Source organism: Dipodomys merriami, unplaced genomic scaffold (genome assembly GCF_024711535.1).
Source record: "Dipodomys merriami isolate MVZ:Mamm:240054 unplaced genomic scaffold, mDipMer1.0.p SCAF_29, whole genome shotgun sequence".
Taxonomy (NCBI): domain Eukaryota; kingdom Metazoa; phylum Chordata; class Mammalia; order Rodentia; family Heteromyidae; genus Dipodomys; species Dipodomys merriami.
The window spans coordinates 1,802,368-1,874,456 of record NW_027204381.1 but is presented as its reverse complement, the minus strand read 5'-3'; the positions used below and the strand labels follow the sequence as shown (position 1 = coordinate 1,874,456).

General features: G+C 42.0%; 1 protein-coding gene across 3 annotated transcripts; it reads left to right on the top strand.

Annotated features, from left to right (window-relative positions):
* The first annotated feature begins 12,681 nt into the window (after positions 1-12,681).
* Positions 12,682-62,338, top strand: LOC138838815 (ELMO domain-containing protein 1). 3 transcript variants are annotated; one of them, XM_070038168.1, is made up of 12 exons: positions 12,682-12,918; positions 27,487-27,576; positions 36,775-36,920; positions 37,040-37,068; positions 38,321-38,418; positions 41,656-41,785; positions 45,522-45,655; positions 48,461-48,529; positions 49,284-49,307; positions 52,695-52,745; positions 54,859-54,992; positions 60,890-62,338. In XM_070038168.1, the coding sequence occupies exons 2-12, from the start codon at positions 27,560-27,562 to the stop codon at positions 61,060-61,062; spliced, it is 1,005 nt and encodes a 334-aa protein (XP_069894269.1). In that variant the 5' UTR covers positions 12,682-12,918; positions 27,487-27,559; the 3' UTR covers positions 61,063-62,338. The 3 variants fall into 3 exon arrangements, with proteins under 3 accessions (XP_069894269.1, XP_069894271.1, XP_069894270.1); XM_070038169.1 differs by lacking the exon at positions 12,682-12,918 and adding an exon at positions 32,433-32,568 and having other exon boundaries at positions 27,489-27,576; XM_070038170.1 differs by lacking the exon at positions 49,284-49,307 and having other exon boundaries at positions 12,684-12,918.
* Positions 62,339-72,089: the final 9,751 nt, after the last annotated feature.

Genomic DNA, 72,089 nt, shown 5'->3' with positions numbered 1-72,089 from the left:
ACCCAGGGGTCTCCAGCACTCCACCACTCCAAGAAAATAATTACATGTAATCCTTTGTGCACAGTCCCTTATCTTCTCTGGGAGTATGGCAGAATCAGTTTCTTCTGGTCCCAATAACTCTCTGAACAGTTTTCAGTACACTGAGACCCTGTTTTATTCATTATCTAGCCCCAGTATCTTTATAGGATTTTAATAAACTGAAAAAAATGAAAAAGAATTGATTTAAAGATAGGATTCATCTTCACCTATACCAAAAAGTTTACATGGCAATCAAAGGTATTGAATGCTGAGCTAATGACCCTTTCATTAGTAAAAATACTGATCTCAACTTCATAAGCTAAGTCCTCTGTGTCACTGATGGTGTGAGAGTTGGAAAAATTTTTGTGGACAGAGTAAGATAATTTCAAACTTATAACTGAATATTCTTTTTTCTTTACATACCCTTTAAACGGGGTCTGACAGTGCTGTTCAGCAGTAGCATGTTAGAACAAAGCCCAGGGTTTAATCCCCAGCACCACAAAAATAAATAGATAAAAATAAATAAACTGGGTGCCAGTAGCTCATGCCCGGAATCCTAGCTACTCAGGAGGCTCAGATCTAAGGATCATAGTTCAAAGCCAGCCCAGGCAGGAAAGCCAGTGGGACTCTTCTCTCCAATAGACTACCAAAAAGCCAGAAAAAAAGCTGTAGTTCAAGAGGTAAAGTGCTGGTCTTGAGCACAAAAGCTCAGGGATGGCACCAAGACTTGAGTTCGAGCTCCAGGATGGGCACAACATACATACATACATACATACATACATACATACATACATACATACATACATACATACACACACATACATACATATATACATAAACATCTTCCAAAGATGCAAAAACTTCTTTGCTCCTCTACTTATGTTAGCAGGATTTGACCAATGGGCTCTAAGTTCCCAACTGCTGGACCTTCTTTCTGAATTCTATAATTGAAAGCATGGTCTCAATGTAAAGCTATAGTTGACTCCTCCACTGAGGATAGTTTATTATGCATTATAACATCCTAGTATAAATGAATTCACTCTAATTAGCTAGCAATATATTTTGAAACTTTGAAAAGTAAGAGTTCTGGAAATTAGGGTAAGAAACAACATATCACCTAGAATTGATTTTAGTAGCAAAAAAAAAAAATTGGCTCATTAAGTAACTATTTTTCCAAATGACAAGCAACTTATTATGGCATGGCTGACATTACTGGGGTCCTGATTTGTTAAGTTCTATTAGCATGAAAAAATGAAGCATCTAAATGTGCTGGGGATAGTTCAAGTGGAAAAGCTCCTACCAAGTAAGCAGAAAACCCTGAGCTCAAACCCAAGTACCATCACCACCAAAATAAATAAATAAATAAAAGGTCAAAGGGGTGGAGGAACATTTGTTAGGTAGGTAAATATCAGTGAGCTCCATACGTGTGTTGAGCACTTATTTCTGGCCAGCACATCTGGTTTGTAGTAAAACCTAAGAGATTTCTTTTCTTTCTTTCTTTTTTTCTTCTGTCTGTCATGGGGCTTGAACTCTGGGCCTGGGCAGTAACCCTCAGCTCTTCAGCTCAAGGCTAGCGTTCTATCACTTGAGCCACAGAACCACTTCTGGTTTTCTGGTGGTTAACTGGAGATAAGAGTCTCACAGACCTTCCTGCCCAGGCTGGCTTTGAACTGATCTCAGCCTCCTGAATAGCTAGGATTTCAGGTGTGAGCCACCAGAACCCAGCTTGTCTTTGGAACAGTAAGGGAAAGCATGGAAATGATGGGGGAAAGGGTGAACAAATGCAGCCGTGATACTCACTAGACATTATGTTGAAAATGAACTACATACAACCTGTGGGTGGGAGTGGGAGGGAAAAACAGGAAAGGGGTGACACTGTCCGAAAAGAAATGTACTCATCTGCCAGGTGCTGGTGGCTCACTCCTGTAATCCTAGCTACTCAGGAGGCTGAGATCTGAAGATAGTGGTTCAAAGCCACTATCAATCTGGAATGACTCCTTTAGTCCTTCAAAATTAGTTCCAGTGATACTATTGGACTGTTGAATTAATGACTTGTATTTTTTTCAAAGTTACTGAATGCTGACCTACTTCCTTTATTGTTGGAGTTTCTAGCCTCATTTGCTTTCCACCATTTGCATCTGCCTACCTTCTGATTTTCCTACTACTTGTCCCCACTGACAAGTATACTTGTTTTGTCTAGACTTTACAGTTACAAAAATTATTTCTCAGTCTTTCCACTTATTCCTCTGCTACTTATTTTGTCTCTCCTTGGTAAATGACAAATTTGTATCCAGTTTCCTTCTACAGTGCATCTTCTCTCCTGCTTTTTAAGGTTGCTGGCTTTTTTTTTTTTTTTTTTGTAGGAAGAACACATCACATCACACCATTAGATGTTGACAGTGACATTTCAGAATTGAATGCATTATTCATGCTCTGGTAATAAAAATTCAATGAAAAGTTTGCACTCTTAAAAGTCATATGGTGAAAGTATTCCCTGTGCAGTAATTCGAGGAAAAGTAACCTTCCTACTTCCCAAATAAAGAGAAAGGGAAAAGAAAAAGAAGCTAGACTTCAATTTGTAATACAAACCACTAACTCAGCATGGAGGACTGTATTTTGGTCATCTGGAAAACATAAACTTTTAGCCATAAAACATTCACCTCTCCAAATGGTTTGCTTATTCTTAAGGCTTAACTCTCATTACTTTGCCCAATCATTTTTTTTTTACCTGCAACATCTTTTTGAAATGGAAGAGAGTAAAGAAATAGTAGAACATTTGGAGTATAGGAAAATAATTGTGGTGACTAGAGGAATAGAATTCATGGAATTTAAAAGGTTATGGTAGGTGCTGGGAAGGTGGCTCAGTGGTAGAGCGCTTGCCTTGCATGCATGAGGCCCTGGGTTCTATACCTCAGCACCTCATAAGCAGAAAAAGCTGGAAATGGCTCTGTGGCTCAAGTGGTAGAGCGTTAGCCTTGAGCTGAAGAGCTGAGGGACCGTGCCCACACCAGAGTTTAGGCCCCACAACCAGCAAAAAAAAAAAAAAGTTATGATAAATTAAAGCAATATTTGTAAATGTTTGCCTTAACTCTATAAAAGTTATAACTCTTGAGAAGTATAAACATTTTAACTAAAATGTCTTTGTTACTGTAATGGCTTTATAAAACCATAATCTCTAAACAAAAATACCTCAAGCAGGACAAGCTATACCTTTAACTATACTACATACAAATTCATATTTCACGCGCCTTTGTAATTGTTTCTAATTTGATAGTCAGGCCTCTTAGCTTTTACTTACACAGTGACTGAGGTCTCATCCTAGGAATGTCAGCTTTGCCATTTTCTGTTGGTTCGTGGTCCTGAGTTATTATTTTTATTCATCTTTCCTGCAGGGATTTTGGAGTTTTCTGACCTCTTATCCATTCTGCAAAAGTAGCTTGTAGATTATATAGTCCAAAATTCTATTTACCAGACACCGAAATCATGCCTAATGAGAAAGCAAAGGAGAGAGAGGCCAGACGCAGCCAGCTTGCTTCCCACCCCAGATCCCCCGCCTTCCTCACATCACAGCTCAGAATTCAAGGCAATAAAATATGCAGACCTAATGAAACTCCCAACTATCCCAGCAGGAATAGAAATTTGTTTCAGATAAAACAAGTATGTTTTAGGCAAAACGCAAGGTCTGGTGTCAGATCAGCAGGAATAGCACTAAAGCACATGTCAAATTGTAAACAAAATTGCTTTTTTTGGGGGGGGGAGGGAGTCCGGTCCTGGGGCCTGAACTCTGGGCCTGGGCGCTGTCCCTCAGCTCTTCAGCTCAAGGCTAGCACTTTAGCACTTGAGCCACAGAGCCATTTCCAGCTTTTTTTCTTTTTGTTTATGTGGTGCTGAGGGATCGAACACAGGACCTCATGCATGCAAGGCAAGTGCTCTACCACTGAGCCACCTTCCCAGCCCCCAAAATTGCTTTTAAGAACTATTTGAAGGAAAGTTTACTGGCTTCATAATACATGCATATCAGGATCTTACATTAATACGTCCCTACCCCATGGCTGTCATTATTATTTGTGAGTCTCTGACTCCTGATGTCATTTCTCATTACAAATCCTCCATGGTTTTCAGTGTTCTTTCAGTCTAATGAATATAAATGTTATGGCCGTCATAACTACACATTAACTGGTTCTAATCTAATCCAAGGAGGTCGAGGTGAGGTGAGAAGGTTGGACAAGCATTGGTTGGGAATTCAAATTGGTGGAGAGAGGGGAAACAAAGATTTAAGACTTAAAAATAAAAATCAGTCAGGCGCCAGTGACTCACACCTATAATTCTAGCTACTCAAGAGGCTAAAATCTAAGGATTGTGGATGAAAGCCAGCCCGGGGCAGGAAAGTCAGTGAGATTCTCATCTCCAATAAACTACTCAGGAAAAAGCCGGAGTGGCTCTGTGGCTTAAGTGGTAGAGCATTAGCCTTGAGTACAGAAAGGTTCAGGGACAGAGACCAGGCTCTGAGTACAAGCCCCAGGACAGGCAAAACAATAAAATTAAAAAAAAATAAAATGCATTAAGCTCCTGCCCAGCTTTCTTTTAATGTAGCTGGCAAATGTAACCAGCAGGTGGCAGCAATGGAAGAGGAACTTACAGTGGGTGCGGGGGAAGAAAGAAAGAAATGGGAGGTCGGGGGACTCTCTCTCAAGAGCTTTGGAATTGCTACAGCCTTCCAGCTGCTGAGGAGACCCTCTGAAGAACTTCCTGATGTGGTCCTACGCTTCAGAGTGCGGGTAGTCTGCAGTCAAAGTCAAGGGTTTAGGAATTGTAAGGAAATGTTACTAAGCCACAGTAACAAAAGGTATCCCCAATTTTAGTTCAGTTTGTAACCTGGAAAGTCCACTAGTAGCAGCAGCAATAGGGAAGCAATGTTTGAAAAAAAAATGTAGATGAACCAAGATTTAAGCCTTGGGTCACAGAACGCAGAAGAGACAGCAATGTCTGGGAACTACTGAGTCATTTGACACAGCACCCAGAGCCAATAACCCAGGCTGGACCACAGCTCCCTGCCAATGACTAAAGTAGTAGTAAGAAGCTAAGGACAGGTCTCCTGCAAGGATGAGATCCAACTTAGGAGACACTCTTGCCATAGAGAACCATAAAGGTTATGTTCTCTTCCTTGTCCATTATCTATCATGTGGTTAGTGATGGGGAATGAAAGGAGAGTCAGACTAGGCAGAGAGAAGGAAGCAATGGGTGTTTCCTCCCTCCCCCATATATTGAAGAGGGGGTTCTCAGGTTCTAATTGCATGGGCTCAGAAACAGCAATAATGAAGCAGGAAGTTCTATAAACTTCACAAAGCACTCAGACTAGACCCAAGGAGATAATGAAAAGGAGTGTTAAATGTCTCCTACCTGGGACAGGGCTGGGGGTAGCAGCTAAGTCAGGTTTGTGCCTGCAGGTGAGAGGTCAAGAAGCCAGTGCTGAGGAGAGCAAGGCCAGTCAAGCCCTCAGGACAGAGGAAAAAGGGAGGGTCTTTTATTCTCCTGTCATGGGGCTTGAACTCAGGGCCTGGGCACTGTCCCTGGGCTTCTTTGGCTCAAGGCTAGTGCTCTACCAATTGAGCCTTGCTGTCACTTCTGGCCTTTTATTGGAGAGAAGAGTTTCACAGACTTTCCTGACTGGGCTGGCTTCTAACCCCAGTCCTCAGATCTCTCAGCCTCTTGAGTAGCTAGGATTACAGGCGTGAGCCACCAGTGCCTGGCTCCTTTGATTCTTATTTAGGTCTCCCAAGCAGTACTCAATCAGGCATAGTTGTAGGGGGAAGAAAAGGACCTCTGACTACTGAAGGTAGATCTGCTTTTGTTGGATAGGAGTTCACCGTAGGGCATTATTTAAATTTTTAAAAAGGACCTGGTTTATTTCAAAAGTCCCTTTTGCTTTCGCAATATATGATTTTGTACTTTCACTGATAATTAAGTGGTCCAGTGCCTTCCCAGCCTAAAACCCACTCTTCCCTTTACCTTCTCCAGCCACCAGAGGCCACTCTCCGCTTTACATGAATGTGGTATTGAACTACATTCCTTTTGCGTTCCCAGGCTCGTCCTATCAAGTGTGTGACCTCCTTCCTTCCTATCAGCCTAATTGTGTCTTCACTGTTGGGAGAGTCACCTGGTACACCTCCTTCCTCTCTACTTACCTCACACTCCTTCCTGGTCCTTTATGCATTTCCACTCTAGATTATTCTTACCGTGTGTGTGTGTGTGTGTGTGTGTGTGTGTGTGTGTGTGTGTGTGTGTGTGTGTGTGTGTGTGTGTGTGTGTGTGTGTGTGTGTGTGTGTGTGTGTGTGTGTGTGTGTGTGTGTGTGTGTGTGTGTGTGTGTGTGTGTGTGTGTGTGTGTGTGTGTGTGTGTTTACCACTCCTTGTTTGCCTCGTGTAGTGTTTATCTCTCTGCCTCTACCCCACCACGGCAGTTTATACTCACGGAGCCCCCACAACACTGAGAAAGTTTTGTAAATGATATCAGTGGTTGGAAAATAGATGGGGGAGGAAGAAAGAGAAAAAAGAAGAGAGCAAGAGAGGATAAGGAGGTGTGTGATCTCTTGGCATCTGTGATACTCATTTTTCCTTACCCCCTTGTTAAAAAATAAACCCCATCGCTGGGAATGTGGCTTAGAGGTGGAGTGCTTGCCTAACATGCACAAAGCCCTGGGTTCGATTCTCAGCACCACATAAACAGAAAGAGCCAGAAGTAGCGCTGCAGTTCAAGTAGTAGAGCAAAAAGAAGCATTAGGGACAGTGCTCAGGACCTGAGTTCAGGCTCCAGGACTGGAATATATATATGGACTGTCTTTGAGTAACAACCTAGTAAAACCTAAAAACACAGTGTGTGTGTGTGTGTGTGTGTGTGTGTGTGTGTGTGTGTGTGTGTGTGTGTGTGTCTGTCTGTCTGTCTGTCTGTCTGTCTGTCTGTCTGTCTGTCTGTCTGTCTGTCTGTCTGTCTGTACTTGCCTGCCTGGGCTGGCTCTGAACCATATCCACAGATCTCAGCCACCTGAGTAGCTCAGATTACAGGCATTGAGCCACCAGCATCCAACCAAATTAAAGCTTTTAACTTCCATTCCCTCTCACCAATTAGCAGTCGACTTGGGGGTCACCGTGGGAGGCAATATCACAGGAAGTTAAAAAGCAGACCAGACCTTGGGTCTCATCTCTAAGATCACAACTACTGCATGGCTAAGAAGCTTTGTTTAGGGGCTGGGAAGGTGGCTCAGTGGTAGAGCGCTTGCCTTGCAAGCCTGAGGCCCTGGGTTCGATTCCTCAGCACCATATAAGCAAAAAGAAAAAAGCCGGAAGTGGCGCTGTGGCTCAAGTGGTAGAGCGCTAGCCTTGAGCTGAAGAGCTGAGGGACAGCGCCCAGGCCCAGAGTTCAGGCCCCACAACCGGACCCAAAAAAAAAAAAAAAAAAGAAGCTTTGTTTATTTGGTCCTAAGCAATCTCCATCTACTATGGTGACTCTCATATAAACCCTGTCACAATTTTATCACTAAAGAAATCAGGAGGCATGGTAAGTCCAATGACCCACCACGTCAGTGCTGTACCCAGAATTCTATAGGTCAATAAAATCCATTCTACTCCCACAGAGTGACCTTAAATTTAATTTTAAACTATACACAATAATCAAAATTAGATCAGGTGTAATAACTTTTTTAAGTCCAGACCCTTCCTTTCTCGTTTTTATTATTAAGCAAATACATCAAAGAATACTCTGCTAGTATCCATTCTCCAGGACACAACAGTTAAGAATAGAGCTGGATCAAAACCAAATAAATGGGTCATGACTTCTACCCCACCCACAAAATGATCTAGGCAGTAAATTCCTGCTTGGCCATTGCTCAATCTAATCTTGCTAAAGAAAGAATCTTCTGGGTGGGGAAATATTTTAGTCAAATGCATTCCTAAGGATGGTGTTCAATAAGAGATCTCTGGAACAAGGAAGTATATCCCCAAGTCTGGAAAAGCCCCAAGCTTGTATCACTTATAATAAGCAATGAGGAGTCTAAATAGATGACAGAGCTCAGCAACTCCTCTTCTGCTTCCTTGTTAGCTCTCCTGCCGTGACTTTAGAAACAGCCTCCTGCTCTGTGGATTCTTTATTCATCACTTAACAATTCTAGATCACATGATCTCAGTTTCAACTTCTTCTCTGTGAATTGCATGTTAATCTGCTAGATCGAGTTTTTTTATCCAAAAAAATAATTCATAGTGCAGAAGTACAGAAACATATAGATTTGTGACTGGAGGCGAATTTGTGAGAGAAGGGAAAAATGAAGTTAAAGTCTCATGAATCAATTCTAGGACTTGCAGGGAAATGAGCTGTAGTTGGGGATAGTCAAGGAGAGATGAGAACTGTCATGCACTTGTTCATTCAGTTCACATCTTACTGAGGCTCTATTACATTTTGGTCATCCGCTAAGTCCTGTAATGGAAGGATGAATGACACGTTGCCCTTGAGTTGCTCACGTTGGCCAAGGGCAAGGTCATCACTGGTTGTGGTGGAATACATTTATTCACAAATATGTTCTGGAAAAGTTGGTTCTTGGTGTGCTTTGCACTAGACAATAAGAGGACCAGAGAGAAACACAGAAGTCCTTCAGCTAGCAGATCCACAGAATCCGACAAAGAATAACTAAGGACATAAATACAGAGGAGAGGGGAAGGGACTAGAAACAACACAAGATCCTGGAAAAGATATGTGGCACCCAGGAGACTTCAGAAATCTGGACTCTGGCCATAGGAGAAATGTTGTTCTCCAATGACAGAAAGGATGCAATTTAACATGGAAACTGAATTCTCTGTCCCTCCCCCGCCCCCTTCAATTCATCACAGCAAATACCTATTTCACAACGAGTGCCTATTTCAAGAGATTTGGGATTAGGACCATTTTAGCCAAAGGAGTCCAAAGAGTAACAATTATTTGATCCAACAACACATTGCAAGGGCTCTGTCTCCATCTCCATCCAGTTTGGTTAGCCCGTGGCCAGCAGTAATATTTTGGAGAGTCAAGAACGTAGATGAATTTGCTTAGTAACACAAAGACAAAGGAGTGGTTGATCTGTTTGGGGTGATCAATTCTAGGAATCTTCTCTGTGTTGTTTTCTCAGAACATAGCACAGTGCCTTCACAAAATAGCTTTACAATGCTTAGACACCTGTAATATACTGTGGGAAGTACTATAATAGCAGCATACAATGGCATTATGACAGTAGAGAATTAACTCTGTCTTGTGGTTGGGGCAGGTTTTGTTTTGTTTTGGGAGCCAGGGATTCAACTCAGGGCCTTGTGCTAGCTAAGCAGGTGCTCTACCACTTGAGCCAGACTCACAGTTCTTTCTACTTGAGTTATTTTTCAGGTAGAACTTTTGCCTTGGCTAGCTTCCAACTACAATCCTCTTTCCTATGGGGATGCTCGTGGGTCGCTGGGATGATAGGCATGTACTTCTATGCCTTACTTCTTTGTTGAGAGAGCAGTCTCACTTAACTTTTACTGGGGTTAGCCTCAAATATCTATCTTCCTGATCTCTGCCTCCCACGAGCTAGGTTTACACTTTTAAATCACCACGCTCAGTAAGGCTTTAGAGATGGGAGCATTTGAGTGTGAAGAGTAGGTCTTCGTGAAGTGTAGTGGAAAGAAACAATGGAACACTGTGAATACAGGCAATGCATCATGAAGGCATAATATGTTTGAAGATTGTGAGAAGTATATTGTTTGAAAGTTACTCCCTAAAGCAGAGGATAGGAGGAAAGAGACATAAATGTCCTTCCAAACTAGACATGTTACTTCAGGTTCAGTCCCAAGGCAAGGACTGCAGGGAGATGCAGATAAACCTTCCCCCTCCTCCTCCTCTTCCTCCTCCTCCCCCTCCTTCTCCTCTTCCTCTGTATTCCCTCCTCTAGTTTATAAGCTTACAATGCATCTTGCCTAATTTCGTTGGTAAAGTAAATTTTTTTCTCTAATGAGAAGGCTAACACTCTACCACTTGAGTCACAGCGCCACTTCTGGTTTTCTAGTGGTTTATTGGAGATAAGAGTCTCACAGACTTTCCTGCCCGGGCTGGCTTTGAACCACAATCCTCAGAGCTCAGCCTTCTGAGTAGCTAGGATTTCAGGTGTGAGCCACCAGCGCCTGGTGACACCTGGTTTTCCTAAGAGATGCATTTTTTTTGTTTGTTTTTTTTTAATTTAATTTAATTTTATTTGAGAACATACTGTACAGAGGGGTTACAATTACATGGGCAGGATAATGCATACATTTCTTACCAAGCATTGCAGCCTCCTCCTTTGTTTACCCTTCACCTCCCTTCCCAGCCTCCCCCCTCCCCCCCACCCAATCATACCCTCCCTAAGGGATGCATTTGTGTAAATAGAGTACAGCCTCGAAAGCAAAGTGAAATAGTTGATACTTTTAACAATGATTCAAAAAATTAAAAAGATAGGGCTTTCAGGTCCTTAAAAAAAAACCTCTTGTGGGGCTGGGAAGGTGACTCAGTGGTAGAGTGCTTGCCTTGCATGCATGAGGCCCTGGGTTCCATTCCTCAGCACCACATAAGCAAAAAGAAAAAAGCCAGAAGTGGCACTGTGGCTCAAGTGGTAGAGTGCTAGCCTTGAGCTGAAGAGCTGAGGGACAGCGCCCAGAGTTCAGACCCCATGACCGGACCCCCCCCAAAAAAAACCTCTTGCTTCCATTTCCTGGAATTCATTTGGTAAATATTATATGATCAGAGGCACAGGGGCATTGCACTTTGGGGTTCCTCCCCTAAGGGTACCCTCCTTTGGTCTCACTGTGTATGAATGCCTAGAGTCCTGTATAATTTATCATGTCCTGGTATATATTAGATCTAGCTTCCACATATGAGAGAAAGCAAGTGCTGTTAAGTCTCTTCAAGCTTGGTTAACCTTCCTTAACATGATTTGTTCTAGGTTCATCCATTTCTCTGCAAATGACATATGAATCTTTCGAATGGTTTTGTCAAGTTCCATTGTGTATAGTACCACATATCCTTGGATCCACTCATCTATTGTAGGACATCTGGGCTGTTTCTGTAACTTGGTTCTTGTGAGCAGTGCAACAATGAACATGTATGTGCAACATGGATGTATGTTTGGAGGCTTTTAGGTCTTCCTGTGAAGAGGGAACACAATCACCAAATAATAGAATAGAGGAAAGAAGACAGGGAGACTTCCACTTCAGTGAGGATCCACAATGTGACAGGTTCCTCTACCTGCCATCTGTCCCCCTTCTGCAGCTGGCTGTCACGGAGCTCCTCATGGCCCAGAGAGCTAGATCCCATCACCCTCCATTTCACAGATGGGAAATCAGGGGTGCAGAAAGTCTAAGTGACCTGCTGAGGATGGGAAATGAGACTGAAATAAACATCTGCTCCCAAGCCCATGCTGTTTTCCCAGGTCCTATGTGCCTCTAAGAATGAATGAGGCTTTGGACTGGGAACGTGGTTCAGTGGTAGATGCTCACCTAGCATGCATGAAGGCCTGGGTTCCATTCCTTTGTACCACAAAAGCAGAAAAAGCCGGAAGTGGCGCTGTGGTTCAAGTGCTAGGGCACTAGACTTGAGCAAAAGAAGCTCAGGGACAGTGCCCAGGCCCTGAGTTCAAGCCCCAGAACTGGGAAGGAAGGAAGGAAGGAAGGAAGGAAGGAAGGAAGGAAGGAAGGCAGGCAGGCAGGCAGGCAGGCAGGCAGGCAGGCAGGCAGGCAGGCAGGCAGGCAGGCAGGCAGGCAGGCAGGCAGTTTTTGACTTGCTATGGAGATGACTCCGTAAAGACAATTCCAAAGGAAGGCACAGAGGTCTCCGTGTGTGTGTGTGTGTGTGTGTGTGTGTGTGTGTGTGTGTGTGTGTGTGTGTGTGTGTGTGTGTGTGTGTTGGATTCAAGGTCAGTCCTATGATGGTCCCCAGGTAGCCCTGGCTCACAACGTCTAGAATTCATCCCACTATAATTAACCTCGGGGTTAAGGCATTGTTTAAGAGGCCCGGGTTGAAACTCAGATATGGCCTGGGAGGACTGACGCCGGGTCTCAGTTACACCTCATTAAAGAGCTGCCTCTTTGGTCCACTTGACCCCGAGTCAGGGATGGCGGGGGCTACCGGGGGGGGGGGGGGTCCCAGGGCGCAGGAAGCCCCCGGGGAGGGTTGGGTATCTGGTCCCCCAGTGTTACTCAGGATCAAAACCAACTTTGCCAGACTGTTGACTGGGGGTGGGGAGGGGGGGTCTCCCCGCTTCTCAGTCTTCCAGTCTTGGGTACCCCCCCACCCCCAGTCAATTGACCCCCCCCAACCCAGCCATCGCAGCCAACTCCTTGCCCTCAGTCCAGAACTGCCAGATCCGCAGATTTAACCCTTTCCCCACCCACCCCGACTGCGGTGTGGGGGTCAGGGTGTGTGTGTTGGGGTGGGGGGGCGCTCACTCCTTCACTTGCTTCCCTCCCCCCCCATCCCCAGGCACCAGGACTGGGCATGCTCAGTAGCCGCCCGCGTCGGGTTCCCAGGGAAACCTCGCCCGCCCTCGCCGGCTGCTCTCGGTCGCCTCCTGGCCGCGGGCCGCGCAGGGTGCATCCCGGCTCGCTGCTGCGCTCCCGGCGCCCCAGATTCCCGCCCCGCCCCTGCCCGCGCCCCTCCCGCGTCCATCCGCCCGCCCGCAGCCAGTGCGGCAGCCGCGGCCGCCTCCGTCCTGCCCTGGGCGCGGGGAACCCACCGACCGCGCCGGTCACCCATCGCCGATCGCGCCGCGGAGCGCCGCGCGCGCAGCAGCCCGAGCGCCGGGCGAGGGACGCGGGATGGCCCCGGCTGGGCTGCGCGCTGGCAGCCGCTGAGCCGGCCGCGGCCGTCGTCCGGGTCCGGGTGAGTGGCGACCCCCGGCGGCCTCGGAGGGGCGAGGGGGGCGAACGCATGCCCTTGGAGAGCGGCGAGGTGGCGGCGGGGACGCGGGGCGCCGCGGCGCTGCGTTCGCCGCGCTGTTGTGGGCGCAGCAGAAATGCCAAGGAGGGGGAAAGGCGGCACGCGAGGCGAATCCGATCGCTCCTGGTTGGGTGCGGACTCCCCGGGGTCACCAAGACCGTAATCCTCACCCCCAATCCTGCCCTCCCCCCCACGCCGCACTCCCCAACCCCACAGCGCCCGCAGGTCGGAGCCTGTTTGTCTCCCGGCCTGGGTGCCGGTCGCCTAGCGACTGAACGCCGCGGGCTTGGGGAGGTAGAGGCGGGGGGGGGGGGGATCCCCGAACAGAGGCCAAAAAATGGGGAGCGGGGACAAAAGGGCGGCCTGGTTGGGGCGAGAGGATGGGTGGTCCCGGTGTGTGTGTGTGTGTGAATCTTGCCCTCCGGGACTGTGACCCCCCCGCCCCCGATCGTGCGGAGCTGGGGAAAGCTAAGCGGGGTTGCAGCGGGGCTGGAGGAGGAGGAGCCGTCGGCGGGACCCGCGCTTTACGCCCCGCATCTGCTCCGAGGCGGGGGTCGGGGACGGGGTGGTGGCGGGGGGGGGGGGAGAGCTGGGATTCTGCCCCCGGGGAGCGTCGCGGGTCCTGGGCCAGGTGGAATCGGGCAGGAGCGGGGAGCGATCGCGGGCAGCACGGTGCCCAGCGTGTGGAGCGCGCGCGCGCGCGGTGGAGGTGGAGGGCGGGCGGGGAGGGGGGACAGAGGGCGTCCGTCCGTCGTTCTTTCCGAGCGTGGGCACCGGCCAGCCCTTCCCGTCTCTCACTCACGGCTGTTTCTCTCCAAGTGGCGAGTCCGGTAACACACCTTATGAATATTTCACCGACGACCTCACAGGCTGGCTTGCTCCGCGATCGAGTTTAATGAATCCTGGGTGTCCGCCTTCCTGCTCTCCCCCCCCGCCCCCCTCGCGCCTTTCCCGGGGCTGGGGGGGGGGGCAGATTGGGACTCCCAACCCGGGCCTTGAGCCCTCCGAACACCATCTCGCTACCCCCCCCCCCGCCCCGAGCTTGCTGGCTTTATCTATGTATTCGTTTGAGATCGGTGCCGCCTAAACCGAGGCCGTCATTCACCCCAGTTTTGGGCAGGCATCCAGGCATTGTTCTGCATCTCCGCAGTGTCCGCCGGTGGTGTCTGTCCGTCCGACACCCGTGCCGGCAATATGGTGCAAAGCAGGTAGCGTGCTCGGGCTGGGACAGACCTCTTAATTCCCGATCCTCTTAAGACAACACGTTCTCAGTCGTTCTCTCCCTAGGGGCTTTCTCTGAGGTCACTGTCATGGACACCACAGCCAAGGCACGGTCTTCTTTTTTTCCTTCTCTGTTGGAAGGTATTTATTTTTTTCCCTTCTTCCTTCATCTCTTCTTTCACAGGGAATTAAAAAAAAAAAAAGACGAATACCATCTCTATGCGATATCACTGTCAAGAAGGTAGAAAAGACAATCCAGGATTGCAGGTTGCAACTTTTAAGATCAGGATATCTGCCCCGGGGCATCTTTTTCTACACTTTGGATTGTAACTTCCTTTGCACTAGCAAAGGTGATCAGGCACACGGTGATTGTTTGCAGGAAAAAATAATGCATTCCTTTAGTGAGACAGGTAGGCGGTCTTCTAAAGGATCTATAAGCAATTCCTTGCTTATTTCAAGCCTCCCAGTACAGGAGGGTGAAAGAAGCAACGCCTCATTTCCTACTTGGGGAAAGCTTTTCCCACAAAGACCCCTGCAGTCTGCTTCTCCTAGTCTGTTGAGGAAGGCCATGTGTTGCTGTACCTGATTTTAGTAAAGGAAAATGAATCCCCAAATGGATGATTTGTTTACTTTCCTTATGGTGGCTTGCTGACCATAAAGACAGAATAAAGACAGGAAAATTTCAAAACATAGCTTATTGTTAACACATAGAGCCAGGATAGGAAGAACTCTATAAGTATGACTTTGTCATGAGATTTTTTTTTTCAGGGGCCAAAAATTACAGTATTATTGGTGTTCAGATTGTGACTAGATAGTATGAGACAGGGACTAATACAAAATCAGCAAAGTAAGGAAAATATTCTAGAAGGAGCAGCATTTCTTCAAGCCTGTTACTGAACTGCTTTAGAAATAACCCCAGCTGCATTAGCAAAGGGAAAAATATCTGGCTGATTGAGAAGTTTACAGATCTCAGATAGAAACTTCCAGAGGTCTCAGGGAATCATTTTCTAAATCCTCTTGAGAATTTTCAGAAAGCTACTTGGAGGGTCATTTGATTTAGCAAAAAGTCAGACTGCCCAATTAAACATAAATTCAGGTAAATTGTGCATATTTGGGACATACTGATATGAAAAAATAGTAGTTTAGCTGAAATTCAGTGTGCAACTCTAGTTGATGGAAATGTCTCTTTGTTCCTTTTTGGGTCACTTTTGGGTTGAAAAAAAGAAAGTAGAGCAGAAATCATATGCTAACTGCAGTCAATCTGGGGCAGGTTCAGTTCTAGTTTCAATGATTGAAAGTGACCCATGCTTATAGTGAGTAGTTTCAATCTCACATATATTTGCTGAATAATTCTGTTTGCTAGGCTGGGGTTGCTAGGTGGGATTGAGGAAGGATTTGCATTGTAAGAAGTGGGAACTTGTTATGCTGGAAGTGTGAGGCATTTGCATGGTGGAATGATGTCTCATAGAAGAAGTAAGCATAGAATTCTGCTGGACAGCTCCAACCCCATCAGCTCCCGCCCAACTCCAGCAGTTGTGTGACTGTGCTGGCCTAGAACAAAAGGGTGAGAACTTATCCTGGGAAGGAAGGACCAGAGAAAGCACTGGCTTGTAGATAAATGGAAATGGAAGGATTTTACCTGATGGTGTCTGTTGAAAGACATAGTGGTCCACTGAGAATAAATGACAAGGGAAATCTAAACGAAAGATTTTGAATAGTTGCAGGTGGGGTGGGGAATAAAAGATGGAGCTCAATGGGTAAATACAGGGACTGACAAGTAGTAGTTGGGGGAATATGTCACATTTCATTTGTGTGTGTGTGTGTGTGCGCGCGCGCACACACGCGCACCCACATGCGAGCATGTGCATGCACGCATGCACATGCACGCACACACCTGCCAGTACTGGAATAGGAATTCAGGAACTGTGCACTGTTCCTTAGCTTTTTCACTCAAGGCTGGCACTCTACCATTTGAGCCACTGCTCTATGTCTGGCTTTTTGATAATTAATTGGAGATAAGAATCTCATGGACTTTCCTGCCTGGGCTGGCTTTGAATCACCATCCTCAGATCTCAGCCTTCTGAATGAGCTAGAATTACAAGTGTGAGCCACACATTTCATTTGATAAAGCAGTTGATCTGCCTTTGACTAAACCTGAGTGTTCTTTTAGCATTTCACTATGCCCTGATCTCTCTAAGGTGGAAAGTCATCCTCACACTATTGTAGTGTATTCTTTTAAAGCTGTGCTACTTGTACACAAAAAGTAGATGTTTCAATGTAGTATGTGAGATGAAGATCAATATTCAGTTGCTTCTGGCACCAAATTCATGAAATAAGATAAGCATATGTTTTGGTTTCAGCAAATCTGCTGCTTCAAGTAGGAGAAGACAGGAAATTGCTCTCATTTTCTGATTCGGTCCGGCTATCTTTAAGGAAGCAGATTCTGATGATAGAAAGAATATACATTTTATAGAAATTGCATTAGTGAAACTCTCCATGTGTTCACATTGTACCAGAGAATATCTGCTTATTGTTCCAAATGCAAATTAAATGTCAAACAATAACACATTAAATACATTTGTATCTTTGAAGACCCAGAAGGTAATTTCTTTCCCTGTTGATCATCATAAGTTTCTAAGGAAGTTGGAGATCAAACCAATGTAGAAAACACTTACTCATGTCTTTGATGCTGCTAATTGGCAGAACTCCAAATGATGGAAGAACTCCAAATGCTAACAGGTTAAACTTGGGTCAACAAATCTAATTATCATAGAACCCATCCTTCAACAATATGTTTGGCAAAAATTTCACTTTATATTATCAAGTCTTAACAAATCATAAAAATTTACACTAACTTACACTAAAATGTAAAGTGGAGTTCATTAGAGTCTTTCTTAGCAAATGTTTATCCTTTAGAACAGATGTTTATTCTGTCCCTCCTTGCAATATCAAATATGCTCTGCCCTATAATTCTGATAATATATTAGGAAAAGAAAGTGACCAAGGACGCATTGAAGTTGCTACAATTTGAAGGCAATTAGACCACAAGCTTTATTTCATGAAGGCCTCATGTAGACAGGTGTTACTAAAGAAAAGCTTATTGCAACAATCTGTAATAAGAGCTATGTAGACTCTTACCAGGGAGAGAGGGCCTGGACTCAAACACCCTAAGTCCTTAGTAAATACTCTGAATATAGACATTCCAAGGATAGTGTGTTCTTGCATTTTAGAAATATTTAACTTTCCAGCTTACTTATGCTGGAAGCATAAATAAGAAACTATTTTACATCTGTTTTGATGCCATGTGGAAGACCCATATGTTAAAAATACTACTACTAATAGTGTGCCAACTCCAACCTTTATATCTAAAAAAAAAACAACCCACAAAACCTGAAGTATTGCTGCTATGATTCTAAGGGATGAAAATAGCTTTATTCTCAATGAAGTTAGACTACATAAAGTTTATGTGTTCTACATGATGTTTCAGGTGCTGTTGAAAGAATCCACAGGTTGAGTGTTTTTGTTTTTGTTTTGCACTATTGGTACCAAGCCCTATGACTGCCATGAATACCTAAGGAGAGTCTATAAAGCTCTTAAAATATAACCTCAAGCAGGCTAATGACTGTAGACTCAAAGCTCTTCACATAGCTTTTAAATGTAGTCTCCATTTTAATTATTGGGATTAGGACTTGGTTAATTAAAATGCCTTGGTATAAGAGCTTATTTCAGCGATTGTAACTCCTTTGTATTTCCCTTCGTGTAAGTAGTTGGTGAAAAGCTGCCATATATTTTGAAGGCTTAGTTCAAGATAAAACATTTATTTATTCTGTAGCAGGCTCTTTTGGGTTATCACTTAATGGATATTGTCAGTTAACTAAGCCCTGTTCCCTAAATCTTTTTTTGGGGGGGAGGGGGGAGTCCGGTCGTAGGGCCTGAACTCTGGGCCTGGACGCTGTCCCTCAGCTCTTCAGCTCAAGGCTAGCGCTCTATCACTTGAGCCACGGCACCACTTCTGGCTTTTTTCTTTTAGCTTATGTGGTGCTGAGGAATCGAACGCAGGGCCTCAGGCATGCAAGGCAAGCGCTCTACCACTGAGCCACCTTCCCAGCCCAATCTTTTTTTTTTTTCCCCCACTGGTTGGTATTATAAATATGCAAAGTATAAACCAGTCTCTGGAATGAGTATAGTTCCTCCTTTTTTCTTTACAAGAACCATAGGAATATTCTAACCTTCAGAGTTTAAAGGCCAATTTTTTGTTCGTTTGTTTTTTGTTTTTGTTTTTGTCGGTCGTGGGGCCTGAACTCTGGGCCTGGGCGCTGTCCCTTAGCTCTTCAGCCCAAGGCTAGTGCTCTACCACTTGAGCCACAGCGCCACTTCCAGGCCAAAATTTTTTTTTATAGAGTCTTTATTCCTGTTGGACACTTACATTTTAATTTCAGATTGTATTTGGTTTGAGAATCCATTTAAGTTAGCAAAACAATGTTTATGATTTTTTTAGTTGAGAGGTTTAATTATATATTTTCTTAAAATGGTAAACATTTATTAGCACTGTTTTAATTGACATGCATGTTATGCATACCATTAGTCCTCCTTTTAAAAGTCTTTATTACGGGTCAAGAGTGGGAGCACATTCCTGTGGTTTCAACTACTTGTAAAGAAAAGGTCCAAGGCCAACCTAGGCAAAAACACAAGATCCCATCTGGGAAGAAGGAAAAGAAAAAAGGATTAGGATGGTAGAGCCATGAGATCCAGAGTTCAAACCCCAAATTGCCAAGCAAAAAGTGAAAATGAACCAGGCACCTGTGGCTCAGACCTATAGTTGTAGCTACTCAGGAGGCTGACATCTGAGGATCATGGTTCAAAGCAAGCCTACACAGGAAAGTCTGTGAGACTCTTATCTCCAGTAAACTACTCAAAACAAAACAAAAAGCCAGACGTGGCACTGTTGCTCAAGTGGTAGAATGCTAGCCCCGAACACAAAGAGACTCAGGGACAGTGCCTAGGCCCTATGTTCAAGCTCCAAGACTGCCCCCCCAAAATAGGTAAAAATGTCTTTATTAAGATACCTAACATATGGAGCTAGGAAGGTGGCTCAGGGGTAGAGTGCTTGCCTTGCATGCATGAGGCCCTGGGTTCGATTCCTCAGCACCACATAAGCAGAAAAAGCTGGAAGTGGTGCTGTGGCTCAAATGGTAGAGCGCTAGCCTTGAGCTAAAGAACTTAGGGACAGTGCCCAGGCCCAGAGTTCAGTCCCCACAACCAACAACAAAAAAAAGATACCTAACATAGAATTTTGCCTTCATATTTTGTCCTGTATATAATATGTATGTTACCCAATGTATCAACCCAATCTATGAAAGTTAAGGTTTATAATGCAGATAGATTGAGTTGTAATTTTTTGCTTCACCTAAGAATTGTGTGCTGTGCCAAATATGTCTCCCACTATTCCTTTAAATTGTAGATCATCTTGAATATTTAAAATAGATCCAGACATATAACATTTTAACATACACAATCCCTCTGGGATACAGCTATCAATAAGTTTCTTAAATATTCTCCATGGGTGAGAAGCTGGGTTGTGCTCATATAGCTGGGTCAATACACTGTATCAAAGAATGCTCAAAAATGGGGAAGCCAACATTTCTGTTGGCCATTGTTCAAGTTGCTTACTTGACACTTGTGCAATTTTATCAGTGATTCCACTATATGCAGATACAGAATGATGAATAGCAAACAATATAAAACTCGATATTCAGATGCAAACTTGATGTCCAGAGCAAGAATTGATACTGAGGTTTTATTTTGAAGAGGATAGATGCAAGATTCATTTAGGTACTAAAATTCAGTTCCCTAAAACAGGATGTGAACATCCCAGTTTACCAACAGTTGGGTTTTCAAAAAATCCTTTTGATTCCCCTGAATGTTAGCTAACAATACAGAAGAAATTACTGCTGTATATAGGTTGCATTCACATGCCAAAGAAGATTGGGAGTAAAAATAATAGTACACCATACATTAAATGATGAATGCCTTTGCAGGGTAGGACTTTGGTTCAGATGTCCTTAAAAACACCTCCTAAACTGGGTGCTGGTAGCTCACACCTGTAATCCTAGCTTCTCAGGAGGCTGAGATCTGAGGATGATGGCTCAAAGCCAGCCTGGGTAGGAAAGTTTGTGAGACTCTTATCTCTAAGATAAGAGAAAAAGCCAGAAGTGGCCCTGTGGCTCAAGTGGTAGAGAATCTATCCCCGAGCACAAAGAGGCTCAAGAACAGCATCCAAGGCCTGAGTTTAAGCCCCAGTACCTGCAAAAACAAACAAAAACAAACAAAAAAAAAAAACAAAAAACCTCCTAAAGAGAATCCCAGTTTAAGGCCAGTTCTCAGACACATATATACTAATTAGCAGTTATCTGTTATGTAACAGATAACAATCATACCTCATTTCTCTGATTCATAAAAAAATATATAAGCTTCTTAATTTTCTATTTAGTGCTTCCCTAGGCAGTTTGTCAATCATAACTTGAGAAATAAATGCTTTGACTCTGTGACTACCACTAGGTTAGATTAAAGAGGCTGTTGCCATATTTTTTTTCTGATTATGTAAGATCATATGCTTAGTTGCAAATTATGTTACTCTGAATCACCCTAAGTTAACTAGGTGTCTGCGTTCTAGCATAGAATTACACCATGCAGGTAATAGGATGACAGGGGGGTGATTTGTTCACTGTGGGTGTTCCCTGTCATTATGCTGCATTGTGTTTAGCCTTTCAAAGGTGTTTGTTTATATACTGTTGAGTGGACACTTGTTCTTTTTAAACACTGCCATCTAATCATCTGCCCTATAATGGAGGCTGGGTGAGTCAGAGTTCTCCAGAGAAATGAGCAGTAGGACAGACAAATAGATAACAGATAAATATATTTACCATGAAGAATTAGCTCATTCAATCATAGAAGCCACTAATGCACACTGTTAGGCTAAGTAGCCAGTTCCTATATGAGTTCTCCAGTAAGAATTCCTAGGGAGGGGCTGGAAAGGTGGCTCAGTGGTAGAGTGCTTGCTTTGCATGCATGAGGCCCTGGATTTGATTCCTCAGCACCACATAAACAGAAAAAGCTGGAAGTGGTGCTCTGGCTCAAGTGGTAGAGCATTATCCTTGAGCTGAAGAGCTCAGGGACAGTGCCCAGGCCCAGAGTTCAGGCCCCACGACCGACAAAAAATAAGAATTCCTAGGGAGTTCCCAGAGGAACTCTATTAAGTTTTGAGCTGCATGTGTACACAGAGTTTGGCTTTGCACGTTAGTTTGAATTGAATACACTCTGCATTCTCATCTCTCTTATGTCAAACCAGAATTTTGCCTCAGGGGTCTCTGGAGGCAGCCGAAGTAAGTGAGAGGCCAGTCTGCAAGGTTTGACGCTCAGCTATGCCACATTAGCTTTTATTTATTTATTTTGCTGGTCCTGGGGCTTGAACTCAGGCCCTGGGCACTGTCCCTGAGTCTCTGTGCTGAAGGCTAGTGCTCTACCACTTGAGCCACAGTGCCACTTCTGGCTTTTTGAGTAGCTTGTTAGAGATAAGAGACTCACGGGGACTTTTCTGCTTGGGCTAGCTTCTAACTGCAGTCCTCAGATCTCAGTCTCCTAAGTAGCTAGGATTACAGGTGTGAGCCATTGGTGCCACATTAACCTTTTTGTTCAATGCCGGCATTCTACCATTTGAACCACAGCTACACTTCTGGATTTTTTGGTGGTTAATTGGAAAGAAGAGTCTCACATTCTTTTCTCTGCCTAGGCTGGCTTTGAACTTTGATCCTCAGCTCTCAACATCCAGAGTAGTATTAAAATTACAAGCATAAGCCACCGGCAACCAACTCTGCATTCTAGTCTTAAAAGTCCTCTCTGTACAGCATACTTTCAAAACTAGGATAATCCAAAATTAGGCATATTTTAGAAGGAAACCTCTCTCCCCTTGTAGATTGTCTTTTGTGTATGTATAAATAAGTTGAGCCCACTTTGGTTCTTACAGGAGGTCACACCCTGTTCGAATTTGAAAGGCTTACGTAGGAAGTTGCCTTTTTCATCTTTCGTGGGGGTTAAGATATGAAAGAAAGGAGCTCTGTTCCCACTAGTTGAGTTCTCTAATTCATTCCCTGGGGTGTTCAATAGGTGGATGGACTTCTAAGAGTCAGGGTTGTCCCCATGGTACTTTGCAGAGAGCCGCAGGGGGCTTCTTGCTCAAAGGAGGAAGGGCAAATCCCCTGATGTCAAGGGGGAGGATGAATTTTCAGAAGTAACAGACCACTCATTGCTGTCCCTTGCCTCCCCACTGGAGAGAAAAAGAAGAAGAAGAAGAAGAGGAAGAGGAGGAGGAGGAGGAGGAGTGGAGGGGGGTGGGGGGGGAGGACGAAACAGAAGAAGAAGAAGCAGATTATCTACAGAACCCAGCACCAAAGTGCCAAGTGACATGTAGGGGTATTTGATCCAACAAGCAGGATAATTTGATCCTTCCCATTGGATGAGCACAAGACCATATCTCTGGACAAGTGGAGAGAAACTACTACAATATGCTTCTAGTGGGAGGAAACCTGGGATTGTAATTATATTCTTTAGTTGGGTTAAAATAAGACTCACAGTTTTTTTTTTCTTCTTCTTCAGTTGGGAGCTTTACTGTTTCTCTTTTTAGTGCTGTCATTGATGAACGCTGTTAGAGTACTTTTTTCTAAATGGTGCAATGTTCCTTTTGACAAATACAATATACATTGAGCACTTAGTGTGCTATGCATTGGAGCAGTCCATGGAAATCCAAAGAAGAAACAGAAAATAGATTGTTCTGGAGCAATAGTAGGTATGTAAAATGCAGCCTATAAGCTACTTTGGAAGCTGAGAATGGGAGGATACATGGTTCTAGACCAACCTAGGCAGAAAAGTCATGAGACTCTATCCTAATAGAGGAAAGACAGACATACCGGAGCATGCACCTGTCATCCCAGCTACAGCAGGAAGTCTAAACTAGGTGGATAGTGGCCTAGGCACTTGCTTGAACAAGAAGTGAGATCCTATCTCAAAAGTGACCATGAAAAACAGGACTGAAGGTATGGCTCAGTGGAAGAGAACTTACCTGGCAAGTATGAGGCCCTGAGTTCAAACCCAGTATTGCCAGATCTGTGTGTGTGTGTGTGTGTGTGTGTGTGTGTGTGTGTGTATAAAACTGTTATGAAATGTGAATTCTCCTCACATTATCCAGCTACTTGAGAAATGCTAATTTCCACGAATGAGTGAACTAGCTAACCAGTGTCCCATTAAAATGAGCAATGAGCCCAACAGGAAGGTGGTTCATGCTTATAATCCTAGCAACTCAGGAGGCTAAGATCTGAGAATTGCAGGTCAAAGTCCACAAGACTCTTACCTCCAGTTAATCACCCAAAAGAAAAAGCCAGAAGTGGCTCAAGTGGTAGAGTGCTAGCCTCGAGCAAAAAAAATGCTTAGTGGCAGCATCCAAGCCCTTTGTTTAAGCACCACCAACCTCCAAAAAAAAGAAAAGGCAATGATTTTTTCCCCCTTATATAAAAACCTTTAGCAAAGTTATGTAATGAGTTCCCAGTGGACAATTGTGCACAGGAGCTTTCTTTGACCACTCAGAGTCATCATTGGTGTTTTCTCATTGGGGGACTGACAATTAGATCTAATTGGTATGTCTGCTTCCAGCATGGGTGACAGATAATTAGAGCTAATGGTTATTTTCCTTGCCATCCCTTTCCCCATCCCATCAGCAAGGGCAGTTGATTCCACCTCCCACATATCCTTCACCTCTGCTCAGTCCTCCGCCCTCAGCACTGCCAATGTCACAATTCACATCCCATTGGACTTTCAGCAGTGTCCTGAGTGGTTTTTGTCAAAAACAAAATTCTTTCACTGGAGAGGAGCAGATAATAATAAACATGACAAAAATGCTAATGCCAAATGAGCACCCACTCACTGGATGCCTGTTACCAGACCTGGCACCACACTGAGCACTTTATATGCTTGGGTTCATTTCATCCATACTTGGAGCTTCTCTTCACGTTGAACCCTGAAGATCTTAAGCAGCAAGGGTGCCCTCTGATGATTGGAACATCCAAGCTAAGAACTTTCTCCCTTCCAAAACCTGTGCTCTGAAGCACCATGTACAATCCCTGTCCCTACATTAGCATTCAGTCTTCCCTGCTAACATCTTCCAGTCACCCAAACATTTGCTACAAGCAATGGGCCAATATTCACATTTTCTATGGAGCCAAAAAGAGCCCATGCTTGCTTCCTAGGTCCCTAGTTGTTGTTCCTTGTCTTTTATGCGACTCAGGGCACCATCCAGGAAGCCACACACATATAATAAGTGCCATCTCCTTAGCACACAACTCTTGGCTTTGACATCTTGAATTTCCTTGTTTGTTTTTTAATGGTTTTCAGAATGAAAGATTATTAGACTTTGCCCGAGAACCACGCCGACATCCAGGTAGAGAGAACAAAGGAAGGTTTATTGCCGGGAAGGAGGCCAGCAAGACCCCTTCTCACAAGGGAGAAGTGAGAAGAAGCGCCAGCTATTGTCTGAGATGACCTACAAAATCTAGGAGGCTTAGGAGAAACTAGACGGGGCCAGGAGGCGGGGACCCTTGTGTGGATGTGTGGGCCAGGGGCTTCATCATGGCAGACTAGGATTTATGGCTGCTGTACAAATAGTAGATAAGGGTCCTGCAGCTGCCCAGACCTGAAGGTCACTCTAAGGGGCTCCTATATGGTGGTAGCTGCCCCAAAGAAGTGCCATCCCAAGGTAAAGGGGGTTGGAGGCTGATTATTTACTGCCTTTACTAAGTGGACCTAGTGTTGCCTAGGAAGAGAGCGTGCTAAGCTGTGGAGAAGGGAAGTAATGTACTAAGCTATGGGAAGGGAGCTCATTTCACTAACACAGAGTTTTGAGACGTACTATTAGACATGGTTGTGGTGTGTCCTCCAACTGGGATTTGTCTGATGTTTTTCTCCTGATTAAACTGAAGTTCTGGGTTTGGGGGAGGGAGACCACAAGGTCTTGGTAGAGGTTGGCTCAGGTTCCATGCCATCACATGACTGCTGACCGTGGGGACATGCTCTGAGGTGGACATGCTTTCATCGGATTCCTCTCATTTCCCTTTTGCTTCTTTCTCCTTTTCCTTACTATACTCCAGAAGTTATCAAGTCCAGCCTCTCATTAAGGAGTAAGGAGTGATCATCCACCTTCTCAAGGGGCACAGTAATGCATATACATTTGGAATTCCCTTGTATGAGAGATTTATATATCATCTGCCTTAGAGCCTTTATTCAGTCATTCACTTGGCTCTGTGCGGAACCCTGGCTCTTTGGGTTATATTTAAGGTTAGACTCTTTAAGGTTGAAAGTCATTCTGTACACTTTCTCTTTCTCCCCACCCAGCCCCACCATCCCTCCATCCCTCACCAAACCTAAATCTCTACTTCTTCTTAGAAACAGACAACCATAATCTTAAATTGGTGCAAACGTTTTTTTCCAGACATACATGGAATATTTGCAAAAAATGATTATCTATTAAAGAAAAGATTAAGGGATAGCATCCAGGCCCTGAGTTCAAGCCCCATAACTGACAAAAGAAATGAAAAAAACTGGAGGGGCTGGGAAGCTGGCTCAGTGGTAGAGTGCTTGCCTTGCATGCATGAGGCCCTGGGTTCAATACCTCAACACCGCATAAGCAGAAAAAAGCCAGAAGTGGTGCTGTGGCTCAAGTGGTAGAGCACTAGCCTTGAGCTAAAGAGTTGAGGGACAGCGACCAGGCCCCGAGTTCAAGCCCCATGACTGAACAACAACAACAAAAAGACTGGAATTGGAGGGCTGAGTCTCCCCCACTTCTAGGCCATTGTAGTTGGGGCTGTGTCTTTGCCCTACATTTAGTTCTCCAATGTTTTCTTCCTGCCATTCCAATATCTCTTCTCTCAGAGGGCAATACCTCTTTTTTGTTACTACTCTCTCTTATCATCCCATCATCCCTGCTTTCCGCCCTGAAGGTTGCCTCCAGCATCCTCCTATTCAAGACCAATAACCTAATGTTATAAGCTTTGTAAAATCAAATGATGAACTACAAAGTACTATGGAAGTATAACACCTTACTTTTCTGTTCACAGGGCCCCAAAATGGGATCTGGAGTATCATTGATTTGTTTGGAGTACCTGGCTCTATGACTACTTTTTTTTTTTTGTCAGTCATGGGGCTTGACTTCTGTGCCTGAGCGCTGTCCCTCAGCTCTTAATCTCAAGGCAAGCACTCTACCACTTGAGCCACAGCACCACTTCCGGTTTTCTGGTGGTTTATTGGAGATAAGAGTCTCACAGAGTTTCTTGCCCCGGCTGGCTTTGAACCCTGATCCTTGGATCTCAGCCTCCTGAGTAGCTAGGATTACAGGCATGAGCCACAGGCTCTGGCCTCTTTGACCACTTTTTAAAAAATGTATTAACATGTGTTAGTTGTGCTTATTAATGGGATGCAGAGTGACATTTCCAGATATGCGTGTAGCATGCATTCTATTCTTAAGGTTAAGGCTGCTGGGCTGAAGACCACTGGATGTCTGTAAATCAAGATAGTCACCTCTATAAAGAGCTTGAGTTTTATTTTTCTTATAAATGTTATCAATCATCAAGGTATAGAAATAAACTTGGCTGGATGCTGGTGGCTCACACTTGTAATCCAGGCTACTCAGGAGGCTGAGATCTGAGGATTGCAGTTCAAAGCCATCCCTGGCAGGAAAGTCCAGGAGATTCTTATCTCTGCTTAATCCCGCCACTCCCCCTCCCCCCTCCAAATAAAAGCCAGAAGTGGAGCTGTGGCTCAAGTGGTAGAGTGTTAGCCTTGAGCAAAAGAATATCAATGGGTAGTATTCAAGCCCTGAATTTAAGTCCAGGGACCAACACAAAGAAGAAGTGGGATGGGAGGAGGAGAAGGAAAAGAAGGAGGAGGAAGAGGAGGAGAAGGAAAAGAAAGAGGAGGAAGAGGAGAAGAAAAACAAAGAGGAGGAGGAGGAGGAGGAGGGAAATAGAAATAACACTCAAAATAGAGAAAACACTTGCTCTTGAAGCTCATGAAACTAGTCATTTCTCTCCAACAAGTGACTTACAAAGGAAGATTAGTTGTACAGTCTTAAGGTGAAAGGCTAGGGCTGTATCGACATCCTCTGAGTGGTGCTGCTGTGTGGACTTTTCAGTCAATGTTCTGAGGTTTCCATTTCCCTTATTAGTAAATAAATCTGATTTCTTCCCCCAGCCTCCACTGACTTTCCTGGAAGCGATTACTTGAGGGCAGTTCGTGCGGCACCTGCACAGTCCACAGAGGCACAATGAAGCACTTCCTGAGGTAAGGGATGGTGGCTTCTCGAATGAGCTCTCCAAAGTGGAGACACTTCCTTGCCAATTGGCAAGAAATGTTTGCCAGTGCTTTTGTTCATCACGGGTGATCCTGTGACCAGGTATGTTAGCATCACATTCTGACTAAGACTATTTTGGTCATGAGGTCCCTCTTTGATGCTGAAAGAGAGCACTTATGGGTAATGAGAGCATGAATAGAAATGCAAGTCTTCTAGACCACTTTGATGTCATGTGTCTCTAAAGAATGCTGTGCCAATACCCCAAAGTTAAGGTTTAAGGAGTCAGCTGTCCATGAATCAATACAACTTGTCTGAAGGAAGGAAAGAAAGAAAATCTCCCTTTATTTAGGTTTTGGTTGCTTGATCAGCCAACACAAGCATTTTTAAAATGTTCCTTTTTGGTCAGTCTTATGTTCTGAGTTTCTGCTCTTACTCCCTCTTCTCTCTGAAATCCATGTTTATTCAGTTCCTCAAACACTTCACAGAAGGATTGAGTAGTATATTGGGGTGTGTTGGGTGACCCTGTTTTGCTTTGAAAGCCATGTTTTGGATCTGTTGTTAGAATTTAATTTATTTTCAAGGGCACTCGCTGACACTTTTTTTTTTTTTTTTTTTTTGCCAATCCTGGAACTTGAACGCAGGGCCTGGGCACTGTCCCTGAGCCGCTTTTTGCTCAAGGCTAGTACTCTACCACTTGAGTCACAGCACCACTTCCAGCTTTTTCTGTGTATGTGGCACTGAGGAATCGAACCTAGGGCTTCATGCATGCTAGGCAAGCATTCTACCCCTGAGCCACCTTCCCAGCCCTGACACTCACTTTTTGGTTGGTGAAATTCCCAGGGAAAATTTGCATTATATTAAAATAAGACAAAATAAAATCAGTCAGAATGTTAAGAAACTCAACACACTTTCTGGAAGAGGAGGCTCCTTTTTCTCAGATAATGACTGGTGAACATTCTCGTGTGTGGAGAGAGACAATATGTCCTAGGGTTTAAACCATTCCCAGGCAGCAGAATTTGTCTTTGCTGTACAGAATCATCCCTAGCCTGTTTATTTCAGCCATGTAAAAAGATAATATTCAAAATATTACTAGGACATTTGCCAGCCAAGTATCTGACCTGATAAATTCTTGGTTGTCATGGTAATTAACCCATGAATACATTTATGACATATTGGTATTTATGGTGCACACATGGGCCCTTTAGAACAGACTTGTGTTAATTCAAAGCTTAGGTGTGAGTAGAAGCTTAGAATCTGGAGCTCCTTTTATTCAAAGGGGTTATTATGGTGTTGATAAATACCTGTGCCAAGACTTGTACTACAGAATTTCTTCTGTAGTGACTTATGTATTCTAGAAAAACTCAAGCCTCAAAACCAGTCATTTTGCCAGGCGCCAGTGGCTCACACCTGTATCCTAGCTACTCAGGAGGCTGAGATCTGAGGATCACAGTTCAAAGCCAGCTCGGGCAGGAAAGTCTCCCATAAACCACTCAGAAAATGGGAAGTAGCACTCTGGCTCAAGTGGTAGAGCTGAAGAGCTTAGGGACAGTGCCCAGGCCCAGAGTTTAAGACCTACAATGACAAAACAAACAAACAAACACTAGTCATTTTAGGAAGACATTGTGGCTTCATCTTCTGTCAGTTTTCTTGTTTTAAATTGAATAACTGAAACATTGTGTTCAGTAGAGATAGTAATATACCACATGATAATCAATTTGCATGTGATTATTTAGAACTTAGATTTGAGAATTTACTCATATATTTTTGCACAGATCAAAACCAAGGATAATGGAGCAAGCCTATCTATCATTCACGCATGTTGACACAAATTTTCCTCTTCTTATTTGGCACATGTATTTTATAAATACCATTTGGCATGGGTTAAAGCTACTATGACAGATTACACATTAAGAAATTTGAGTGCTTTTTTAAAAAAATAACTCCTGGCTTTTAAACTATGAAAGGAGCTGGGCGCCCCAGTGTCTCACACCTGTAATCCTAGCTACTCAGGAGGCTGAGATCTGAGGATCACAGTTCAAAGCCAGCCCAGACTGGTCCGGGAGACCCTTATCTCCAATAAACCACTCAGAAAACTGGAAGTGGTGCAGTGGCTCAAGTGGTAGAGTACTAGCCTTGATCTGAAGGGATGAGGGACAGCGCTCAGGCCCAGAGTTCAAGTCCCATGACAAAACAAAAAAAACAACAACAACTATGAAAGGAAATTTGATCATCATCCAGCCTTAGTTGATTGTTGTTTTGGACGTTAGTTTATATTCCTAATGCTTGTCTATTAAGTTATACTGTATAGTCATTATACAGCCATGTATATGGAATGTGGAAGGAAAAGCAGGAATAATAGGTTCTACAAACTCAGAGCTAGTATGTCATTTATACCTTATGGTCCATCCCCACTCAGGTTGAATGCTTTTTTTTTTTTTTTTTTTTTTTTTTTGTCGGTCATGGGGCTTGAACTCTGGGCCTGGGCGCTGTCCCTCCGCTCTTCAGCTCAAGGCGAGCGCTCTACCACTTGAGCTACAGCGCCACTTCCGGTTTTCTGGTGGTTTATTGGAGAAAGGAGTCTCACGGTCTCTCTTGCCCGGGGTTGGCTTTGAACCGCGATCCTCACATCTCAGCCTCCTGAGTAGCTAGGATTACAGGCGTGAGCCACCAGCGCCCAGCTAGGTTGAATGCTTTTGGTTATTTGAACCAAAGAAGTTTATGTCAACATGGCCTGAATAAATCAGGTATTAATTCCCACTCTCAACAAATAGATTATGAGGCTGGGCACTGGTGGCTCATGCCTGTAATCCTAGCTACTCAAGAGGCTGAGAGCTGAGGATCATGTTCAAAGCCAGCCCGGGTACGAAGATCTAATACATCTCTAATAAACTACTCAGAAAAAGCCAAAAGTGATGCTGTGGCTCAAGTGATAGAGAGCCAGCTTTGAGCACACAGAGGCTAAAGGGACAGAGCCTGGCCCTGAGTGCAAGTCCTAGGACTGGAAAAAAAAAATCCAAAACCAAACCAGGAGTTGACTTTCACTGAGAAGAATTCAACATTACCTAGAAGCCAACAGAGTGCATCTGTAAACTTCACATTTTATTGTTCTGTTTTCATATATGCAAATAAAAGACACTGACTGTGTTCATCTCCATGGGAGGTAGAGACAATAGGGCCAAGATTTGAAACCAATCAGGCCTCAAGTAGTGAGACCCTCTCTCAAAGTACAAACCGGGTGTGGTAGTATACACCTTGTCTTCTTAGCTACCAGGAGGCAGAGTCAGGAGGATCAAGTGGGAGATCCTATCCGAAAAATGCCTAAAGCCCAAAGGGATGCTGGGATAGTCCAAATAGTAGACTGCAAGTGAGAGGCCCTGAGTTCAAGCAGTTTCTTTGAGGTGACCACTCAGGTTCTGCTCATTGCCCTGGAGCTGTTCCTGGATTCCCTCCGCCATCCACCTCCCAGCTCTCCTGTCCTGTGCTTTCCCTTAGATGTTCAAGGCCAGTTCATTGGACACATCCTAGCTTATTACACTCCTCCTCCAGAGAGTGAGCAAGATCAGCGAAAGCTGCAGCCACTCAAACTATGTCTTAGATTTAATGTAGGCATTCATTTGAGTCTTCACTTTTGTGCTGAAGTAAGACATGCTGATTTTCTAGGTGTTTCTTTCCCTCTCTGTAAGACCAGGTTGGCTTTCCTGTCCAGTCTTACAGAAGGTATGGTTTTTCTTCCTCCTCCCACCCCTCACTAACAATCTGAATCATCATGCTGGTTTGCAAACTTTCCCTGCCATCTTTCCTAGACTGTGTGTAGTTTGTCTCTTATACAGCGACATCACAGGCAGTAAAGAAATTAAGTTCTTTGCTCACATTGACTATTTCTACTGTCAGGATCCACAATCCTTTTCCTTTTATGCAACATTGTGAGTTCTAGTGTGTGTGTGTGTGTGTGTGTGTGTGTGTGTGTGTGTGTGTGTGTGTGTGTGTGTGTGTGTGTGTGTGTGTGTGTGTGTGTGGTTCCATGGATAAATTTCATTTTCCCCTTTCTTTCCAATTCATCTAAAATCTTTTCCTTCAACTCCTCCAGGTCTTTAAATCAATAGAAATTAAGTTACTTAAAATACTGCTAAGATCCTCCAACTCAGTGATTTAAGATGGTCTTAAATATGCTATAGCAAATGTATAATAATAACAAGAGGTCCATTCCTTATTCCTTATTTTAGGCCCAAAATTGGTGTTTCCCTCTGATAACTATAATTTATTTATAATCTATTTAATTTTAATTGTTTTAAAAATATGTTATTCACCAATAAGAGCTTACATTGGAGATTGCACTTGAATAATTTCAAAATGTCAATGCATAATGTGTTTGCTGCTTTCCATTACAAATATCCAAAGCAATATGATTCTGTGACTTAAAAATAAATCTTATAAAATTCATCATTTTGAATACTGGATTTAAAAAAACAAAACTTGATTAACAATGTTATTAAAATAAAGCTACATCTCCTTTTCCTTGAATGGAAAAGGGTAAGCCAGTCATTTACTTATAGTTTAATTGTCCCATGATCAACGATTGTTCTCTAAGCCTGCAGATAAAACTTAACTGAAATATAAAAGCAGTGGCCTTTTCTCCAGCCATAGAAGTTGAATAGCTTTGTTTTATGATAGGTATCTCCCTCAATGATACTCTTAAGTTTTACTTTTCAGAAGGCAGCTCTCTTTTCTTTATGGCCATTTAGTAGGAAAGTATTTCATTTGGGAAACTGTAGTTTGAGCCAACAATTGTGATTTTTTTAAATATACATCTCTTTCTCACCCATAGTGTGCTTCTTATTTATTACAGGATTCCTTCAAGCAAGAATTGATTCTCACTAGCACATTCATTGAAATTGTTCAAAATAAGCCACTTTTCTCTCCTTATTCCAAAAGAAGACGTCAGACTCACAAATTTAAGATGATGGAATAGGTTTGCACTTCAGGTACCCACACCCCCCATCCTCCAGCAGGGTGCTACACGGTTCTAGGGGAACCCTGTTTCTGAAGTTCCCCTCCTTGCTGAATGCATTCATTTAACAAACCACCACAAGATAGGAGCTTGCTTTTATGTGTCAGCTGAGATAGGATCCATTTTGAATAATTTATATTGGGTCGCTACTGCAGTTCATGCTAAAGAATTTGTAGTGTTCAATAAGAAACATGGTCATAATTGCTTTATGGAAGAATGCTGTTGTGAAGTCAGTCATAAACTTCACTCCACAGCATATTAAAAAACAGCAGTAACAGAAAATATTGGAAATAGGACAAGAGGAGTAGGCTGTTATTATTCTCCACAGGCTTAAGCAAGACATTCATCTTAAGAAGCTACAGCAACTTTCTCTTTTTGAACACTATTTTTTAAAAAAGCCATGATACCAAAAAGCAAACGAACAAATAGAAGTGGTCACCAGTATTTTCTCCATCTAGTATTTTAGATTACTTCGTTGTTTCCTAAGTCTAACAGATCTTATCCGTAGTGAGATAAGAATCACTATTGGAAACTGCTGAAGCACAGCGAGTAGCAAAAAATGCTTAAGGCCAGGGAGCCAGAGAGTGGAGAGAGGGGGCATCTCACAACCCTTTTCAGAGGCATATTCCCAATGACCTAAAGACCTCCCATTAGGCCCTACCTCTTAAAGGCTCCCTCACTTCCCAGTAGCGCCACCTTGAGTACCAAGCCTTTAACACATGAGCCTTTGGGGAACATTCAAAATCCAAACTACAGCACTTGGTAAACAGTTAATCAGAACCTTTGTCTCTGGGAAGATTCAGTGCTAGGCACAGACTTGAGCAGTGGCCTTATTTGGCACCGGTCCACATGGAAGGCCATTTACAAAAATTGTAAATGGCACAGACATCATGGAAAGCTTTTAGCCTTTACTTAATAACAGGAATAATGTCTTCCAGTAATTAATATCATTACCATTTGGCAAGGGACCAGTGAGCAACGATACTGCTCAAGCTTTTTTTTTTTTTTTTCTGGCTTAGCTATCCAATAGTTGGAAAAATGAAGAACATTTTCCAAAAGAACAAGTTGAGATTTTATAAAATCTTCTCACTTGTTTAATTAAAATGTTCCACTAAATTTATTTTTAGAGTTACTTTTTTTTGGAAGCTGTTAACCTAAATCCTAACAGATCTTAAAACATATTTGACTTGAACAGTAGGCTTTTCAACATAGTAAATCCTTTTCTTTTTTTTTTTTTTTGTCTTTCAGCAGAATGTGGTTGATTTATAGTAACTGTTTACACAAAGAAAATTTTATAGGCATTTTTGTAATGGCTTTTGATTTTTTGCCACAATTTTCATTTTCTCTAAATAATACAGATATATGCATATATGATAGAAAAAGGTAAACATACTTAGTTTTAAAAAATAGAAATTTCTGATAATGCTATTGGCTAATGATATCACAGGTGATATTTTTGTTGTGTAACCTGACAGACTTTTTTTTCATTTGTTTATACATCGCTATTAAAAGCTTTCTTTTCTTTTTTTTTTGGGGGGGGGTCCGGTCATGGGGCCTGAACTCTGGGGCTGGCGTTGTCCCTCAGCTCTTCAGCTCAAGGCTAGCGCTCTACCACTTGAGCTACAGCGCCACTTCCAGCTTTTTTTTTTCTTTTTGCGTATGTGGTGCTGGGGAATCGAACCCAGGGCCTCATGCATGCAAGGCAAGTGCTCTACCACTGAGCCACCTTCCCAGCCCCCAGCTATACCACTTTGAGCCACAGCTCCACCTCTGGTTTTCTGGTGATCAATTGGAGATAAGCGTCTCATAGACTTTCCTGACTTCAAACTGCAAATCCTCAGATGTCAGCTTCCAAAGTAGCTAGGAATATAGGCAGGACCTGGCTTTATTTTATTTTTTTAAAGGAAAAGTAGGTAATTTCATATGTATTCCTTTGTGCCATCTTTCTACTTGAAACTACTTGTAACATTTTTCTACACTATCATCCATAAACAATTGTCAGAGCCCTTTTCTCAGGGAAGATTTGGAGTTGGAGTCCTAATGAACAGGCATGGAATGGGGGAGGGGAGGATGGCCTGTCCAGGAAGCCACCTTGCTACATCATGGACCTTTTCATGCTGTAAGATATTTTCGATTGTGATGTTATTATCTGCAAATATTTCATGGTGTTATCTTCACATAGCAGCCTGGCTATTTACCCTGTTTCAATTCCCTTTGCATTTGTCAAACATAGACCCCCATACCCTTGTATAAATAAGACCATTAAAATGTTTAGTTCCAATTCAAAGCTGTTTAAAATACTGGAACCAAAGAAGTTTGAACACGTGCATACAACCAAGGGGTTATTCATTAAGGGAATAAACCACATTATTGAAGCTATCAATTACCTACTCATTGATTTCAGTGAATCTGAGTCACCTTTTTTTAGAGCTAGAAGGAATTACTGTGCATTTGAAGGAAAATACATCTTTTAGAAATGAAACAAATAGGAAGTAATGAAAATAATTCTCTGTATCCTCCTAGAATACAGAGAAGCTGGGTTGGATAAAAGCTCCTCAGTGATGGACCATCTTTGTTGCTAAAGCTTGAGTTATTTTGAGACTCTGAGAAGTACCATAAACTAATAGGTACATTTTTTTCAAATTGAAGGTCAGGCTGGGTGCTGGTGGCTCAACCTGTAATCCTAACTACTCAGGAGACTGAGATCTGAGGATCACACTTTGAAGCTAGGCAGGGCAGAAAAGTCCCTAACTAACTGCCAAAAGGCTGGAAGTGGAGCTGTAGCTCAAGAGGAGAGCACTAGCCTTGGGCACATAAGCTCAGGGACAGCTCCCAGGCCCTAAGTTCAAGCCCCAGTAGTGGCACACACACAAAAATATTAGAAATCAAAATGAAAGACAAATTCACAAGTGGGAGATACATGTGAATATCTGATCAGTGACAATGTAGCTCCAAGGTGCTGAAGCTTTATTGGAGTAAGGTAGAGTGTACAACAAAGAAAATGTTCTTGAGCAAGAGCCAAGAAAAGACTTCTCCAGAGAGAGAGAGAGAGAGTTTCTGAAAAGCTCAAATCAGAGAATGTTGTCTATCTGATGTTTGATTCTCCTCCAAGAGAATCAAAAGTCAAAGTGTTTATCCAGCAAATTGATGAGGAAATTTTCCAGCAGATTCAAGGTGTATGGGGATTGGTCAGCAGGCAAGGTGAGCTAGCCACACAACCAAGTCCTTGAAGAAGGCAGCAATGCCTGAGGGAAAAGGGAGATAAATCATAGGGGCAAGGAAGAAAGAAATATAGGAAGTGGTTGAATGAGTTAATTGACATCAGGAAGGGCTTGACCATAAATATAAGACAATTGGAAATGTCCAAGAGATGAGACAATGCCTTCTTCCATGTCTAGAGGAGGGGCAATTTTGGGGGCGGGGGTCCGGTCATAGGGCCTGAACTCTGGGCCTGGGCGCTGTCCCTCAGCTCTTCAGCTCAAGGCTAGCGCTCTACCACTTGAGCCACAGCACCACTTCTGGCTTTTTTTCTTTTTGCTTATGTGGTACTGAGGAGTCGAATTCAGGGCCTCAGGCATGCAAGGCAAGCGCTCTACCACTGAGCTACCTTCCCAGCCCGGGAGGGGCAATCTTGACATGAAGAATTGTATGTTCAAGGACCTGATTTATTTCCAAAACGGTTTAGGCAGAAGTGGGGTTATACAGGATTCTGATGTTTTAGCCTCTGTTTCATGCAAAAATCAAATTTCTAGACTTGGGGCATTCTGGAGTTGCATAGTTACCCTGAGTGTAGCTTCTACAAATAAAATGACACAGATACCTAGTGCCAGTGGCTCGTGCCTATAATCCTAACTACTCAGGAGACTGAGATCTGAGCATCATGGTTCAAAGCCAACCCAAGAAGAAGGAAAGTCCCTGGGATTCATATCTCTAGTTAACCACTAAAAAGCTAGAAAAGCTGTAGCTCAAGTGGTTAGAGTACCAGCCATGAGCAAAAACAAGCTAAGGGAGAGAGGCCAGGCCTGTTTGATTACTTAGAGACATGGAATTAGAAACAACGCTTGCATAACCCAGAAACCTATGGCTTTTTCTTTCTGGGCTTCTTTTCTCGGTGGTGGTGGCTGCTTTCTGTTCTCTTCCAGAGTTCTGTTGGAAGGGTGGTGTCTTCTGTTTTTTACAGAATGTTCATCCAGGTGTGCCTGTATTTTTACTGTAAATTTTTGTGGCGCTGCCTGAAATTTGTAATGAGAAAGCTAACCGGAAGATGTGAACTGCAACGCATCTGCTACAACACCAAGCCAGGAGCATCTAGAACCATGAAAATTGGTAAGCAGGGAACAGCACCAGGGTTGGGTTGAGGCTACAATATGATGTTCAAGTAAACAATTGAAAGCCACTCATACAAGACCATTTTTCAATGACTTTCTTGGTTACTGTCTTAACAGAAACATCATTGAGGGATTCAAAGAGTAAGGTAAGCACAATTCTTTCCTTGTTTTCTTTCAGCGACTTTTTACTAACAGGATGTACAATATCCTAAAAAGTAAAAAATTCAAGAAACATAAAGTAGATCATTGACTATGAAAACCAGTGCTGCCTTCCCAGCAGCATACTACATGTCAGAAGTGAAGCATCTGTGTGTGTGTGTGTGTGTGTGTGTGTGTGTGTGTTTTTAAGTTCAAAGCTGGTGCTGTATTACTTGAGCCACAGGTCTACTTCTGGCTTTCTGGTAGTTAATTGGAGATAAGTGTCTCACATGCTTTCTCTGACTGGGCTGGTTTCAAATTATGATCCTCAGACCTCAGCTTCCTGAGTAGCTTGGATTATAGATGTGAGCCACCAGCTTCCAGCAGCATCTGTTATTTACTGTCGAATTAGCCCTATTTATACTACTTCCTAAAATAGAGCAACACTAGTATCTCTAATATTTCTTTATTATTCAAACCTTTCAACTTTATACTTGACCCTTTCCAGTCAAATCAAAGAGCAGACATAAGTCTGTTCTCTCAATAGTTTTATCTTATTATTTCAGTTTTCACCCCTAAGATTGATATAATGTCCAGTAACACTGGGAAATATATTGTGTGTGGAAAAGGAAATGTAATATTGCAATATAAGTAGCTTAAAACTCAACTCATCAGTAAAAACAGAAGCTCTCTTTCTTTCTCTCTGTCTGTCTCTGTCTCTGTCTCTGTCTCTCTCTCTGGTGTGTGTGTGTTACATGAAATACCTTTTAATGGGAAAATAGCAATACCTCCATTGTAAAGATATCAAGGCACAAAAATCAGTCAAAATGAACATTTCTTGCATGAGTTCATTGATGCTGTCTTAAAATGCAGGGGTGGAGGGAACACTAATTGCTTTGAGCTCAAGCCTTCCTACAATAGATCAAACAAGCTGGGCTGTGGTGGCTCACGCCTGTCATCCCAGCTACTCAGGAGGCTGTGATCTGAGGATTGTAGTTCAAAGCCAGCTTGGGTAGGAAAATCCGTGAGACTCTTATCTCCAACTAACCGCCAGAAAACTGGAAGTGGCACAAAGTGGTAGAACCTTAACCTTGAGCAAAAGAGCTCAGGGACAGTGCCCAAGTCCCTTGTTCAAGCCCCATGACCACCAACACCAACACCAACAAATAGCCTAAACAAATACTGGAAGCTTTGTCTCAGGAAACACTCTTTAAGCCAGTGGTGACATTGAAGAGAATTGACTGAAGCATTGTTTTCCAGCTGCTGCAGACTTCAGTGAGTGTTCACCCTGATGCAATTGAGAAAACTATAGAAGATATCATGGAACTGAAAAATATTAACCCCGACATAAATCCACAGTAAGAACGTTTTGGATGTGGGAAATATAGAACCCAAGTAGCACCTAGCCATACATTTCCTGTCTTATCTCTCCCTGTCCCTCCCCTTCCCTATGTCCTAACTCCTTCACACTCTTCCTGAAATAACATCAGTGTTTTTTGGATTCCAGTTGATGGATAAAAATAAAAGGTGCCTTTTGTGTTTGTGAACTGCCATTGTGTTTGTTTTCCACTTCCAAGATGCGATGAACATAATTATGGGAGAGATGTCCCTGAGAGAGGAACGTGGAATAAAGAAAGCCCATTTGTTACCAGGTGTTAGTGGCTCACACCTGTAATCCTAGCTACTCAGGAGGCTAAGATTTGAGAATCACAGTTCAAAGCCAGCCTGGGCGGGAAAGTCTGTGAAACTCTTATCTCCAATAAACCACCTGAAAACTGGAAGTGGCTCTGTGGTTCAAGTGGTAGAGCACTTGCCTTGAGCTGAAGAGCTCAGGGACTGCGCCCAGGCCCAGAGTTTAAGCCCCATGACCAACAAAAACAACAACAACAAACAAACAACCTATTTGTCAACAACCGTTATGTGCAGTGGCTGTTTTGCATGCACTCTAAATGTTCAAGTCATAAATGTACCTAAGCTGATTCTGCTGCATCTAGAATATTCCTTCAGCGCCCTCATGAATATTCTTTCATAACAGGCTGAGCATCTTGGAGACAGTTTTCCTACCTGCTTATCAAGAAGACAGGCATGTGTGGGAGGAAGAGATGGTTTCTTATTTGAAGACTTTAGAACTTTATAATTTATTCCTCTCATCTTGGAAGTCTTCAAATGCATTTGGCAACATTCGTGACATTTAAAATTAGCTTTCTGCTTTTCCATTGGGTACAGCAACTATTTTTTTTTTTTATAAAATGTGGGGCTAAGGATAATGGGTAGAATAAATTCCAAATGTAGTTATATTTGGAGACAGTTTTAGGTTTGTAACAATCAAGCTGTCCTTTCGATCTATATACATGAGAACTTCAGATGTTACCTTGAAGGAAAGCTTTTAATTGCCAAAAGAGGAAGGCTCTTAATTGCCAAAGTCAGGAAGCTGGAGTTGAAGGGATTGCTGAGTGCAGTCCCTTGCACTTGGGACTTTAGACTTGACGCATGTCTGTCTCTTGGAGGGGTGGTAAGGATTAGCTCTCTGAGGGCTCAGCACAAAAACTGAATTTCCAACCTTCGGAAGCCACTTCAACTAATTAACTGCCTTTTCTTCCTTCAGATGTTAAGTTTGCTTTAATTATGTACTAAATATATATTTTTAATCTGCTGACATATATTTTATTCCTTTGGGGAAGTGATAAGAAGGCAATTCATTCAAAATTAGTCTGAGCCAACATATAAGTCTAGACTAGACAACAGTAGTTCATACCTAGAATCCTAGCTACTGAGATCTGAGAGTCAAGGTTCAAAATAATAGGGGCAAGAAAGTCTGCGAGACTCTTACCTACAATTAACTACTGAAAAGCCAGAAGTGGAGCTGTGTCACAGCTTTGAACAAATAAAGCTCAGGGACAGTGCCCAGGCCCTGAGTTCAAGCCCCTGGACCAACACATACACACACACACACACACACACACACACACACACACACACACACACACACACACACACACACACACACACACATATATGTAAACAAACTGGGCAGAAAAGACATCATTGTCCTGTAATAATATTTAGAGATTAGATTGGATTAAATATAACAAAAAATCATTCCTATAGCTGTTCTATTATAAGGTATAGAAATTGCATTCTAAAGCATTTCTCATCTTTTCCTTTTTAAAATTTGTTAGAAAAAGGTATTGGTAGCATATGACTTTCATTGTTATTTGATTGGGTGGGTGTTTGGTTTTTTTTAACACATCTGTGTGGGTTTGAACGCCTTTCCTCTCAAACTTTTATTGACAAAACTTGGTATGAACAAATTACATATTTTTCCAAGAAAAATAGGTGACCATCTCAGGCCCTGAGTTCAAGCCTCAGAACTGGCAAAAAGAAAAAAAAATAGGAGATTAAACATGGAGAAAATATTTCAAATAATAAAACTCTTACAATATTGACCTTAATTTCTTTCATTTCCATTCCTTTCAAGGCCAATATAGTTATAGTGCTACAGTCCAGCTATATATAAAATTTTCTATAGGCATATAGAAAATTGCTACAGACCAGATTTTAGTTGGCTCTTCTTGTTCCCGCCTCTTAGTTTTCCACTTTTTTTTTTTCTCAAAATAAACCTTCTCCTTGGTCTTACACTGATTTTTCTGGTGGTGATCTGTGCCACTCACAAGCAATCACTTGATAAACCTACTTGATAACAAGTAATTATTAAATTACAAATTAAAGACCATTTAATTGAGCACATAATTTTATTTAGGTTTAGTGTCCCAGGCTGACACTTCCCTTTATGATTGAAGTACTATAATTCTCAGACCTGTTGCTCCCACTTTTAAACCTACTGTATCATATAATACCACCACAACAAAAATGTTGAGTAAGTACACTAGGAGAAAAAATAGATTGAACAGTATTACATAAAATTACTACTATTCGATCATTTTGAGCCAGAAAAAATATAAATGATTGTGATTGTATAGAACACATAAGCACAAAATAGTATGGGAAGATTTATTATTGAATGCCATCAGATGAATACAGATAACTTTTTCCTCACACATCCTTCTGAAGGAAAATTCTGGTCTACCCAGCTATCTCTGCCTGTTATTTTCTCTTCTTGTTGGTTGTAGGACTTGAACTCAGGGCCTGGGTGTTGTTAGGCTAGTGCTCTAAGCCAAAAAACCATTTCTGGTTTTCTGGTGGTTCATTGGACTTTTCAGCTCTAGCTAGCTTTGAACCATGCTTCTCAGATCTCAGCATCCTGAATAGCTAGGATTACTGGCTTGAGCCACAAGGGCTGGGCTTCTACCTGTTATTTTTTATTTCTCATTCTCAAGTCACCTTCATGAAGAACAAATTAGCTGAATAAATGATCCATTTAGCCTAAGAAAAAGTCAAACAGAAAAGAAACTGAGCTCATTTCTTCAGCTATCCATCTGGAGAATGTAATTCCACTAGTGAGATCATATTTGAATCATTTCCTGGATATTGTACATATATAAAAAGTTGCATCGTGAATACATGAGTAAAGTGAGGACATATCCCAAGTAGTTTTGTTATTCCTTGTGTGTGTCTTCTATTTTTGAACACTTTAGGTTGGGAATCTCTCTTCAGGCTTGCCTCCTGCAAATCGTGGGCTACAGAAACCTTATCGCAGATGTGGAAAAACTGCGCAGAGAGCCCTATGATTCTGAGAACCCTCAACACGAGGAAATGCTCTTGAAGGTTAGTCCTTAACACATTTCAGTCAGTTATTATTTTGCCAAGCATGTGTTATGGCCAAGGCTTTTATTTGGATGCTGGGGATACAAAGATAGATAAGACACAGGCACTGAGACAGGTTAAGACTGGGTTATGGGGCTTGAACTTGATCAAGGTTACCATTTTGAGCCACAGCTCCACTTCCGGTATTCTGGTGGCTATATTAGAGATAAGAATCACAGGAACTTTCCTGCCCTGACTGCCGTTGAACAGTGATCCTCAGAGCTCAGCTCCTGAGTAGCTAGGATTGCATGCATGAGCCACCAGCGCCAGGCAAGGCTGGGTTTTCTTGACAGTTCACAACTTGGAGGCAAATTTTTTTCATCAAATAATCATATAAGAAATTAACTTCAGGGCTGGGAATGTGGTTTAGTGGTAGACTGTTTGCCTCACATGCATGAAGCCATGGGTTTGAGTCCTTAGTACCACATAAACAGAAAAAGCTGCAGGTGGCCCTGTGGCTCAAATGGTAGAGTGCTAGCCTTGAGCAAAAGAAGCTCAGGGACAGTGCCCAGGCCCTGAGTTCAAGCCCAGGACTGGCAAAAAAATTGACTTCAAGCTGGGTGCCAATGGCTCACTCATATAATCCTAGCGACCCAGGAGGCTAAGATCTGAGGATCACAGTTCAAAGCCAGCATGGACAGGAAAGTCCGTGAGAGAGGCTCCTTTATTTCCAATTAACTACCACAAAACCGGAAGTGGAGCTATGGCTCAAGGTGATAGAATGTTAGCCTTAACTGGAAAAGTTCAGGAAAGCTCCCAAGCCCTGAGTTCTAGCTCCCATGACTGACCAAAAAAAAAAAAAAAAAAAAAAACACACAACACAACAAAACAAAACCCAACAACTCTATAGCTAGTTTACTTTTGCAATGTGAGAAAACCACAGAGGTGATTTCAGGTGACTCTCCTGTTTGGATCAAGTTTAGATGGTTTCACAGGTAATAAAAGCCAATAGGAGAAATAGCATTAATCAAAGAGAGTCCTGGGATTTTCGCTTATGACTTTTTAACACACATCAGAGAAGATGAGCTTGGTTTCTACTTAAGCAATAGCTCTCTGGGGAAATTACTCAAGATTTTAATGCTGATTATTTATTCGTGGGACTTGGAGAGTATTCAAAGAGGAAAAAGTTTATATTCAGCATGTTAAAACTGTCAGAAAAAATAATAGAGTTATAAGTACTCCTGGCTGTCAAAGAAAAACTTTACAAATCACACAGGAGCTTATGGAATATATGAAATATCAATAACACTTTTCCTCAAAAAATTGAATTTTGAAATCAAGAAATTAAGAAAAAATCGAAGCCAATGTTTAGAGCTACTCATCCAAAAGGTTTTCTACATTCACTTCTGAAAATAGATACATTTTAGAATTAGAGCATTTCTTCGCTTCTCCCCAGAATTCAATAAGGCAGCAACAGAACTAGAAAGAAATGTTTGTTTTGGTGCCTTAACTTTGTTTTATGGAGAAATGTCAATAGAAGGTGTAATTTTTAAAAGTTTTGTCTCCAGTTACATGTCTGTGTGAAGGAGTGTATGTTTTTGTGTATGTAAGCACTTAAGCAGATGATTCATTTGTCTCTGCTAATTAGTGCTGGCTCTGATGTGAATCATTAAAAATTAAAGGAGCCTCCTTAGCAACAGTTTTCTTCTTAGGTTTCTTCCCTGCTTAATTTTAGCTAGCTTACTGGCTGAATTCCATCTTTCATTGCTTTGTTCTGTCTGTTGCCCGTTTTCTGATGGTGATAGCACCCCAGATAAGGACTTCAAATGGAAATTGAGGTGGAGGGAAGTGGGGAAAGGTTGTCTACTGACCAAAGTGATCACAAGCAATGAGTAATTCACTTCCAGAATGACTGATTGGCATGTGAGTGGCTGAGATGCAGCAGCTTTAGCTGGTCTGGTATGTGTGCTGATGCATTGTAGGGCAAGTGTATGAGTTGTTATAGTTCATTTAACTACATATTGAGTCTTTAGAACATACTTTTGTCAATGGTTATGATTTTAAGTATACATGTTATCATTTTGATTGTCACCCTAAAGTCTACTTAGTCTTATTTATTTATTTATTTTTGCCAATCCTTGGGTTTGAACTCAGGGTTTGGGTACTGTCCCTGAGCCTCTTTGTGCTCAAGGCTAGCCCTCTACCACTTGAACCAGACTGTCACTTCTGGCTTTTTCTGAGTAGTTTATTGGAGATGAGAGTCTCATGGACTTTCTAACCCAGGCTAGCTTCGAACCATGATCCTCAGCTTTCTGAGTAGCAGAGATTACAGGTGTGAGCCACTGGTGACCAGCATAACTGTTTATTTTAGAGATAAGAAAACTATAACTTTAGTCCAAGGTCTGATTCACTCTTCTAGGGAACAAGCCCCAGACTCTCTGCCACTGAATTAGCTGGAGTGCAGGCAGCCTTTTTGCAATCCATTTGGGTCATATCATTTCCAACTTGGGCAATGGCAGTCTTTTTTGTTTTAATCAGTAGTGGGTTTGAACTCTGGGCCTGGGCACTATCCCTGAACTCTAGCTCAAGGCTAGTGCTCTACCACTTTGAACCACAGTGCCACTTCCAGTTTTCTGGTGGTTTATTGGAGATGATGAGTTGCACGGACTTTCCTGCTCAGGCTGGCTTTGAACAGATATCCTCAGATCTCAGGCTCCTGAGTAGATGGGATCACAGGCATGAGCCACTGGCACCCAGCATTGGCAGTCTTTTTTAAAAATATAATTTTATTATTATTATTAAGGTGTTGTATATAAGTCAGATAATGATAGTCTTTTAATTCCTCCATAACTTTTTTTTTTTGTCCACCATGGGGCTTGAACTCTGGGCCTGGGCACTGTCCCTCAGCTCTTCAGCTCAAGGCAAGTACTCTACCACTTGAGCCAGAGTACCACTTCTAGTTTTCTGGTGGTTTATTGGAGATAAGAGTTTCACGGACTTTCCTGCCCAGGCTGGCTTTGAACCGAGATCCTCAGATCTCAGCCTCCTGAGTAGCTAGGATTACAGGTGTGAGCCACTGGTGCCCGGCTAAGATCCTTTCTTCAATCTTCTAAAATACCTCTGGAGGGAGATTTCTACACAACACATCGAGTCATGCAGTTTTCTAGACTAAAAACTGCAAGCCAGGATGCTTAATGGTTTGACAGGAAGTTAAGGAAAGTATTTTCTGTGGTGTGGGATAATACACGTCCTCAATTTTTCTCCTGCTCTTTCTCTTTATACCCTTAAATATTTTAGAGGGCTTTTTTTATATAGAAGATGATCTGTCTCTTTGTCTACCTCATTTCTGATGAGAAAGTTTAAAACACTAAAATATCCAACTATATATCCTCTTGCCATTGGAGCAATGATATCATGTTATGACATGTCATACACTTTCTGGAAAAATCCCACAGTTCACTCCCTACATCAGAATGAAAAGCAAATAGCTTCTTGGTTTTATTGTGAAGTAGTATTTTGTTTTTGTTTTCACCCAGGCCAAAACACCCTCAGTGCCTCCAACGAGTCTTCAGCCCATACTTTGAGAATTGTTATTATAGAAATTGGAAGAGGATACATCTTTAATTGTGATATAGTTGCATCTGTGTCACTTTGCAGCTCCTCTGCTAGTAATGTAACTCCCATAATCTCTACCGACAGGAAAGGATATTTGTGTGTGTCTATAACCACCAGCATGATTCTTTTCTTTTGCTTCCAGTTATGGAAATTCTTAAAGCCCAATACTCCCCTGGAAGCTCGGATTTCTAAGCAATGGTGTGAAATTGGTTTCCAAGGTGATGATCCTAAAACAGATTTTCGAGGAATGGGACTTCTGGGGCTCTATAATTTGCAGTAAGTAAAATGATGAGTAATTGAGTAGTTGAGTGATGTTCTGGTGTTCATGTATTGAAATGGCCAAGTACAGTTACTAGCGCCAGAAGTCCCTGCCCAAAAGACTCCATAAAAACATCCTCTCAAAGGAAACTCAGGTTTACAACATTTTGTTTAAAAAATGCCTGCATTTTCTTCCTACGTCAACAGATGTCATGCATTTTAAAGCAAATCTCAAACATATTGTTTTTTTCCATTTCCTGGAGTTCGTCTTGATAAATACGATTTTATATGATCAGAGGCACGTGGGCATTGTGTCTTTGTGTTCCTCCCCTAAGAGTTTGCTCCTTTGGTTTCACGGTGTGAATGTCCTGTATAATTTATCGTGTCCCAGTATATTTTAGAAAATATAGAGAAAATAGGCACTGTTTACCTCTCTGAGCTTGGATAACCTCACTTAACATGATTTGTTTTAGGTCCATCCATTTTGAAATATATTATTAAAACTTCAGTATGATGAAAAACTTCAAACATGCGAAAAAAAATGTAAAGAAGATGGTTTGAAAAAAAATAGTGCCTTACACTGACCACCTCAAAGCAGGAATTGTCAAGGATGGAAATTCTTGCACCGTGATTTTTTGGACATAAGCGTGTTAACGAAAACCCTATATCATTTATTATTTCATCCCTTTCATTCCAATATGTCAATATTTCCTTGCAAGATTTATTGCATTCTATTAGCAGCAACTGTTAATATAATGCAATGTTGATGTTTGGGGTTCTTCAAAAAAAATCTTCTAACACTCCACAATAGTCCATATTCAGCTGGGTGCTAATGGCTCATGCCTGTAATTCCAGCTACTCAGGAAGCTGAGGTCTGAGGACCACGGTTCAAAGCCAGCCCAAGTAGTAAAGTCTGTGAGACTCTTATCTCCCATAAACCACCAGAAAACTGGAAATGGTGCTGTGGCTCAAGTGGTAGAACCCTCATCTTGAGCTGAAGAGCTGAGGGACAGCTCCCAGGCCCAGAGTTCAGGCCCCACGACTGACAAAAAAAAAAGGTCCATATTCAATTTGTCCAATTCTTCCAAGAGTGTCTTTTAAAACTTAGCTTTTTTTCAAATTCAGTTCACGTCAGACCACCCATTGCACTTGGTTCAGTTGTACACTCTCCTCTGATTGTCCTTTCGCCCCCCTCTCCTGTGTCATGAGTTGGATTCAAGATCATAGAAATGTCTTACAGAAATGTTCCATGGTGAGGATTTGTCTGCTTACGCCATGTTCTGTATTTTCTGGAAGTTGGAGACATTCTGAAAGGCTTAAAGTAACTGGGTTGTCATCATGGGGGAGATATGTGGTACTTACAGCTTTGTGCTCAGATAGGTCAAAGTCATCCTAGCCTAGTGGATCATTTGCCTTTCCTGCTTCCATAATCTCCTCTGAACCACTGGATCTGGCTTTTCTGATTCTGTTCTCCTTCCCACCGCTGTTGGCCAGAACTTTATAGACACCATCTCCTTTATCAGCTATGGTTATTTGGTTTCTCTGAAACACAAATGGACAGTTGCTCTGTTTTTCTATTCGGTTGCTAGTTATCTAGTAAGGAGTTGGTGCCCTAGTTTCCTGCTTAATGATCAAAACTTTTTTTTTTAATTTTTTTCTGGGCTTTGAGCCTCATGCTGGTTCTGTACCACTTGAGCCACACTTCCAACCCTGCTTTTTGTTGGTTATTTTAGAGATAGAATCTAGCTAAGGAACTTAGCCTACGGTGGCCTTGAACCGTGATTCTCCATATCTCAGCTCCCTGATTAATTATGATTACAGACTTGGCTTCTCTGTTTTTGAAATAGAATTTAACTCTTATTTGTATGGGTTTACTGTGATTCAGCTAATTGCACTTATTATTTTTTTATTGATACTCATCAGTAGTCATCATTTTTCGAACCACAGAATTCTTTTCACATTGACTCTTGTCTGTTGTCATCACTCTGCGAGGGGAGCGATACATTTAGCTGGTTTGGGTGGCATCTCGCTCTCTTTTAACTCTTTCCCTTTAAGTTTAGTGAGTTGACTCACCATCTGAAATGCTACATCATCAAGTATGGTGAATGAGTGAATAGCAAATAGATCTTAACAATCAAGGACGTGGATTAGCCAGGCTCTGGTGGCTTATGCCGATAATCCTAGCTATTTAGGAGGCTGAGATCTGAAGATCAAGGCTCAAAGCACCTAAGTCTGAGAGACTCTTATCTCCAATTAAACAGCAAAATGCTGGAAGTGGAGGTGCTTTTCAAGTGGTAGAGTGGCAGCCTTGAAGGAAAAAAGCTAAGCAAGAATATGAGGCCCTGAGTTCAAGCCCCTGTACTAGCACAAAAAAATTTTTTAAAGAGAAAGAAAAAAGCCCCAAAGGACAACCAAGAGATGAAATGAAACTCAATCTCATTAACAATCACAGACATATAATGAAATTGCTGATCTAAATTTTTCTGAAAGGAAATTCAAGAACCTGTGCTACACTCTACGTGTATAGATAAACTTATATAAACATCCAATTAAATCATGTATGCTTTGCTTTTATATGCTCACTACCTTTACAAAGTACTTTTATGAAGTCCTTTTGTGAAGTACTTGCTTTGTTGCTGATTCTTCTAGAGATGAAATGTTTCGGCACTCTCTCTGAAACAAGTGATAATTTTATGCCTCTGATAACCTTATTAAGGGTTCATCTTATGTGAGTATCTCTGAATTTCACCTGGCCTCAAGCTGGAGCAAAGTAAATGTATTCAGCGGGCTCAGAGTTACAGTTCATTTTCTCTCCCACTGCAGGTATTTTGCAGAAAGGGACACGACAGCAGCTCAACAGGTCCTTTCTGACTCTCTTCATCCAAAATGCAGGTAACTGGTGAAGGATGGATTGGGCTCAATAGGTTAGGCAAAGGCCGTCTTTAAGATAGCTCTACAAGTGAGATTATCGAGAGGCCTACAACTCTCCCAAACAAGCCCTTTTGTCTAATAGATGGTGAAGTCTTTGAGCATTGATTCTTGGATTAAGATGTCAAGTGCCTCGTTCAAGAGGGATATGTGTTTAAAGGGACTGATTATGTCACTCATGTCCTGAAAGACTCAGGAGGACTGGGTCTGGGAGAAACAGTTGATAGATACCTAAGAGGGTACATTGGAAATAGCATGGAAGTCAAGAAATCAGGGACCAGGAAGTGGCACTGTGGCCCAAGTGGCAGAGTGCTCACTAGAGCTAAAGAGCTCAGGGATAGCACCCAGAGTTCAAGCCCCATGACTGACAAAACAAAGAAATCAGGGACCAGCTAGATGCCAGTAGCTCACGCCTATAATCCTAGCTACTCAGGAAGATGAGATCTGAGGATCGTGGTTCAAAGCCAGCCTAGGCAGGAGAAGCCATGAGACTCTTATCTCCAGTTACCAAAAAGTTAGAAGTGGAGCTGTGGCTCAAGTGGTAGAGCACTAGCCTTGAGCAAAAAATCCTCCAGGGTAGCACCCAGGCCTGGACCCCAAGAACTACCTGAGATAGTCTAGAATTATTGTGCCTTTTTTTCCACCATCATATTCAAGATTCTATTTGCATTTTCATTTACCTTTCTTAACATTTTTTTCTTTTACTGAATTCGTGAAGGGATATCACTAAAGAGGAAATAAGGTATTTTGTCTTTGCTTTTGTGTTTCATTTCCTTTATTTTATTTTAGAATGCATTGGGGTAAGAATTTGTAAAAAAGATACAGATTTTTTTTTAAATACTGCATCTACCAAGTTTTCATGTAATTCATTCTTTGAGGACTGTTTTTCTTAGCTGCAAGTCAGGTGAAACTAAGCAGATGGAAAAATGGCAAAGGAGCCTTTTGTTCAGCCACAGGTGAACGTGGCTGGAGGAAGAGTTCATCTAAAAGACCCATCACCTAAAGGCTGACCACCACTCCACACAGAATGGAATCCCCAAGAGGGATGTTTAATTGGGGATTTGGTTGCACAAAGAAAAGTTACTCTTTTATTCACCTATTTCTAATTTATTATAGTTACTGTGTGTGTGTGTGTGTGTGTGTGTGTGTGTGTGCATTGTTAGTTGCTTTTCTTCTAAGGTGAGTTCCAGTATTTTGCCCTCATGGTTTTGTGTCATTTTCTCCTTGGCACCACTGCAGCTTAGTTGTTAGTGCTTATTCATAAGGCTTATGCATTATGAATTCTATCCTAATGTTCTCAGTATTCAGGAGGAGGTTGACTTTGGGGGGGTCCTCTACCCTAGCCCCATTTGGTCAGGGTTCATTTAATTATATTGTACTCTGCCCCTTTGTATTTGTAAGCTTCTCTAATATATAAAATTTTTCTTTTTCTTTAAGAAAAATATTAAAATCACTTTGTTTTTTGTGATACAGTGCATAGCTGACAGGATGCTATTTTGAGTTTTTAACTATATCCTGTCAATTGCATATTTCTGTAATATGGAGCCTGTGAACTAACTCCCTCCCAACTAAAATTGGCTGAGGGTCTCCATGTGTCCACACTGGTTTTCCTAAAGGAATATCAGTCAGAAAATATGCAAAGCTTCAAGTCTTCATTTGAAGATTTGAAATCTTCATTGGAGGGAGATTAAGTTGGTCTGTGAACCATTCTCAAAAATAAATAAATAAAAATACATGATTTTAATTTGTAGCTCCTATGCCAGCCATCAGAGAGGAGTTATTTGAGAGTTTGCATGGCTACTTTTATCTAAGAAGAGACTGATGTTTATGTCGGTGTGTGTCATACATGTGTATAGACATGTAAATAAAATTATCAGGGACTGGGAATATGGATTAGTGGTAGAGTGCTTGCCTAGCTTGCATAAAGCCCTGGGTTTGATTCCTCAGTACCATATAAACAGAAAAAGCTGGAAGTGACACTATGGCTCAGTGGTAAAGTGCTAGCCTTGAGCAAAAAGAAGCTCAGAGACAGTGCCCAGGACTGGCAAAAAAAAAAAAAATAGATAAATAGATAGATAGATAGATAGATAGATAGATATCATACTTTATCCTTCAGATCACAGTACAGTTGAACACATTGAAACTCCTATATTAATTGCTTCAAATTGACTCAAGTGTTTGTTTTTATTTTGGTTTGGGCCCCCCCCCCCTCCAGCTGTGGGGCTTGAATGCAGGGCCTGGGTGCTGTCTCTGAGCTCCTTTGTTCATGGCCTGCACTCTACCACTTTGAACCACAGCTCTACTTTTGGTTTTCTGGTAGTTAATTGTAGATAAGGGTCTCATAGACTTTCCTGCCTGGGCTGGCTTTGAACCACGATCCTCAGATCTCAGCCTCCTGAGTAGCTAGGGTTACAGGTGTGAGCCACCAGTGCCCAGCTTGGTTTTTGTTTTGTTTTGTTTTAAGAAGGGGGAAAGGAGGGGCACAGAAAAGGAGGGAAGAAGAGTGAACAATTGCAGTCATGTTAACAGTATACGCTCCATGAAAACTGAGCCACCTAACTTGTGGGCAGGGCTGGAAGTGAGAAAGTAGGGGAAAGTGAAGGAAGGGGTGACATTGTCCAAAATAAGAAATGTACTCATTCCTTGACTTATGAACTAGCAACCCCCTCGGTACAACACAATTATCAATAAGAACAATAAAATTATATTAAAAGAAAAACAGCTGCCACCTTAACATGATTTTAAAGTAGGTACTTTGAGTCATAGCCAGTCATTTGCAGGGTAGAAAGCATAGTTACTAAGGTAACTCCTTTGCATGACATTTTGTGCTTGTATGCTGTGTGTTTGATGTGATATATATTGTGGTAGTGTGCTGTGTGTATCTTATAATACTTTCTAGTTGTGGTCTTGTGTGTATAGTGTACACACTTTGTAACATAGCATTTGTCACGCATTCCAGAGAACTCAGCTTTCTCCTACTTCAGATGAGAGCTAAGCTTTCAGAACTCTACTTTCAAAATGATTAGTTCCAACGCTAACTGGTATTTTGTGTTTTGTTGTGGTTGTTGTTTCTACTGTGACCCTTCGAATAAAGGTTACATCGTTCAGGAGGAAGAGCAGAACAATCTTCTCCCCTACAAGACCTCAGCAGTGGAGGGAGATAGACAAATAAGCACAGTTTTATTCAGAAGTTCAAGTTAGGAAATGGATTAAATGGAGCTGTTATGGCTTAGCTGACTTAGCTTAGCCAGGGAAATGTCATAGCACTTGTTGGAACAGAAGTTTTAAACTTTGTAAGCTGTTCCTTCCTCCTGTTTTCCCTCCTTTCCTTTGTCCCCCCTTTCCTCCTCCTTTCCTTCTTCCTTCCTTTTTCCTCTTCCTTTGTCCCATTCTTCCTTCCTTTTTCTCTTCCTTCTCCCCTACATTCCTTCCTTCTTCCTTTCTTCTTTTCTTTCCCTCTCTCACTCCATTTGCCCCTCCTTCCTTTCTTTTCTTCTTTCCTGTTTTCCTTCTTCTTTCCTTTCCTTCCTTTCTTCCTCTTTCCTCTTCTTTGCCCTCCTTCTTTCTTTCCCCCTTCTCTTTATTCTATCATTTATTTACCAATAAAACATTTATTTGGAAAATGTGAACCAGGGGACAAATACCTCGAGATAAAAACCAAGCAAAATCCAATGGAGAATCCTGAGCATGAAGCAACTTCTAGTCAGGGGAGAAGGAGATGAGGGCAGGCAAGCTTTCTCTAAAAAGGTAGTCTGTGATGAGGCTAATATTAAGGAATGTCTTGATGTTAAAGAATATCTTAATACTAAAGTGAATTGCAGGTAAATTCACATTCTCAACTCTGCTTATGAATTTCATGTGAAAGTGCATTGTTGCTTTTTGTGTTGTTCTGTTTTACTAAGACAGGTTCTCACACTGTAGCGTAGGCCAGCCTGCAGCTCATAAGCCTCCTTTCTCAGTCCTCCAACTGTTGCCATGTTCTGCTCATACTGTTGTTTTTAACGCTGATGATATTCATTAGATCAGCATTTGGGTGGCCAAGGTACAGACACATAGTTAATAGTTTTACACAAGAAAGTGAATATCTATTAAGATTAAATGGTATTTGTTTATTTCTTTGTTCTTTTAGTAAGTTCAGCAAAGCAGAATGGGAGAAGAAAAGGATGGATAAAGCAATTGGGTGAGTGCAAATCTCACTTAAGTAAAGATTGTGAGTCTGAACAAGATACAGCACAAAATGTCCTCGGAGTGCTGTGAACGATGACAGGATGGAATTCCACTTGTCCTGATGGAATGTGAAACCCAGATATTTTTCAGAAGGACCCATTTATGTTTCTAGACTTAATTGTGTGATTATGTATGACTTTATCTCTAATCCACTGCCAAGATAAAGAAAGTTATAGCTGTAAAGAAATCATTTTCAAAATATATCACTTAGAGATGGATTTGTCAGTTCTTACTTAAGGTTTTCTACCAAGTATAGGGCTATTAGAGAAAAATGTACTTTAAACACTTTTTTCCCAATAATGCCTTTCATCCAGACATAGTTCTGTGCTAGATTTGTAGCAACAAAGAAGGTTTGAGAATTTATACCCTACCCATTCTTTTCATGCTAGTCCTGGGGCTTGAACTCAGGGCCTGGTCACTGTCTCAGCTTCTTTTGCCCTACCACTTGAGCCACAGCTCCACTTCTGGCTTTTTGGTAGTTCATTGGAGATAAGAGCCCCACAGATTTTCCTGCCCAGGCTGGCTTTCAAACCACACTCCTCAGATTGAGTAGCTAGGATAACAGGTGTGAGTCATGGGCACCTGGCTTCCTTTCCATTTTTAATATATACATCGAAAAGAGACTAGAAAATATACTTTATACTAATAGAGTTAAATTTTTCCTCAGCTGAAAATCAGTATCAGCAATATTCACAAGACAATATGTTGGAAATGAGCTGTACAACTTGGGGAGTGGGAGTGGGGGGGGGTAAAGAGGAAGAAAAATGAGGGAGGGGTTAACAAGTTAGACAAGAAATGTAATCACTACCTTGCTTATGTAACTGTAACCACTCTGTATATCACCTTGACAATAATTTTTTAAGAACACACAGGAAGTAGAAAAAATGTTAATTGACTTTAAAAAATATGAATCAAGCTTCCATACCATAGAGGACACATAGTTCTTGGCTGTGATGTTTATATTGAATTTATTGGCATTTAGTTGAGAGATTTTTACATATGTTCTTAAAGGAAATTGGCCAGTAGATTTTTTTGTTAATGTTTTTGTTGAATTCCTTACCTAGTTTTGAAAGTAGTATAAATTGATCACAGGTAATAGGCTAATAGATGTCTCTATTTCCTAAAAAAAAAAAAAAAAAAAAAAAAAAAAGTCAGTATGATTTATTTTTTAAAATGTAGAAGACCTGGGAAAGAAAACCAAAAGAGTCATCATCCCAATCTTACTATTTTTGCATACCTAAATTAATGTTTTATAGAGCCTCATTCTAGCCTTTTTCCATGCATATATGTGTATGTATGAGAAAACTTGGTTCTTTTTACTCATGCTTAGTCTTTAAGAATGTAGTTTTAGGGGCTGGGAAGGTGGCTCAGTGTTAGAGTGCTTGCCTTGCATGAATGAGCCCTGGCTTAGATTCCTCAACACCACATAAGCAGAAAAATCCAGAAGTGGCACTGTGGCTCAAGTTGTAGAGTGCTAGCCTTGAGCTGAAGAGCTGAGGGACAGCGCCCAGGCCCAGAGTTCAGGCCCCATGACCAACCCCCCCCCAAATTTTATATATATATATATATAATTAGCTGACTGTAATACATTACATATTACCCTGGCTTATTTTTCTAGCCATCTTCCTTAAGATGTTTATTTACTTCTTTAGAAGTTTCCCTATCTTGACATTATAAATCATACTATAATAATATAGTGTAGAGCTTAATCTACTTCAGGTATATTTCTATCATATGAATTACCAAATCAAAGACCTGAGGCTTGAACTCAGGAAATGGGTGCTGTTCCTGAACTTTTGCACTCAAGGCTAGTGCTCTACCACTTTGAGCCATAACACTACTTCTGGCTTTGTCTGTGATTAATTGGAGATAAGAGTCTCATAGACTTTCCTGCCCACACTGGCTTCCAACCATGATCCTCAGATCTCAGCCTTCTGAGTAGCTAGGATTACGAATAATTTTCTCCTCAGATAAGTTGAAAAGGAATTTCAGCTTCAGGTTAATCAGTTTGCAAAGTGTGCTTCCTGTCTGCGTGACACTGTTGGTTTTCTGGCTTTCACTTGCAGGTACTCCTTTGCAATTGTGGGCATCAATATCACCGACCTGGCCTATAATCTTCTGGTGAGCGGAGCTCTAAAAACCCACTTCTACAACATTGCCCCAGAAGCTCCAACCTTGTCTCACTTTCAGCAAACATTCTGTAAGTGTTCTGGTGTTTAACTATCCATAGAGATTTCTAAAGAACAAAGGTCAAAGGTGAGGGGCTGGGAAGGTGGATCAGGGTAGAGTGCTTGCCTCACATACAGGAAGCCCTGGGTTTGATTCCTCAGTACCACATAAACAGAAAAGACTGGAAATGGTGCTGCGGCTCAAGTGGTAGAGAGCTAGCCTTGAGCTGAAGAGTTCAGGGACAGCACCCAGGCCCTAAGTTCAGGCCCCACGACCGACAAAATAAAAAAGTCAAAGGCGAAACACTTGTGACTTGGTTGCTTTGTGTAGGCCCTTTGAAATTCATCCTTTGGTTTGAGTTATTTTGTTTGTTTTTCATTCTAACATTTTCAGACATCATGAATTTTCTTCTTTTCTAGAAAGCTCTTACATGAAATCCAGCCAGTCAACTTCTGGACTGACTATAAGATGCCTTAAGTATCTTTCTCCTTATCTAGAATAGCATAGCTCTGCAGGCAGCCTGAGTAAACTGTTAGATCTCTATGTGTTGTAGCAGAAATCAAATCTCTTAAGACTAGAAGATAAAATTGAAAAACTTGCTTATGACTGGGAGAGAGCAAGGGAAGGGGTGATATGGTCCAGAAAGAAATGTACTTGCTACCTGACTTATGTAAATATAGGCTCTCTCTACATCACCTTTATAGAATAAAAGAACATTAAAAATAAAAATAAATTTTAAAAAGTAATTAGAAGAATCAAAAAAGGATCAGGAAGTGGAACATAAAAACATTGATGACAAAAAAAAAATAGAAAATAAGGACTGGGAATGTGGCTTAGTGGTAGAGTGCTTGCCTAGCATACATGAAGCCCTAGGTTTGATTCCTCAGTACCATATACACAGAAAAGGCTGGAAGTGGTGCTCAAGTGGCTCAAGTAGTAGAGCACTAGCCTTTAGCACAGAGAGACTCAGGGACAGAGCCCAAGTCCTGAGTTCAAAAGAAAAAAAAGAAAAGTTGAAAAATGAAAAGACCTAGGTACTCTTATGCCTGAAGAATGAAAGTATCAGAAAAAGTGAAAACCAAGGGAAAGGAACCAAAGAAAGCAATTGTGAAAAGCTTTCAGAAATGAAGGAAGCCTCAACATAACAGACTAAAATAGATCCCCAACAAGAGCCATATGATTCTAAGACTGTTATGACACAAGAAAGAGACAATTCTGGAAATTTCCAAACCGTCCCATGAAGAGTCTGGAATTAAGATGACATTTGACTTCTCGAATCAGTACTGTGTTCTAGGGCACAGTAGAATAACGCAAACAAGAATTTAATAAAGCCTTGTGCCTGTAATACTAGCTACTCATGAGGCTGAGATGTGAGGATGGTGGTTCAAAGCCAGTAGGGGCAGAAAAGGCCCCCCTCGCCGAGATTCTTATCTCCAATTAACCACTCAAAAACTGGAAGTGGACCTCTGGCTCAAAGTGGTAGAGCACTAGCCTTGAGCAAAAGAGCTCAGGGATAGCACCAAGGCCCTGAGTTCAAGCCCCATAACCAACAAAAAAAATTAGTAAGGTGTAAAAGGAAAATTATTTCCAGTTTTGAATTCTAGTCCCACCTAACTTACCAATTAAGCATTGAAGTAAAATAAAGACCTTTTTACATGCAAGTTATTAAACATTTTACACTGTACTTTCATCAGGAAGCTCCTAAAAGATATTGTTTTTACAAAATAAGAATAATCCTAAAGGGAATACACTTTTAATGCACTTGAGGGAAATCAGGGGAGTAGTTTTGAAAGAAACTAGAATGAGTTTAATTTTAGGCAAAGTGAAAACAAACTCCTTTTGGGAAATCCGTATGGAGGACAGAATGGTCACTCTAATTTAAGGCTCGAAAACTGCAGAATAAGAAGGGCTCAAGCTACCAATTTGGAATTCATCAGAGCTGGGGCAGGATCAGAGCCACACAGTAAGAGATCTCTTCAGGGCAGTAGTTCAAGTTAACATCATAGGGAATTGGCATTTAAAGGTAGGAATGTTTGTTTTGCACAGAGGCTCATACATCGCAAGCACTCAGTAATGGATGTGTGAATGGATGATGGATGGATGGGTGGATGGATGGAATGTTGGATATTTTTCTTTGAAGAGGAAAGGAAAGTCTGATTTATCTGACCAAACTGATAAAATCTTAGCCTGGTGAGTAAAGATGAAGTAGAGCACTCTTCATTGTTTGGAAACAGCAATCCCCCATAGATTAGATGAGAAGCGTAGGGGCTCAGGGAGACTTTAGCAGAAGTAAACGGGTGCCCTAGATTCATTTTCCTTCCGTGGAACATGATGAGTTCTGCACATCTCCTCTGTAATAGTCTTGCAATTATCTGTGTCCTTGCATGCAACTCTGCTCTCTCTTAACTGGATGCGGTGAAGCAAAGCCAAGACACATTCAAGTAGCAATAAATACATGGCAGGTTGGCAGTGGAAAGCCAAATTAGTATTCAAAGCAAGTATTTTAGCCAGGTGGGAGAATATCAGAATATAATGTCTCTATCATTCTGCCTTTATGGTCCTATTCAGTGAATACTGCCCTGCCAAGGCAATGTGCTACAAAAAATTACCTAAAGCCCCACTGAACACAGCCCTATTGAAATGGAGTGAGGTTAGGTGTGGTGAGGAGAGAAAACTACAATGGTCAGAGAGAAAAGGGAATTTTTTTTTCTTTGACCCTTAAAAGAGCTATCAAGAAGGACAAAGAACATACTAAGAAAAGCAGCCCAGTGTAGTAGTAGAAAACTAGCTGCTTTCAGATGTTGGTTTCCAGCTGTAATTGTGTAATTGGGCACCATTCAAGAGCCCTGTCCTCTGTAAAGTGGAGAGGTAACATCTGCTTATGCCACACAGCTACGGCGTAAAGTAAGTGAAAGATGGTAAGCAATAGCTTGAGTTCTGTTTCCTCCTCTCTTTTCTACACTCCCTGCTTAGCTTCCTTGGCTAACAGATCATCAACTGACATGGTACCCATCTCCTTTTCTTCAAGAAAACAAGAATGAAAGAATACAGGATTTCTATCTGATCTAATGTCGTGTCTCTGTTATTTATATGTTCTTTGGCAGATGGACTAAGCAATTAGCCCAATGAATTTTTTTAACACTGTAGTATTGCACGAGTAAGCGCAGTTTGATTATTATACTGCATACCTTGGAATCCAGTCTACCACGTCTACATTTTTTTATTGAGATCACTATCTATGGACTCTACTTATTTTCCTGATGGGTAAGAGAGGGTTCCAAGGACTATGTCTACAAGCTTTACCATTTAAATTTGTACCCTTAAGAGGAAACATTGCAAGGGTAATGTTCAATAATGACCCACCTTGGTCCTGATCTCCTAGCCATTGTTTAAGCCCTTCAAGATAAAAAAGGAGATAGAAATGCTACCTGCCTTGTTTGATTATTCCACATTATATACATGTATATAGTGCTCACATTGCCTCCTTCCTATCAGTTTTTACAATTAATTTTGTAAGGTGATTTTCAGCCAGGCATTGGTGGCTCAAGCCTATAATCCTAATTACTCAGGAGGCTGAGATCTGAAGATCTCAGGTCAAAGCCAGCCCAAGCAGGAAACTCTGTGAGACTCTTATCTCCAATTAACTACCAGAAAACCAGAAGCAGCACTATGGCTTAAAATGGTATTGAGCACAAAAGCTCAGGGACAGTGCCCAAGCCTTGAGTTAAAGCCCCGTGATTGACAAAAAAAAAAAAAAAAGATGATTTTCCACAGAGCTTGTTCATCACTGTCAATAGAAGTAAAGATGCTGTTTATCCAGGAGACACTAATGAGATACATTACAGATAGTTTTAATTTATGGTGTTAGAAACCTGACTGGAGCTGGGCACAGGTAGCTCATACCTGTTATCCTAGCTACTCAGGATGCTGAGATCTGAGGATCACAGTTCAAAGCCAGCCTGGGCAGGAAAGTCCATGAGATTCTTATAACCATATCACCAGAAAACCGGAAGTGGTGCTCAAGTGGTAGAGCAAACTTATCTTGAGCTGAAGAGCTGAGGGACTGCCCAGGCCCAGAGTTCAAGCCCCAAGACCAACCAAAAAAAAGAAAGAAAGAAAGAATGAAGGAAGGAAGGAAGGAAGGAAGGAAGGAAGGAAGGAAGGAAGGAAGGAAGGAAGGAAGGAAAGCTAACTAGAGCAAAGGAAGGGGTAACATTGTCCAAAAAGAAATGTACTCATTACCTAACATGAAATAACCCCTCTGTACATCACCTTTACAACAATTAAAAAATAATAATAAAAAGAAATCTGATACCAAATAACTCAAGTGGGTTTGCATTCTAAGACAAGTCAACTTATGTAGAAGGAAGGAAGAAAAGGAAGGTAGATGTGAAGGGTAAAGAGGGAGGGAAAAAAGGAGGGAGAGAGAAGGAAAAGAATTAGTCTCCTTTTCCATGGAGTTTTCAGAGCTAGAAAGTCTATTAACAATTTCACATTGTCTAATGACAAATTTGTGCTGTTCAGAGTTAATTTATAATTCTTATTTTCTTATAATAGATTGTCAGCATGCATTTGTTTGATTTGTCACAGTAATTTAAAACTCAGTTGAACCAAAGATCTTCTAGAGAAAAAAAAGGCAAAGTGAAATCATTGTGAAAGAGAAGACTAGCATGTTCATTTAATTAGGAGGAGAAGAATGAAGAAGTCTCTGTTGATCTTTTAGATATGTTCCCGATATGATTCATATTCAAGAGATGGCAGAATCAAGTTAGGTGCTTGCTTTTTGGAAGTGAGAATAATTCTAAGTGTCATTGTAAAAAAACAACAACAACAACAACAACAACTGTGCAGATGATTGGCTGCTGCTCTCCTAGTATTAAAGAATAAGCTTTTTCATGGTTTAGAGTTTTTTTTTTATTGTGGTAAAATCTAAGTAACACAAAATTTCCAATTACAGCAATTGGAAGTATTTAATTCCGTGGCATCAATTATGTTTACAATGTGCAACCTCACCACTATTCATTTCCAAAATGTTTCCATCACTCCAATCAGAACTTTTGCATTCATTCAGCAGTAACTTTCCACATCCTCTCTCCCCGAGCCCTTATTTCCTTCCTGCTCCATCCATACAGTCATGGTCTAAAAGTAGGATCACACTGGTTTTGTGTGTCTCATTTCACTCAGAATGATATTTTCAAGGATTATCACTGTTGTAGCCTTTCTTGTTTCTACCTCATTTGTTGATGGACACATGGGTTGGTTTTACTTTTTGGTAATGGTGAGAAATGCTCCTGGGAACTTATGCATACAAGTATCTAAGTCTCTGCTTTCTAGTCCTGCTGGAGATCAGACCTAGGGCCTTGAGCATGAGAAGGAAACAATCTCCAATCTATCCCCAGCCCTTGGGTACTTAGCATAATTTAATTTTAGAAGGTTGCTTCATTGTAATAGTTGCATACCATATACTTAGGTGAAATCCACCCCCTCTGTATTACTCTTAACCACCCTCCTACCTCCCCCTCCTTTTAATATATATATTTCTATTATGATATTATGCTATTTCCATATTACTATTATACTATTTCCATACATATATACATATTTATATGTACATATATACATATATATGTATATATATATATATGTTTCTTCTGTGACATTTACTCACCCATCGTTCTCTCCTTTCCTCTTCTCCCCACCCTTTGGTACCTCTCCTCCTAACTCCCCCTTTTACAATCATGCCAGATCATTATTTTTTTTAAGCCTCAGATCCTCAAGAACAATCTTCAACAATCATATGTGCTCAACTTCGATGTCTTTGGGGCTGCATGGTTCCTGTTGTTTGGGTCTCATTCATTCAGCATGAATTTGGATGTGGTTCAAGAGCTCAGCGCTCTCCTGTGTTCTCCATTGTCTACTCTGTAACAGGCTACTTGATGCACGAATTTCACAAGTTTTGGATTGAAGAGGACCCCATGGACATAATGGAATTTAATCGTGTGCGGGAGAAGTTTCGTAAGAGGATCCTAAAACAGCTACAAAACCCAGACATGGCGCTGTGCCCACATTTCGCTGCCTCTGAAGGTTTAATCAACATGTAGTTCCCCCCCCTTTCTTCCACCCCCTCCCTCCAGTGAAATCTGGCTCATTGTCATGTTAGTTCTTACTTAAGCCCCAGCTCACATTGAATGCACGCAGTGCTTATATGCATGCCTTTTGGTACAGTATTTTCACCCTTTGGTCATACTTCTGAGATTCCCCAGGTACATTATTTCTGGAGTAGGCGTCTTCCAGTGACTGCTCACATTGTGGCGTTTGACAGTGTTACATCTCACCTTGACACCCAGGAATGGAGTTTTCCATTTTTTTTAGATTGTTTTTCTTCCTCCCTCTTAATTCAACATTACAGACTTCCTTTCCCTAGCTGTATTTTGTATGTAAGAAGTATAGCCCAAAATTTGTTCTGTGAGAACCTTTTAATTTATGGATGTGTCTCATGACTACTGCTGCTAGCTTTTCAAGCCTGGTTCATGCTTGGACCACATTCTGATAAAATAGAAGACTTTAAAATAATACAGACAGACACATGATAAGCCAAACTCTTCCTTCAAATATAGCTGCACATCATGACCCTGTATCAAAATTTACAAGAAATCACTTTAGGTAGGAGCTGTTTCTGTGTGATCATGACCATGTACCAAGACTTACAAGGAAGTCACTTTAGGTAGGAACTGTTTTTGTGTGAAGTACCACAGAATTATAGCGTAACTTCATCCCAGTAGCAATTGTGTCTTCATCATCTGGATATCGAATTACTTTATTTCCATAATTCTACTGGCTTGGATGTCTTCATGTGTTTATGCTGCCTAGAGCCCCACAAAATAAGTCATCATATTTCAAAATCTGCAAATCATTTTTCACTGCCTGCCTCCTGCTGAACTCAGAGTCACCCCCAGCATGATTCTGATCCAAGCCTCTTGGCTTGGTGAACTTAAACGATGACTGGTTTGCGTTCTATGTCAAGGGGCAATATTTTAAAACAATTTGCAAGAAAATGCATTACAAGAGAGAACTGTGCAATCTTTCTCAAAAATAAGGATCATGACTTATCTCCGTGGAAGAAGTAGATACCTTGGGAAAAGTAAAGTTATTCTCAAACAGCTTAAAAGAATCATTTCCAGAAAATGTGGTTTAGTTTGGAATTATGACTGTAGTCTGTTGAATAGTATTTACCATGGCATTTCATACCCGTGGTATTTTATACTTTTGGACTCTCAAATTTTAGTATTATTAGATGTTTGTGTAATCACTTGCTTAAATGAATTTTGAGTACTGCCTGTCAGTTATATGAATAAATTACACATCATTCTACTGTAACATGGTGTGGGTTTTGTTTTAATATTTCTGCCTTTATACAGCCTTGGAACATGCAAGTGTGTGCGTGGGTAGAATGTCAAAGAAAGACAACCTGGAACTGATGATAAATTGCTCAGTCAGTCAGAATAGCCAGGTGTAAATTAAACATGTTATGTCTGACAGATTTTTTTAAATCTTGAGCTCTGATGGTATTTTCATGAACGATCCAACTTTCTTACTTCCCATCGCATCTAGTTTAGCTACTGCTAGACAGAAGAGAAAGAAGAAACATTAACTACCCCTTGTCTCCTTGTCCATTCTAGCTACTGGACTGTATTATAAGTTCCCATTGTTTCCTTGTTCCTCTGGAAATTTCTTTCCTTTTCAGCTGTGTCCTGGCGACAGCATCTTCCATTGCCCTTTCTTAGAAGATGGAAGTTATAGAAATGGGTACTACAGGATGAGTATTACACCATGAGTTAATACACCATGAGCAATGACAGAAGTATATATATATATATATTTCTCTCCAGAGGAAACGAGACATTGTGAGCCCAGCAAATGGCTTTCCCTGGGAGCCTCCAGCTAGCTGCTGGAGATGAAGGCACTCTTCCGTGTGCAGCACATCGTTTGTCAGCCACATGTGGGCATTGTCTCCTCCTATCCACAGTTGTCCAACATCAGTGACATAACTTGATGGTCTGTGACACTTACGCCAGCTCCTGTCTCATCTGTTCAGCTCGAGGAAGCTGATGTTAAGCAAGTTAAGCCTTTCCCCTCCCAGCTCCTTGGATGCCATCTCTCAGTCGTATCCCAACATGGCCTCACAGCTTTAGGATGAACAAGCTCTGCTGGCTCCTTCTAGTTCAGAGTATTATTAGATTTCTCATTCACACCTCTTTGTAGAAGATGCACTCTACCCAATAACACAAAATGAAGTGAGAGAAGAGGAGAAGGTTTCGAATACATCAGCAATGTATGATGTGCTTGTGTGTGTGTGTGTGTATGTGTGTTTCTCTAGAGCATTTTTAGTTTGCTTATATTTATTCCATTGAATAAGAATTGACCACATGAAATGCAAATTGGGTAGCAAGCTTCTTTCAAGTCTTCTAAAACACTACTCGATATGATTTAAAACACACACACACACACACATTTCAGTAACACTTCAGGAAAAGGAAAAAAGAAAAGGAAAAAAATGCCCTTTGAAGTATCATTTCTGAAACTTGAGATTTCAATTTGCCTTTTCTTCCCACTATTCTTACTATTGTACTTGAGTTTGTTTTGTTTTTTTTGTTTTTTGGGTCCGGTCGTGGGGCCTGAACTCTGGGCCTGGGCGCTGTCCCTCAGCTCTTCAGTTTAAGGCTAGCACTCTACCACTTGAGCCACAGCGCTACTTCCAGCTTTTTTCTTTTTGCTTATGTGGTGCTGAGGAATCGAACCCAGGGCCTTGAGCATGCAAGGCAAGCGCTCTACCACTGAGCCACCTTCCCAGCCCTGTTTGTTTTTTTTTAAAGCCTGATAACTCATCATCTTTTCCATATCCTAAAAAAAGGCCTAAATATACTTTACAATGTATCTTCTAAACCAGGACTGGAGAGAAAGATGGTGAGTGAAAGATGTTTCTGTTCCTTTCCTTAGTACAGCAGAGTAAACCTAGGCAGTTTAAGGAAATTGAGATATTATGTGACCAAAGGTAGGCAGAGGTGATTCAAGTAGGAATTGTCCACCCGCTCTCTATTATGCAAATATAACCCAGTTTCTTCACTGGCAGAGATGTGTCATCAGCTCCTATCCCAGATATTAGAGACCCATGAAAGGTATGGTTTGGGTCTGAGCCAAAAATTTCAACTGCACATAGGTCTAAATTCACCATGGAAAAATGAAGCCCAGCAAACCTACCCCAGGGCTACAAATTGTGTTGATACATGAACATATGGAACCAGACCAACCGTAAAGGGGAGAAAGGATGAGACCAAAGTTGGTGACATATGGGGATAGGTCCTGGAAGATGATGATGATAAGAGGAAGGGAATAGAGAAGATAGAAAGCTGAAATTCAGGCCGGGCCTTGGTGGCTCATGCCTGTAATCCTAGCTACTGAGGAGGCTGAGATCTGGGGATTGTGATGCAAAGCCAGCCTGGGAAGAAAAATCCCAATGAGACACTTAGCTCCAATTAACTCCTCCAAAACTGGAAGTGGAGCTATGACTCAAAATGGTAGAGTACTAGCCTTGAGCAAAAGAGCTTAGGGACAGCACCAGGCCTTGAGTCCAAGCCCCACATCCAAAAAAAGAGAAAAAAGAAAGCTGAAATCCACAGCTTCATGAGCCATAGACAGGTGTAAGAGACAGAGCAACAGTGGCAGGTACTCCACTGAAGCATTACCTTGAACTCTACAGGGAACTCAGTGGTTAAACTCTAATCTAGGGTCAAATGATTGGAAAAACAGCATTGAATATAGCACCAAGTCCAGGGAGATGAAAGATTCTGGCACAGATTGCATGTATTTCTAGAACTAACCATGAGTTCTTATGCCATGAGCCTGGACTGTCCTAGTCCCTAACTTCTACGTTGTCATAGAAGTCAGATTTGTTTACTTGTTTTTTGTTTTTATGATCCCTTTTTCTGGACAAGCAGACTTAGAGAATTTAAATCCATTGCAAAGGTCTCAAGAGACAGAAGTAATTGGAAAAGACCTTGAGAAACCCCACAGTCTTAAACCCAGATTTCTAATCATTATACTGTGAACTTGGAATTCTCCTCTAGTGTCCCAGGGAGCAACTGGTGGACACACACACACACACACACACACACACACACACACACACACACACACACACACACACACACACACACACACACACACACACAGAGTGCTCAGATGTCTGCAGAATGAGTTCAGAAGTACAAATGCTGTCCCCTTGTCCCCCAGGTCTCCTCACAATGAGGTACACAAAGACCAGCTCTTAGAACATCTTAAGTTCTTGCCCCTGATTGTGCCTTCCTGGGAAAGGAAGCCTGCCTATCTCTTTCCTGTTTCCTGTTGGGAAAGCTGAGCACAGTGAGTTTGGAGGGTCTGGCTTAGAGCAGAGGCTATAGACATTTCTGCAGAAAAAGAAATGAGGAGCTTTTGTGATATGGACAAAGTCATGTGGACTCTCTATTAAAAAAAATTCCCGAGTGTTCCACTGAGCAGAGGCAGAATGCTGCTACCCACAGAAACACCAACAAGAATCGTGTCCCCCATTAATAAATATCCCTGGGAGTCTTTACAGAAACTCACTAGAGCTGGTTACTAGAGGGGTTAAGAAAAGGTTACAAAGATCAAGATGGCCAGGCGCCAGTGCTTTACGCCTATAATCCTAGCTACTTAGGAGGCTGAGATCTGAGGATCATGGTTCAAAGCCAGCCCAGGAGGAAAGTCCGTGAGATTCTTATCTCCAATAAATTACCAGAAAACCAGAAGTGTCATGGTGGCTTAAGCTATAGAGCACTTGCCTTGAGCTGAAGAGCTCAAGGACAGTGCCCAGGCCCAGAGTTCAAGCCCCATTACTGGCCAAAAGAAAAAAAAAAAGATCATTTTTTATTAAAAAATTTGTTATGGAGCTAGCTATGTTTTGAAGATAACCATAGAAATTGTTTTTGGGGGGCTGGGAAGGTGGCTCAGTGGTAGAGCGCTTGCCTTGCATGCCTGAGGCCCTGGGTTCGATTCCTTAGCACAACATAAGCAAAAAGAAAAAAGCCGGAAGTGGCGCTGTGGCTCAAGTGGTAGAGCGCAAGCCTTGAGCTGAAGAGCTGAGGGACAGCGCCCAGGCCCAAGTTCAGGCTCCACAATCAGACCACCCCCCCAAAAAAAAAACAAAAAAAAAGAAATTGTTTTTGGCAAGGTAGAAAGTACAGTAAAGAGAAGAGAAAACAGATTAAATTTGGAAAAGCACCAAGCTTTTGGCTCATGCCCATGATAACAGCTACTCAGAATGCTGAGATCTGAGGACTGTGGTTTAAAGCCAGTCCAGAGGGCTGGGAAGGTGGCTTAATGATAGAGTGCTTGCCTAGCATGCATGAAGCCCTGAGTTTGATTCCTCAGTACCACATACACAGAAAAAGCCGGAAGTGATGTTGTGGCTCAAGTGGTAGAGCAAAAAGAAACTCAGGCACAGTGCCCAGGCCCAAAGTTCAAGCCACAGGACTAGCACTAAATTAACTAATTAATTAAAGCCAAAGCAGGAAAGTCCATGAGACTTTTATCCCTAATTAATCACTAGAAAACCAGAAGTGGTCCTGTGATTCAAAGAGGTAGAGTGCTAGCCTTGAGCAAAAAGAGCCCCAAATTTAAGCCCTATGACCAAAAAAATTTATTTAAATAAATTTGAAAAGCCCTGTCTGTCATGAAAATTAAAGGGTCACCTTTGTGGCCGCCATCCCCTCTACAAAGACTCCGATAAATACCTCAGGATCGGGAGCCATGGGTTTCTTTGGAGTAGGCTGCATTAGGAAAATATCTAAAGAAACAGAGAGAAGTCATGCACACTTTGCATCGATGCAAGGCACACTGGGCCTAGCTCCTGTCCTAGACACACTGTGGGTATGACTTCAGACATACAAAGGTACATCCCTGATTGTTTTTCCTTCTTTTAGGACCAGCATCAAAAGCAACAGTGTCAAGCCAGGGGGTGGTGTTCACATCTGTAATTCTAGCTACTCAGAAAGCTGTGATGTGAGAACTAAAGTTCAAAGACATCTAGGATGGGAATGTCCATGAGACTCTTATCTCCAATTAACTTGTGGTGCAGAGTGGTAGAACACTAACCTTGAACACAAAAGTTCTGGGACAATACTCAGGCCCTGAGTTCAAGCCCCAAGACTGGCACACACACACACACACACACACACACACACACACACACACACACACACACACACACACACACACACACACACACACACACACACACACACACACCAGTGTCCAAGGAGAAGTAACCCAGGCAGGATAGATCTGGCTCCCAGCAGACTGGAAGCCAAATGGAACACCAGCCTCCCTGCTCCTAGAAACCTCAGGTTCTGTGGGATGTTTTCCTGGGGAAGGAAATCTCTGACCACAGGGAAGGTGATCTTGGATAAATTCCTCTTATGGAAGAGCAAGGAGCTTTGGTGACAGCTGGTTGGTCTAAACAGCCCAGAGAGAGCTATTTTTTTTTGACACATCTCTTCATATCACACCATATTTATGTTTGACATGTTAGCTCTTGTGTGCCAAGTATACAGCACTTACAGAAATAAAGACATCAACAATCTTAAGCTATCTGATACTATGAGTTAGGTAAGCACACTTTTAGTGAAGTATTTACCTTTTTGCTTTTTGTCAGTTGGGAGGCTTGAACTCAGGACCTGGGTGCTGTCCCTGAGCTTTTATGCTCAAGGTTAACACTTTACCACTTTGAACCACAGCTCTACTTACAGTTTTCTGGTAATTAATTAGAGATAAGAGTCTCACAGACTTTTCTGCCTGGGCTGGCTTCAAACTGCAATTTTCAGATCTCAGCCTCCCGAGTAGCTAGGGTGACAGGTGTGAGCCACCAGCACCCAGCCAAGTGTTTACTTTTGATGCAAGATATTACAAAAACTCTAGCTGTGAGAAGATCCTGTGTATTTCTGGTCTTCTTTAGATCACTGACTGACCTCTCTGACTTTGCTTATATCATCCATCATAAAATAATGGTGACTGCTCCTCTTCAAAAGAGTAATAATAAAAACAGTGCTGGGAGTGTGGCTTAGTGGTAGAGTTCTTGCCTAGCACACATGAAGTCCTGGGTTCAATTCCTCATTACCACATAAACAGAAAAAGCCAGAAGTGGTGCTATGGCTCAAGTGGAAGAGCACTAGCCTTGAGTGAAAGAAGCTCAGATCCTGAGTTCAAGCCCCAGGACTGGAAAAAAAAAAAGTAAGAATAAAACTAAAATATTATCAATTAAAGAACTTGAAAAAATGCTGGGTAATAAACACAGGTTTAATTAGGGTTTGGTTTTTATCCATTTTGGTTTTCGGCTAGGAGCTTGTTCTAACAGAAAATTAATCTATAAATTCTATCCTTATAGCCAGTGTCCTGATTAATTCACTTCAGCAAATATTTATTGCGAACTTATTTTAGTGCAGGGCATCATGCCAAGTCTGAGTATTAAATAGGAAGCAAGACAGTGACTTTGGTCCATTTTTTTTCTCATGTGGAATATGGTGCCAAGCAAGAAATTCTGAGGGTCTGACCAAGACAGAGACTGAGGGGATAAAATAGAGTATCCTATCTCCTCAAAAAAAGGAGATATTTCAAGCTGGGTGCTGTGCCTCACACCTGTAATCCTAGCTATTCAGGAGGCTGAGACAGTTCAGTTCAAAGCCTGACTGGACAGGAACATCCCATGGGACTCTTATATCCAATTAACCAGGAAAAAGCCAGAAATGATGCTGTGGCTCAAGTGCTAGAGCTCTAGCTTTGAATGAAAATACTAAGGGACAAAGCCCAGGTCCTGATTTCAAGCCCCAGTACTAGCACAAACAATGAAGAGCCAGCCAGGCACCGATAGCTCATGCCTGTAATCCTAGCTACTTAGAAGGCTGAGATCTGAGGATCATCGTTCAAAGCCAGCCCAGGCAGGAATGTCCATGAGACTCTTTTCTCTGATTAACCACTAGAAAACCGGTAGTGGCACTGTGGCTCAATTGGTAGAGTGCTTGCCTTGAGCTGAAGAGCTGAGGGACAGCGCCCAGGCCCAGAGTTCAAGCCCCATGACCAACTAAAAAAAAAAAAAAAAAAAAAGGAAAAGGGAGAATATCTGAGTAGTATGAAGTATTCTAGGATTTGGTCATATGTAGTGGTCAGGTACAGGGAGAAGAGTAGAGTGATTTCTAGGACCAGATGAATTATGTTATTAATTACTGGCTATCCACCCCCATGCTGTTCCTTGAGTCAAATGCTTTAAATTCATGGCTTTCTTGCAAATGAAAGCAAACTTTGGGACACATTGATTTTATCCATACTTTTTTTTTTTTGGGGGGGGGTCCGGTCGTGGGGCCTGAACTCTGGGCCTGGGCGCTGTCCCTCAGCTCTTCAGCTCAAGGCTAGCACTCTACCACTTGAGCCACAGCACCACTTCCGGCTTTTTTCTTTTTGCTTATGTGGTGCTGAGGAATCGAACCCAGCGCCTTAGGCATGCAAGGCAAGCGCTCTACCACTGAGCCACCTTCCCAGCCCCCATTATCCATACTTTATAAAGGGGGAAACTGAGGCCAAAGCTGAGTGCTTTGCTCAAAGTTTTCCAGCTAGAAACTGGCAATGATATGCCACAAACTCAATTTTTCTGGCTTCCTCCACATCTTCATTACACAACCATATGCTAGACCCCTCCAGCTAAACACTTAAATTCTGTATTTTTTAGGGGAAAAAAAAATCTGAAAGAAAATATGCCAGAGTGATTCTCTTTGGGTTAGTGAATTAGAAATCACTATATATTTTTTCCCACATTTCCTTCCGGGAGTACAGATGGTATCTATAATTTTTTTTAAAAAAAGGAAAAAATGTTTTCATTTCAATAATAAATTAATATTCGATGAGAAAGAAAGAATAGCCACAAGTGTAAATTCACGTACGTGTTTTGGCAGATGTCTTAAACATTGCGTCCAAGTTGTCACTAAAAATGGGGGTCATCTTGACTTACATTCCTAGGGAAAAAACTGGGTGCTGGTGGCTCACGCTTGTAATCCTAGATACTCAAGATCTGAGCAGAGCAGTTCAAAACTAGCCCAGACAAGAATATCTATGAGACTCTTAACTCCACTAAACTACCAAAAACTCAGAAGTGGAGCTGTGATTCAAGTGGTAGAGCACTAGCCTTGAGCACAAAAGCTCAGGGATAAGCCGAGCACTGGTGGCTCATGCTTGTAATCCTAGCTATTCAGGAGGCTGAGATCTGAGGATAGCAGTTCAAAGCCAGCCTGGGCAGGAAAGTCTGTGACTCTTACCTCCAATTAACCACCAGAAAACCAGAGGTGGTGCTGTGGCTCAAGTGGTAGAATACTAGCCTTGAGCTGAAGAGCTCAGGGACAGCGCCCAGGCCAAGTTCAAACTCCACAACTGCCACAGTGCCATTTCTGACCTTTTCTGTGTATGTGGTACTGAGGAATGGAACCCAGGGCGTCATGCATGCTAGGCAAGCACTCTACTAAGCCACATTCTCAGCATGGCCCTCCTCCAAAAAAGTAAAAAAAAACTTGACAGACAGGAAACCTTGAACAACTGTTACCCAACTATTTAAGAATTCATATTCACAAAAAAATTCGTATTCATCTCACTGGTCCTAATAAACCACTCGATTTGAGGTTGGGATTTTTTTTTTTACATTTTTTTACCATCTTTTAATCAGTAATAATTTCAGGCACTGAAGCAACACTTCCAGAAAGGACATCCTCTGTGAACATCTCACAACTCTCTGAATAATGACACCATGAATATTTATGTCTCGTTATTACCAACTGCTGCAAGGAAGGGCAGTTTCCGCGCAAGTGACCATACTCATTTTCCTCCATGTCACTGCTCACCCTGAGTATTCTTCTTGCCTGTTTTCTCCCACTCATGAGCGCTCCACACCCTGGAGCAGACTTGCTTAGGATGCTGTTGTGTGGGTGGAGTGTCTATTCCTCAAAGAAATATTCCTTTTCCTCCTTCAGAAGCCATCAGATGGCTCGGGGCAGCAGGCTCTATTCACGTACCAGGAAAGCTTCATGCTACACACCACGCTAAGGGTCAGGATATAAAAGAACTCAATCATAAATATGTCATCTATCCTAATTGTGCTCAAGCAATCAGCTCTTCACCAGAGAACTCCAAGAAAGAGAGAGGAAGCCAGCAACCTGTCATTCCACAGATGATGAAAAGAATCAACTTCTGGCTCTTCTCATTTTTCCAGAAGAATTTTAGATATTCCATGAGTAATGAGGCCCCTGTCGACTGTTCTTTGTGACAGTGAGGAAAGTGATCAAATGTCTTTTCCTCCTTGGAACACAGAGCCTTCGAGTTCAAATAGCTTGCTGGCATAGGGAATGTCAGCTCAGCATTAATTGCCTTTTTTTTTTTTTTGCACTCTGGGCCTGAGCTCTGTCCCTCAGCTCTTCAGCTTAAGGTGAACGCTCTACCACTTGAGCCACAGTGCCACTTCTGGTTTTCTGGTAGTTAATTGGAGATAAGAGTCTCACGGACTTTCCTGACCAGGTTCAGCTTCCTGAGTAGCTAGGATTACAGGCATAAGCCTCTCCATGCCTGATTTCAATTATCTTTTAATATAGGTAGCCAACTAGGTAATTACTGAGCTTCCAATATCCACCCCCATGAAAATAGTATCCCAATTTTCTAGTGGAGGAATAACCTTCCACCGTGGCGGGGTGGGGGTGGGGACGGGACTGGGAATGTGGCTTAGTGGTAGAGTGGTAGAGTACTAGCCTAGGGTGCATGAAACCCTGGGATTGATTCCTCAGTACCAAAGAAGGCTTTTCCCCAATAGAGATGATGGACTTACCCTCCTTTCCCTGTCTTTAGTGCCCATAGGAAACATTCACAGGGTTATTCTAAGGACTCAGTGAAGTATATGGCCTGAGAATTCAATACTATACTGAATGAACAACAGATGAGATTACAAAAACCAAGCCCCAAGCGTGGGGCCTGAGATACCCTAAGTGGAAAATCAATGCTAACTGTTGCTCTTTTCATTAGTGAACACACT

Excerpts from the sequence above, each read along its gene's own strand:
- LOC138838815 (XM_070038168.1), top strand. Across the intron at positions 38,419-41,655 it reads AACCCCGACATAAATCCACA|GTTGGGAATCTCTCTTCAGG; the intron begins GTAAGAACGTTT and ends TGAACACTTTAG. Across the intron at positions 45,656-48,460 it reads CTGGGGCTCTATAATTTGCA|GTATTTTGCAGAAAGGGACA; the intron begins GTAAGTAAAATG and ends CTCCCACTGCAG.